This window comes from Populus trichocarpa, chromosome 9 (genome assembly GCF_000002775.5).
Source record: "Populus trichocarpa isolate Nisqually-1 chromosome 9, P.trichocarpa_v4.1, whole genome shotgun sequence".
Classification (NCBI taxonomy): domain Eukaryota; kingdom Viridiplantae; phylum Streptophyta; class Magnoliopsida; order Malpighiales; family Salicaceae; genus Populus; species Populus trichocarpa.
Window position 1 is genome coordinate 2,323,591 of NC_037293.2, and position 70,968 is coordinate 2,394,558.

The 70,968-nt window shown below is 34.6% G+C and overlaps 6 protein-coding genes and 1 long non-coding RNA gene across 10 annotated transcripts; 3 read left to right on the top strand and 4 right to left on the bottom strand.

The window, feature by feature from the left end:
• Window positions 1-12,982: 12,982 nt before the first annotated feature.
• Window positions 12,983-17,856, top strand: LOC7491134 (uncharacterized). 2 transcript variants are annotated; one of them, XM_024607987.2, is made up of 8 exons: window positions 12,983-13,418; window positions 14,240-14,734; window positions 15,058-15,220; window positions 15,716-16,013; window positions 16,257-16,329; window positions 16,407-16,497; window positions 16,828-16,907; window positions 17,401-17,856. In XM_024607987.2, exons 1-8 carry the CDS (start codon window positions 13,332-13,334, stop codon window positions 17,662-17,664), a joined length of 1,551 nt encoding a protein of 516 aa, XP_024463755.2. In that variant the 5' UTR covers window positions 12,983-13,331; the 3' UTR covers window positions 17,665-17,856. The 2 variants fall into 2 exon arrangements, with proteins under 2 accessions (XP_024463755.2, XP_052311964.1); XM_052456004.1 differs by having other exon boundaries at window positions 12,983-13,412.
• Window positions 17,857-21,255: 3,399 nt separating this feature from the next.
• On the top strand, window positions 21,256-27,835 carry LOC7489339 (4-hydroxy-3-methylbut-2-en-1-yl diphosphate synthase (ferredoxin), chloroplastic). 3 transcript variants are annotated; one of them, XM_006378905.3, is made up of 21 exons: window positions 21,256-21,421; window positions 21,546-21,605; window positions 21,712-21,929; window positions 22,270-22,427; window positions 22,852-22,958; window positions 23,074-23,174; window positions 23,257-23,333; window positions 23,725-23,844; window positions 23,943-24,173; window positions 24,452-24,568; window positions 24,672-24,746; window positions 24,835-24,912; window positions 25,030-25,089; window positions 25,189-25,251; window positions 25,331-25,475; window positions 25,586-25,724; window positions 26,123-26,200; window positions 26,283-26,442; window positions 26,534-26,632; window positions 26,732-26,836; window positions 27,532-27,835. In XM_006378905.3, the coding sequence occupies exons 3-21, from the start codon at window positions 21,722-21,724 to the stop codon at window positions 27,634-27,636; spliced, it is 2,226 nt and encodes a 741-aa protein (XP_006378967.1). In that variant the 5' UTR covers window positions 21,256-21,421; window positions 21,546-21,605; window positions 21,712-21,721; the 3' UTR covers window positions 27,637-27,835. The 3 variants fall into 3 exon arrangements, with proteins under 3 accessions (XP_006378967.1, XP_002314268.2, XP_024464645.1); XM_002314232.4 differs by having other exon boundaries at window positions 21,716-21,929; XM_024608877.2 differs by lacking the exon at window positions 21,546-21,605 and having other exon boundaries at window positions 21,260-21,421.
• A 1,242-nt stretch (window positions 27,836-29,077) lies between these two features.
• Window positions 29,078-29,816, bottom strand: LOC7489338 (classical arabinogalactan protein 10). Its single transcript, XM_002313477.4, has one exon. It carries the CDS (start codon window positions 29,735-29,737, stop codon window positions 29,213-29,215), a length of 525 nt encoding a protein of 174 aa, XP_002313513.1. The 5' UTR covers window positions 29,738-29,816; the 3' UTR covers window positions 29,078-29,212.
• Window positions 29,817-35,210: 5,394 nt separating this feature from the next.
• Window positions 35,211-39,453, bottom strand: LOC7489337 (protein disulfide isomerase-like 1-4). Its single transcript, XM_002313476.3, has 12 exons — window positions 38,793-39,453; window positions 38,584-38,713; window positions 38,000-38,165; window positions 37,790-37,908; window positions 37,608-37,688; window positions 37,401-37,487; window positions 37,228-37,302; window positions 36,969-37,037; window positions 36,759-36,839; window positions 36,531-36,665; window positions 35,750-35,806; window positions 35,211-35,635 (listed from the first exon to the last, which is right to left on the bottom strand). Exons 1-12 carry the CDS (start codon window positions 39,374-39,376, stop codon window positions 35,468-35,470), a joined length of 1,752 nt encoding a protein of 583 aa, XP_002313512.1. The 5' UTR covers window positions 39,377-39,453; the 3' UTR covers window positions 35,211-35,467.
• Window positions 39,454-46,907: 7,454 nt separating this feature from the next.
• On the top strand, window positions 46,908-47,938 carry LOC112328594 (uncharacterized). Its single transcript, XR_002983571.1, has 2 exons — window positions 46,908-47,062; window positions 47,180-47,938. It is a non-coding gene; the product is annotated as an uncharacterized LOC112328594 (long non-coding RNA).
• A 4,321-nt stretch (window positions 47,939-52,259) lies between these two features.
• LOC7489336 (uncharacterized) lies at window positions 52,260-52,685 on the bottom strand. The gene has a single exon (XM_024608756.1). The coding sequence runs from the start codon at window positions 52,683-52,685 to the stop codon at window positions 52,260-52,262; it is 426 nt and encodes a 141-aa protein (XP_024464524.1).
• A 4,246-nt stretch (window positions 52,686-56,931) lies between these two features.
• On the bottom strand, window positions 56,932-58,775 carry LOC7491133 (probable aquaporin PIP2-4). The gene is made up of 4 exons (XM_002313474.4): window positions 58,402-58,775; window positions 57,972-58,267; window positions 57,432-57,572; window positions 56,932-57,333 (listed from the first exon to the last, which is right to left on the bottom strand). Exons 1-4 carry the CDS (start codon window positions 58,703-58,705, stop codon window positions 57,220-57,222), a joined length of 855 nt encoding a protein of 284 aa, XP_002313510.1. The 5' UTR covers window positions 58,706-58,775; the 3' UTR covers window positions 56,932-57,219.
• Between the last annotated feature and the right edge of the window lie 12,193 nt (window positions 58,776-70,968).

Here is a 70,968-nt window from a genome sequence, read left to right on the forward strand (position 1 = left end):
TTGCGATATGAACCTCTACTTTTATAAGGATAGTCAACCTAAGGGACCTCTTAGGTGGAATTATTCCCCTATTAAGAACTTGAGCTCAAGAAACAACAGGAAAGAGCCATCCCATGACCGATTGCCATATTTTGAGAGGTTTTCCACTCTCTTGAACACCACCACTATCATTGAAGTATATATCATTATTAAGAGTAATGAATTTGTTTATTATTATCCTCCACCAATGAAAGTCACTCCCTATACATGCACCTTCAATAAGTATTACATGTTCCATCAGGGCAGGAGACATGATACCGAACAATGCTATGCCTTGAATAAAGAGATTGAGCGGTTGATAACCAAATACTATATCCAAAAGATTGTAAAGAGGGATACCCATATTGAATTAGGTAGAGAAGAGTCTAGTCAACCCAACCAAGTATTGTTAGAGATCAATGTGATTTTGGGTGGAACCTCAGCAATAGGTGACAGTGGAAGTGGAAGAAAGAAATATAGGAAACAAGTCCTTACAAATATATGGCATGAACTTATCATATTTACCCTAGAAAACAGGGAGGGGGTAACTTTTACACTTGAAGATGCTCTGGTCATCTCAACTGTCTTGGCAATTCACCTTGTTTATAGGATATTAATGGACGATGGTAATGTGATCAATATTCTCTCTAGCGACGTGATGACACAAATGGGGATTGATCCCTCAAGATTAATTCTTATAAATACTCCTTTTATTGGGATTGCAGGTATAAGCATGTTGGTGAAAGGCGCATTGGAGATCCTTGTCACTAACGGTACTTATTCCAAATGTTTAACTCTCCAACAGACCTTATTGTCATTGACATGAGTCTGACTTATAACACCATCCTAGAAAGATCTCTTTTACACCAAATCAACGTATTTATCAATACTAAATACTTGACCTTGAAATTCCCTACTTATAAAGGTGTGGACATGATATGGGGTAACCAAACATCTTCTAGACAATATGCCTTTTTCATGTTTAAAGGGCAAGAAGGCCTTGGTAGTGGACTAATAAGGTCTTGAGAATGAATGTGTGGAAGCAATGATAGAGATCATTAAAGAGTTAAAGAATGTACCTCTTAGGAAAGAGGGAGCGACCACGAAGATGGGATCTACCTTGAAGCCAAGTCAAGAATAAGCCTTTACAAAGCTCTTCACCATCTAAAAAACTAATTTTGCTTTTAAACACTCATACATGCCCAAGATGAGCCCTAGGGTGGCAACAAATCAATTAAAGGTTAACCCAACCTTCTCCTTTATTCGTTAGAAGAAAAGCAGTTTTGAGGGTAAAAGACAAAGAGCAATAACAGAAAGGCGAGAAAGTTACTTGCCACCTGATTTATCCACGAGATGATGTACCCTGATTAGTTAGGAAATGTGGTAATGGTGATGAAAACCAATAGAAAATGGCAGATGTATGTGGACTTTACATATTTGAACAAGGTCTGCTTAAAAGATAGTTTTTATCTTCCCAAAATTGATATATTGGTGGATTTCATAGTAGGTTTTAAATTTCTCAGTTCTCTCGATGCTAACTTTAGGTATCATCAAATCCCCTTGCACATGGATGATGATGAGAAAACATCATTTATAATTAAGGAAGGGACATATTGTTACAGGGTTATGCCTTTCGGACTAAAAAATGCAAGAGCCACCTACCAGTAGATGGTGAACAAAGTCTTCAAGCATCAGTTGAGGAGGATTATAAAAGGCTATATGGATGATATATTGGTGAAGAGTATGACATTTAAGCAACATTTTTTTAGACCTATAATAGGTTTTTTCTTTGCTAAATCAATATCAAATGAAGCTCAATCCCTTAAATTGTGTATTTTCCATCAAGGGAGAGAAGTTTGTGAGGTTTCTAGTAAGTAGCAATGGGATAGAGCCCAACCCCTAGAAAATCCAAGCCATGCTAGAGATGACTCCCTCGTAGTCAATGGAGAAGATTCAACGTCTCACAAGGAGGTTGACTGCCCTTAATAGATTCATTTCTCATTTTAGGAAGCGTAAACTATCGTTCTTTAAAACCTTGAGAAATACTTCTAACTTTGAATGGACATCCGAGTGTCAAGAAGCCTTTAAAGGAATCAAAGTATACCTCTCATCTCCCAAGGTTTTATCCCAACTAAAAAAAATATGAGAAGCTCTTTCTCTATTTGGGCATAACAGACTTGGCAGTGTAGTGCTAGTAAAAGAAAAGAATGAAATTCAATGCTTGATTTACTACTTTAGCAAGACCCTTCAAGATGATGAAATAAGATACTTAAAAATAAAGAAGATAACATTGACTATGACTAATACTCTATAAAGTTGAGGCCGTACTTCTAGGCTCACTAAATCACCATTTTGATATATCAATCCCTCCGACAAATTCTTCACAACACATGTCAGGACACCTAGTGAGGTGAGAAATTGAGTTAGGAGAGTTTGATCTCTAATACCAGCCCAAACCTACTATAAAGGGACCAGCTCTAACAACTTTTATTGTTGAGTGTTCCTTTAAGAAATCAATACTTGATGAATCCAAATCTTCATCAAGTTCAGAAACACCACTCGTCGGGCCAACAATTTTCTTAGAACCCACCATGTCAACCCTACATGATAGTTATACATGGATGGGTCCTCTAATACAAAGGCGGTGAAATGGGGATAGTGCTCACAAGTCTAAAAGGACAAAATTATACCTACGAGGTTTGTTTTGGATTCCCAGCTGTTAATAATATAGCAGAGTATGAAGTTTTTTAGTATGATTAGGGCTTATAGATACCTTATATGGGTATCCCCTCCATATTTATAACGACTCTCAGTTGGTTGTAGACTGATGTCAAGGATTATATGAGGCCAGAAAGGCAACCACGCTAAAATATCCTTAGAAAGTTCAAAATTATCTCTCCAAAAAAGATGAAGGTAAGGATATCACAATCATTCACATGCTTACGAAAGCCAATCAGCAGAAAAACTTTTTATCCAAACTTGAAAGCTTCAACTTAGTAGAGCTCCCTCCAAAACTATGGATTCAAACTTTAAAGAAGTCAAGTGTAAGTGAAGAAGGACTAGTGACTGCCCTAGTCACCCTCAATGAAGATTAAAGAACCCCTATTAGGCATTATTTTCTTATAAGAGAAATATCTTTTGATAGAACCGAGGCCATCCGGTTGATTGGGCGAGGAGATAAGTATTGCTTAATTAATGATGTCTTGTATAAAAGATCCACCCTAGCTCCCTTCATGAAATGCCTATTGGCAGAAGACAACATATATTTTGAAAGAACTTCATGAAGGGATATATGGTCTCCATGTTGGTTCAAGAGCTCTCACCGTCAAAGCTACTCGAATAGATTTTTACTGGCCAACTATTCTTTATGATGTCACTAAATTGGCTAGACGATGCGACAGATGTGAAAGATACACTTCAGTCTCCTACTAACATTCAACAAAGATGACATTTATAGCCTTTTCATGACCTTTCTTTTAGTGAAGGATGGATATCTTGGGTTTTTTCCCTAAGGCCACAAGTAACATACAAATTGTCTTGGTAACAGTCTTCATAAAATAGGTAGAGATTGAGACATTGGCAAACATAATCGCCAACAAAGTAGTCTTTTTCATTTGGAAGAACATTATATGCTGTTTTGGACTTACTAAAATCTTGATAACCGATAATGGAACATAATTTGATAACCATAAAATAAGAGAACAATGTTAAAGACTTCATATAAACCATCAATTTTATTTAGTATCATATTGCCAAACCCAAGACGAGCTCACCATAGAGTCCTACTTAGTGGTCTCAAAAAGAAGATGAACGAGGCCAAGTTAGAATGGATAGAACTTTTAAATAAAATTTAATAGGCCAATCAAACAACCTAAAAAACATCAATCGAGGAAACTCATTTTCTTCTCATGTATGGTATTAAAACCATGATACCTATAAAAAATAGGTGTCTAAGTCCTAGGGCAACCCATTACTGCCCAGAAAATAATGAGCAATGATTGAGAGCTAATCTAGATCTTCTTGAAGAATCCTGGTTGACAACGACAATAAAAAACAAAGTTTATCAACATCAAATCACTAGATATCATAATGCCAAGGTAAAAAACAAGAGTTTTAAATTTGAAGACTTAGCACTCTGAAAGTTAGAGGCAACCGGTAACAGGGAGAGCAAAGGAAAACTAGCACAAAAATGGGATGGTTTTTTTATAGTGTTTAAGGTAGTCAAATCCAACATTTACCACCTTCAAGATATGGAAGGCAAGAATCTCCATCATGCTTGACACTTAGATCATCTCAAAATATATCATAGATAGGAATGTAACTTTTGCAGAAATATATGTTGTATTTCTATTATATATTCCCTCTCATTCTTCAGTGCAGTCTTGGATTGACATAACACTCCAATGAGGCATTTGAGCCTCACACTATCGCTAGAGATGACCTCTGGATTACCACTCTCTACTGCAGTCTCGGACTGACAATGCTATTAAAAACATGTTTTGACTCATAAAATTGTATGATTTTACAAGTCAAATCATATAAAACATGTAAAATCGGGTTAAAAACTCGAAAACAGTAAAATCGGTCAAACCCGGTCAAACCCGCATAAAATCGGTTCAGCACGTTAAAATCATTAAAAATGGACTGATTTTACGATTTCACCATAAAAATTATCAAAACTACTGAATGTTGACTGCTGAGTCAGCACTACTCTTTTCCCATCAGCCCCACTCCCTCGTCGTCTGACACTCCACCCCCTGACCCACCCCCTTTCCCCTTTCTCTTCCCAAGAGGTTTTAATTTATTTTAATTTTGGAAAAAAAAGTCTCCTGTATTTGTTGTTATGCTTGTCGTTTTCATGCATGACAAATTTTCATTAAACAAAGAGATTAGAATTACTTTTATTTTTTGCTTTACGTGATTTTCATAGCACAAAAAGCATTTTATGCTTAAAGGAAAAAAATAATTCACCAGCAAGAAATTATTTCCATGTACGTCGCTGTGAGAGAGGCGCTTGAATTAAAAAATAGCTTTTATATTTGCATTGATATGTACTTTTGATGGAATATTGAAGGAAAAACAAGATCGAAAGGGAAAAAAAAACACATTTGAGATCTAAGCCAAATGCTTCATAGGGTCACTTGCATCCTGAGCCACATACTTCACTTGCTCTCCAGATAATTTTTTTATTATGAAGCTCCCATCTGATCGATGCCTAAATGACATGACATGGTTTGGCAAGGGATCTAAATGTGGGTTTTTTTTTTAAATAAATAAATTAGCACCTTAATTAAAAGAGTTTTACATAATAATATTATTTAAAAATATTTTGATAAAATATTATATTTTTATCTTATTATGCTTAGTAAATACAACATATAAATATCATTTTTAAAGATAACTATATATATTTAATTGATATAGCCACAAATTTTGAATCGACATCAATAAAATTAAATATTTGGCTTGACGACCCAATGTATTTGGGCTTGTTGATGAGTTTTTTTTTATTCTTTTTAATTTTTATTTAGGTGAAACATAAATTTATTAAAAAAAATTATAAGATCCAATTGAGTTATTGACATGAATCACTGATTTAATGATCTGTGATATAACATGTAATTTAGTTAAAATATTTTACTTGTAATTTTATGATTTTAATTAAAATATTTTACTTGTGATTTTATGATTCGAGTTTATATTGTATGTTTCGTGTCGTGTCAAAAAAATATTTTTGACAACCTTGCGGACTAGCATGACACTCTAGTGAGGCTTTCGACCCTCACACCGTTGCCAAGGATGGCTCGGGGCCTCATACTCTCCAATGCAATATCGGACTGACATCAAAATCTAGTGGGGCTTTCAAGCCTCACACCATCGCTGGGGATGGCCTTGGGCCTCCCACTCTCCAATACTGTCGTGACGTGCATAATATCGAATGATGGATTTGCCTTCTGGATTGAAGGGTGTTTGGGTTTAATCATTAAGTTATGATTTGAGGGAGTCGCTACCTAGTATTATGGTCACTAGAAAACCTATTGGTTCACGAGAGTTTGGGTAAGAGAACTAGTTATGCAAGGGGAAGATGCATCACCCCCAATGCACCTTACCCAATGTGAGTTACATTGTTGATTGATTGTTATTTTAAGCCGTGTTTCTATTCGTTGGTATCATCTAAGGTTTAAGGCAAATCCCCTTTCATGAGAAAGTCTCTACTTTATCGGGTTAAATCCTAACTATTTCAAGGCCCAAATTTTAGCATTGCACTTATTTCCTACAAACAATTAATTCCTAATGTTCATTGCTATTAATTCATTTAATTTAATATCATAAGTATGCATTACGCTGTAAAATTTATATCCCAAATATAATTAAACAAATTAATTTTTGTGGTATTTTTGAAATTTTGACCAAATCTTAATGGATAATCATAAACTGGTTATGATATTCATTTTATACATTTAAAACATGATAAAAATGCATTTTTGATTTTTTAGAAAATATGCATGAAATGTTTTTAGAATCTGGTCATTTTGGCACTTTGGGTTTAAATTAGGTTTAAATCTTCTCTTTCCATTTCAGCCTTTAATCTTTTGATTTATTCAATTAGATCCTTAATTGAATTTTAATTTTAAGAATCAATTCAATTTCACCTTTGCCAAGCTTTAAAATGACCCTTTGATTTCAATATGTTTTTCATCTTGGTCTTTGGTCTTGGATATTTTCAATTTTGACCCTAATTGACCTTCAACTTTTAATTTTTTTAATTTTACCCCTGTTTTCAACAAATTGAGTCCCCAAATTCATAGGCAAAGTTTTCAAAAAGGTTATTAGTTGTGAATTTCTCAAATTGACCTTTAATTAATTGATCTCCGAGCTTTGATTTTCTTGCAATTTTGTTCCTGATTTCACCCAATTGACTTTGTAAAAATTAAATTTTATCCTTTAAAATTTTAATCTTCTCAATTAAGCCCATATTAGGTTTCTAAACTTAACTTTTCACCAATTAACCCCCTAATAAAATTAATTTGACTTATTAAAAACCCAAATTAATTCTTAAACTTAATTAAATATTTAATTAGGTATGTGATTAAATCAAATTAGTCTATTAAAAATCTTATTAAGTCTTCAAACTTAATATTTATGCAAATTCACCCAATAATCATTTAATTTAACCCTGAATTTGTATTATCTTTCAATCTTGGGTACAATTTGGTTCCCAGTTTCGTCCAAAATCTCAGTTTGGTTCCTTTCTCGGCTTGTTTTTGCTAAGTTATCGGTCTTTTTTCATTTTTTATTGTTTTTTCTTTATTTTTTTTTATATTTTTGAAAGAAAAAGAAAATTTAGAAGAAACCTAAAATATATGACACACACCATAACCAAAAAGGCTACAAGCCTCTCATTCTGGTAAGACTACTTTTACGTGGGGTACGCCATACATCCCATAAGAATGTAGGAAGGCCATGGGCTCCCTACTTTCCAATATAACTACTCTCTAGCTGGGAGAGTCCTAAACCCCTCACTAGCCAGGCTACACCAAAAGCCAATTGCAATTAAGAGTTTCTTTTAGGTTCCAGTTCGATGACTGATAGTATAATAACAAAGATTACTTCACCCCAAAGACATTTATAATTTCTTAACAAATTTTTAAATGATTGGCGTGATATCATGTGATAAGGCTATACATCAATATTGAACCTCTACATAGAAACTCATTATCCCAAGCATGATTTATACCAAGGATTGATAAGGATTAATAGTAGGGATTGACTCCCCCACCTGGGAAGGTATAAGACCTTGGTTATACTTAGGGATTTGGATCCTATTTAATCTAAAGCACAATAACTATGAAAAATATTAAACATAACAAGGAATCATAAACATATATTAATACTTTCAATATCTTACATACAACCATAGAAAGCCCATGAGACTAAGGATAGTAACTCCTAAAAACTATCGCTCTCGATTGAGAGACTCTTATCACTCGTCAGGCTTCTTAGCCAAGTTACAACAAGCTGCAATAACCACCCAAGTTGGATATATGTCAATAAAATCAGGAACAACGTTTAGGTCGAAGGCCACTAAGAAGTCCATTATTATTCCCCTCAACAGATGATAAAAGTGAAGGTTGGACATAACCTGAAATATCTTATATCTAATAAATATATCCAAGGCTTGAGATCCCCCAAACATTGTCAAGAACTCATCATACAAGTACCTCAACACGCTCAGATGAGCACATTCCTCTTTAGAGGCCCTTGCCTCAGCCTTAGTCATAGCCATCTTGGTTTTCAAAGCTACAATCTCTACTTTTAAAACCCAATAGGACTGTACTAGGAAGGATGATGCCTCCTTAGACAAACAAACTATTTCCAGGGCAACACTCATCTTAGAAGCCTGATGATCTTTATCCTCATTCAACTTCTTGAGAATCATGGACATAAATGTCATAGACCTCCCTTATATCCCTTAACTAAGTTTCTAGTTTTGCCTCATAAAGGCTTCGTACTTCTTCCTGGTTTCCTCTTAATCAAGCTAGGGTCGCCTTTATATGAGCCTTTTTGGTAGTCCAACATCTTCGAGGATGGGCATTCAATGGGGAACTCTGAATAAAACAATGATATTAATAATAAAAAATAAGATCCAAGTACATATAACGAGGTATACTAGATGAAGTGCTCACATGGAGTAGAAGCTGCCCAATAAGAGCTAGGTGACGAGTAAAAATCTGATCAGATAGTTGATCAACATCAAAAGAGAGATCCTATAACCTGTTTATCATATCCATCATTGTTATGCCATCAGATCCCAACACAATGTTATTTTCCCCTATAAAGTGTTGTAAAATGTTCCTCTCCTCTTTAGACAAGGATAGTAGAGAAGGAATTGCAAAGCCAATCCATGGTCTAACATAAGAAGAACTTGCTCTAGGATTAGACAGTCCAATCTGGGATGTAAAACCCTTAACAACAACTTGGGGTATAGGAACCTCAACAAAATCCTTTGCAGCTCTTACCACTTAAGAAGGCGTTGAAAATGGTTTCAAGTCACGAGCATGGGTGTTACTCCTCCATCAACAAAATAAAGCCCTTGTGATATGATCCAAGCAAGGTCATAATCGAATTTTATGTTAAAATTTCATACCGTCTAGTTTTACATTATTGAGTATAACTTCAAATCAAACTGTTGGATTCTAGAGGTATTTTTCTATGTTGGGAAAAACTTTTAGGTGAATCAAAGTTCAAAAGGCATTGCAATAAAGGTCAGAACAAAATGTATAAATTTTAGTATTTACTTCCTTTTGACTTGTGAACTTTCTATTTGGTAATGATCCTTTTCCTACCAGGATGTGATTTCTTTTTTTTTTAGATTTCCTAGTTCTATAAGGATATTTAATAGGCCACAACATAATTTTCAAATGTGACAATGATTCATCAATGCTTCAAAATCCTTTGCTTATGAGGATTCCTTATTCACCCTAGCTACATAAGGAAATGTGAGCTGGTGGTATTTAATGACAAATTAGTTTTTAAGATAATTGGGCAGCATTATAGGCTATAAATAAGCTTTATATCAGGCTTGTATCATTTTCTTTTCTTCTTCTCTTCTCATAACAGCATAAAGAATTAACTTGTAAGTTATATTTTTATTATTTCATCTATAACCTAAGGCTTTTTTGGGTTTAATTAATACTTTTTTTTTAGCTAGGATACAAGACTTGTTTGGATCAGGGTTTGGGCTTTAGTATAGGTTTTGAGTTAGTTTTGTAAGTGGATCAATTCAGCCCACAAGGGTAGATCTATTAGGGTTAATTTTTTAGAAGCATCTAAACTCTTGTAAGCTTAAGTTTCACTGACCTTTGATGTATAACACTTATGAACTTTTTAGTTTGACGCGTGAGAGAGATTCTACCATTCTTTGGTTCTTGAATGAGCTGAATCTGACTTATCAAAGATTAACAAGTTTTGTGGCGTCATTCGACTTCATTCCAATAATATTGATGCATTGGGGTAGGTTTTCATTGTGTCACACACATATCAAACCTCTTTTAGCTTTCCAGGATCAGATCTCAATCTTTATTGTGGGTTACGTGATCATGAGGTTCACATCACCCTGTGAAGCAAACACTCTTATTTTTTTCACTCTAGCCCTCATAGTTGCTTTGAAAAGAACATTAGGGGAAACAATTTCCCTTCTCCCCCAGAGGTAAGTGATTGACTTCTCATAATAAGGGGTAAGCTAGCATAGAGACTTAGTGTTAGTAGTGATATCCATCTCTTGACGAATCTCTTCCATCCCTACAATCCAAGAGTTGGATGTCCCCTCAACCTTAACACTTCATTCACTATCCTCCCCTTAAGACTATGAATCTAAAATAAAACAAAGTTAAAATGTGATAAATATATCAAATTATACAAAGTATAAATTCTTACATACCTTACCTCTTCACCTGGTATTATCCTTTAGCCAACCAGTTGATGTTATAGTGAAGGGAAGACCTCGCCATATTTAAACACACACTCGGTTAAAGTTACCAAGACTTAGTTTTTAATTGGCATCTAGATGAAAAGTTCTCTAAAAATAAAGGTAACCCCACAACTCTTGCACTTGGCCTGGGATAGGCTGTTTGTTACTCCTTACAATTAAACATTTCGCACATCAATCCTTCACATTAGAGATCTTACCCTCAGACATGTTCTTTATAGGACTTTTAGGGTGACCGATAAAGGTGAAGAACCAATGAACAACATGACCCCCTTGAGGACAACGATTTGGTGTATAACAATATCTAAATATATCTAGGTTTGGCTCACCCCTATAGTTGCAAAATACTTTTGAAAAGCTTTGACTAATACCAATCTATTAGGATGAAGTTGGCTAACACATAAATTATAGTGGAAAAACATATCCCTTATAAACCTCATAGAGAAAAGGTATATCCTAACTCAAACATGGTATAAGGGCTGTTATTTCATGTAAACCATTACGAGCACCCCTGGATTATTTACTAAACCTTTTTGATCTACTAGGGAATTGGGCTAGATAATCCCTTCCTTGTAGGCAGTTGACCTTGGGTATATGTTTAGTAGTTAGGGTACTATCCCCTTATCCTTAAAAGCCCTGGGTAACCAAAGGTTTCCTAGTGAGCGGACACCAACCCTCTAGTCCTTGATCCATGCCCTATCGATCCTAGTCCACCACTAGAACCCCTAGTTTCTAGTTGTCATGGTCTAAATATAAAGTCAGTACTAGATGCTACCTGTTTCCTTTTTTTAGTGGCCATTTTGAATGGAAAATGTTGAGGAGGAGTAAGTCACCTTAAGATGACATCTACTTTGTTCCAAGAAGTTATCACATCTCACACGAACTAAATGCTTCCACACAATTACTCATCTTCACACAATGGTTTAGAGCGAAGTTTTAGAGATAGACTCCAAATGAATTGAAATGAAGTGAATGGGGTCTTATATAGTTGGAGGTCTTCCCCATCCTCTGCTGGATTGGTGACACATGTCACCACCCTCACAAATCCCTGATGAGGTAATTAATACTATCATGAAGTGTTCCACCAGGTATTCATCCAACCAAGATGAGCGCTCTTTCAACTACAATGTCATTTCACTTGCAAATACTCTAATGAAGTGTCTTGAGATGCCCCTACTATTTTTTATATGAAGAAATATTGAGAATCCTGTTAAAGAAAATGGATATATTTTTCAAGTCTCTTCGGTAAAAATACCACACCGACTTAAAGGGCTACTGATAGAGCAATATTTATTGATATTTTTTAATATTTGATAGAAAGATGTTCACTTTTGGCACAAGCCCATAATAGGTTTCAAGAATAATCATGGGGCAATATCAAGCGCTCTTTGAACTCAGATAACGCGCCCGAGCCTAGGTGTTGGGCATGTGCCTAGTACCTCAAGGGGTCATGTTGCATAACCAAGCCTAAAACCTTGTGGGCTCGTGCAGTGTACACTAACCGCTAGGCATGTGCCCAACACCTATGGGCCCTAGCCTCAATTTTTATAATAATACATTATAATGTTTATGGGCCCAATAAGTGTCTTAAGCCCAATTACTTTTCCCCTTATCAATGCATGTATAAGAGATTTTTATCCCTCACTAATGTTATCAATGTAAAATGACTCTCCAGCCCCTTAACTAATAATAAAAAGGTTCATGAGCTATAAATATCCCTTGAACTATCTAGGTAAAGGTTTAAAACTTTACATTAAAAAAACATCTATATTCAACATAAGAACAACCTTGTTTTTGAAATTTAATGCTATCTAACATATTTATTACTTTTTTCTCTATAAAATTACTGATTTTATTATATGATGGTCCTCAAATCCCCCAAAAGAAGATTTCTTGTAGATATTCAGAGGTATTTATTAAGATATATATATTTTTTTTTTATTTTGAAGAAAAGAGTTATTTGAATCAACATTTGATTAAATTATAATTTAATAACCAAAATTTTTTATTTTTGAGTATATCGGATTTTGGAAAAGATAGAAATAAATCTCATTTAATAAAAAAATATGAATATTTTACATATATTTGAAATTAAGTTTCATATTGAAATTAATAATATTTATATTTTTGTTCAATATAACTCAAAATATTCTTTAAAAACTATTTATTCAAGTTGGTTTCTATGAATATTCATGGATTTTAAGTTAATTTGGATTTCTAAATACCCATTATTCTTGCGATCAAGTCACTTTGACAGCAGTTGTTTGCATTTTTTTTTTAAAAAATCAATTAGTTCTTACATTTCTATATAAAAAAAGTGCATTTCAATCTTTTTCCAACAAATTTGAAACACAGAGGAGGACAAGAGTATGAATTTCCAGAAAGACACGGGGCAAAAAGCATGAGAGGAACAGGAGTTGGGTACGGTAGGTTTAGCAAGACTTAACAAAAAAATGTAATAAAGAGTCCGCGCGCACTGGAGTGGGTATTGTGCAAGCGTGCTGGAAGAGAGGGAATGGAGTGGCAGTAGGCCACTCTCCCGACCGCCTCTTTTTGCTTTGCCATAAATGAAAAGAATTTGTGATTTGATGGGGAACCCATCATCCCCCTTCTTCCCCCCTCTCCTTCCCCTCATCAACTCATTTATTATTCCACTACTATATATAAATATATTATTCAACTTCTTTCTCACACTTCTCAAGAAACAAGCTAGTACCACCACTGCCCATTTTCGTTGAGCTTTTCTTTTTGTGTTCTTGAAACTTTTGAGCTTCTGGGCTGTTTTGTTTTTGTCTTCTCATGCTCTAACAATAACAGTAATATAATGAGAACTAATCAAGAGAAGCCTGTGAATGAGGGGGAACAAGGTGTTGGTGTATGTTCAAGCCAAGAAGCAGTTGGCAAGGTTAAGGTTTTTGTTTTTCTCTTTGATCTCTTCTCTCATAAGTTTTTCTTTGTTTGCTATATTTTGGATCAAGTTCTTCATTGTAATCTTTCTTTAGGAAGAAATAAAAATTAAAAATCAGTCATCATCATCCATGTGTAAACAAGCTGGTCTTTGATTTTGATTCTCTATATTGATAATACTGTTCTTGTCAATTCTTTTTAGTGTTTGATTTTACTTCTCTTTATTTGCTGTGCCTTTTCTTTTATTGTCATGTAATTTGGTTTAGATCATGCCATTAAAATAAGTATGTGAGAGGCACTTGTGTTTTCTCCTAGGACAAATAGATTTATAACTAAAAGTATTAGCAGATCAAACGCCTATGTACACCTATATTTTCGGAAACATGAAGGGGGGCTGCTCCAAATTTCAACAAGCCATCCACCTGGGGCTAGCTATGGTGGTATACGAGGTGGATGGGGATTCGGGTAGAGCTGCTATGTTGGTTTGGAGCTATAGTTCTCTGGATTGTACTGAAAAAGGAAAATCTAAACGATGAACCATTTGTTGTGGAAGCTATTTAGGCCATTTGTTCTTATCAGTTCAACTTGCTTTTCGTATGCATCTTTTTTCGTGTTCTTTTGTGCGCGCGCGCGCGCGCGTGTCCATGCACGTGCGCTTGTTCATGGGTGTTAAATAACAGACTTTTGTAAACACTTGGATGACCCTGGGCTGACTAGCTACTCTGTTTACAAGAAGAAAAATGAACTGTCAGTTTTTGTATGATCATTCTTCATATTCTCCACCTCACTGCTCTATTATCTTGCTCTCTCTTTTTTTCTTCCCAGGTTGAACACTCAATAGAAATAGTTGAAGAAACTGATACTTTTCAACATTGGAAGCGGAGAAATCTCTTTCTAGAGATACCCTCAAGAACATTGGAAGACTCCTCGCGGGATTCTGTTGTAATCAGGATGCCCCCGACACCTAGTCCATCTCCTAGGAAAGTAAATTTTCTCCTGACACCTAGTTCTGTGGATGCAAGAGCCAGTGGTTCCCCAGCCCCCTCTTCATCAAAAGGCAAATCATCCTTAAAAAGTTTGTTACCTAAACTAAGCTTCAAGTCTCGAAATTCTACTTTAGATATTGAAAAAGCTGCCACCCTAGCTCCAGATGCTTCATCTATACCACGGAAGAAACCTTCAATCTCAAGGTCATTGTCACTTACAAGGATCTTCACCCCTAGGATGAAGCAAACATCATCACTTCCCGTGACGCCAATTGCAAATTCTAAGGCAGAGTCTGCACGTGGGGGAAGCGTTGGTGGCATGCTTAATTCAAGTGTAAGTTTTTGTTTATTGAATGGATAAAGTGACCTAGTTGGTTGCCTTAACGGCCTTCAAAATTTTAAATGATGCATGTTGGTTAACTTTAGGAATATAGCTTGCTTATCTGATATAGTTATTTTCTTGTTCCACTGATCCTAAGGAGCAAGGGAGTGGGTTTACTTAAGTTGTTCCTTAACAGATAGCATATACTAATGGATCAATTAATTTAGTTCCCTACACAACCACCACGAATTATTTCAGCATCTTCTGGGTTATTCAATTCTTTGCCAACTTTAAATTCATTATTTTCTGTCCTCATTTGATAAATGTCTTTGCAGAGGAAAGGAACCCAGCGGCAGATATTTCGCTCACTCTCGGTTCCTGTTAATAATAAAGAAAGAAGCATAAAGAGGATGGACTCTTTTTTCCGCATGATTCCTTCAACTCCTCAAGTGAAGGAAGGAGATACAATAACAAATGCATCTCCAAGTGTTGATGCTGGTATGTTGCCATTATTTATTTTTTATGATGGGCTTGTGCTTGTGCTTCTGGGCATTGCATATTTGTGTATCTGAAACTTCTTAGATTTATGTTTTGTCACTTTTGAATCCATCGAGAGTTGCTACTTGCTACATACCTGTATGTGCACTAGCACAATCATTCTATGTGGTTCATAATTTTTTAAGTGTTGTAACAATTAGTGGCTATTGGACTTCGTTGTTATGATTTGTTTTCCTCATTCCTTGCAATCAATAAACATCATAGCCATTATCATTCCCCATGAGCTAAGTGATTTGAAAACTTGGATCTTGAGAAGATGGGAGTACAAGCAAAACCTCAATTACACACCGGCATTTCTAAAGTTAATTTTTTTTTTATATATATATTTTGAATGTCTTTTCTAACGCAAAAATAGGATATTTACTTTTGTACTCTGCATTGTCCAGTACCTGTTGTCGTTATCAACAAATTTATTATTCTAGTCCAATGATACAGAAAGCAATGACGTTGATGGTGAGGACATACCCGAAGAAGAGGCTGTTTGTAGAATTTGTTTGATTGAATTGTGTGAAGGTGGAGAGACCCTTAAGATGGAGTGCAGCTGCAAAGGTGAACTTGCTCTGGCCCATCAAGAATGTGCTGTAAAATGGTTTAGCATCAAAGGTAACAAGATCTGTGATGTTTGCAAGCAAGAGGTTCAGAACCTGCCTGTGACTTTGTTACGAATGCAAGGTGTCTGTTCTAGAACTATTGGAGCAAGTAGAGCTAATCAGGAAGATGTTAATGGATACAGGCAAGTAAATTTCTGGTATATCTTCATACCTTAGAAAATGAAGTTATGATTCCTGTAATGGCTGAGAAATGGCAGGATTCAGATTCCTGCAGGCACTCCTAATCAAACTCTGTTTTAAGATTTGTGCTTTTAGTGCTTTATCATGGCTAATTTTATTGTAAACTCAAAACTGTAGTTTTGAATTAATTTTCACATCGAATCTAGATTGATATACCTGAGACTGACCAGTTTATATGCAATCAGGGTTTGGCAAGAAGTGCCTGTGCTTGTCATTGTTAGCATGCTTATCTATTTTTGTTTTCTTGAGCAGCTCCTGGTAAGAAAAGCCTCTTGACATCCCAATTTTGTCAAATTTTGCCTTTTCCTTCCTTCTCAATGCATTTTGTTTTAAAGGTTGAAAAGATGGGCATGGGAGCGATTGCTGTATCCCTTCCTTTTTCTTGTGTGCTGGCCCTTCTCTCATCCATGATCTCATCAACTATGGGTAAGCTGGTTGTACTAAAAAAAATGAGGTTTGAATCCATAAGTACTGGAAAGATCTTACATGCAGAAATCACTTGCTGTGAATTGGAATACAATAACAGGTGGTGTAATATTACCACTTTGATTTGCTAGGTTGACCTGCTTGGTCTCATATACACATGCACACACATATCAAGGAAGTTATTTGCCTTGTAGATTCAAATATTATGGCAGCAACTTCTCACTACAAAACTTTCGATTGGAAATCTAATGTTCATGGAAATCTTTCCTTACAGATTTCTTACTTATTTATATAATTTCTGCTTCTCACCTTTTAGCTTTTTCTGTGCAGTAAGGAGAAGATTTGTTTGGGTTTATGCATCAATTCAATTTGCCCTGGTCGTTCTCTTTGCACATATTTTCTATACTTTGGTGAGTAATGTCTCATCTACTATCATTTCCAAAACACACATCCCACTTTCAAAGCATAACAAGAACAACAACAACAACTACTTCTTCCACCACTACAGTCTACAGCAATCATTTAATGTCCCGGAAAAGATTAAATAAGGAGCTAAATTTATTATATAGCTCTTTGGGATTGAAGGTTTTGTTGACTAGAGGTTTTGGTAACAGATTATAGGATTTGATGTGCAATCACTTCTAGCTGTTTTCTGATGTCAACTCTCATAGCTGGTCTGGAATAAGTTAAAGAAAATTGTGTTGAAAATGTGATTCTGTTATTGCATTAAATCTCATCCCTAGATCAAAGGAAAGTCTACAAATAACTGAAATTTAGATTTTGTCCTGGCTTGAGTTCTGACCTTGTTTGAACCTTAAGTTTAAGTGATCTTACACTGGATATTCTCTATGTATTGGTCCTCTGATTAGATGCTTTCCACTCTTGTTGCTTTATGCCATGCAGGTCAATGTGCAAGCAGTTCTAGCCATTCTCCTTGCAACACTTTCTGGATTTGGCGTAGCAATGAGTGGGAGTTCCATACTCGTTGAGTTTTTGAGATGGAGAAGGAGGTGGCACGCACAACATGGGCAGCTGCATAGTTCCCAAGTAATTACTGGACCAGGCCCATTTCAAAGAGCTGTAAATTCATCAAATTCATCAACTAGAGGCCATCATAACTTCCAGCCGAATGAAGTGGAAAATCCAGAAACTTTACGTGGGAGTTAAATTTTTATCTCATTAGGAATAATTAAAATGCATAGTGCTTTAGATGGTGTCTAAATGAAGCTAAGTGGCTTTGTAAATTGTGATATATCCTGAAGTAGGATCATGGTTTGTTACATGAGCCAGAGTTTCAACCTAAAAATTTAAGTTGTTAAGTAAGGCTTTAAGATATAATTTATATTATTTTTTAGCATATTTTTAGTTTTTCCAAGCTATTAAGAGCTTGAAATTTACACATATCCATATTATTTTGTGTTATTAATTAATGTTAATTAGAAAAAAAATGAAATGGTAAGATTTAATTTCGTGACTATTTGGTTATCAAGATTTTGATATCATTTTTAAGAATTATTTGTTTGATAAAATTTTAAAATATAATTTATATTATTTTCTAATACGGTAGTAACATTGCGAAGTTGTGGAGATATTAAATATTGGATTGGGTCTTACTTGAATGAATTTAACTCGGTTTCTTTGCTGTTAGTTTCTTAACTGTGTTGGTGTGCTCACAATCACTTCTGTCAGACATCCTCTTACTAAAATAGGAGGGGATGTCAACTTTTTAACAATGCATTTGCTCCTTTATATATGGTTGTCCAGTTGCCTAAATCACGAAGATGTTTATGTCGCTTGTTATCTACTAATTAGCAGCGCAGATTGGTGTTTAGTGAGTCTTGCATGCATGCGTTGAGGATTGTCCTGAAGCCAGGGTCGTGGAAGAAATCCCTGGAGCACCTGCAGGCAGGAGTGGGATAAGTCCTGGGGTCTTGATCATGAGAACCGAGTACTGGCTTGTTGCAGGCCTGCAAAGACGGTTTAGAAGAAATAATTGAGGAAGAAGGGGCAGTAACTCTTGGATTTAATTTGTTATTATTTAACTGTGACCAAATTGTTCATATGGAATTTGATTTCAAGAACTCTATGGTGCTGGTACTTGGCCTAGTGCTTAAGAAGATTTACCTTATCTCTTAACTTTCTGGGTTTAAACCCTAATCCCGAGGCTAATATGCAATATGATGGAGAATACATCTTTAAGAATATGTTCTTGGGTACAAGTTGTCTCGAAAACACCATTAATGTTGAGAGAACGTAGATGATTTTTGTTATTATTATCACCCAACACAAATTAAGCTCCTTAATTTCATTGACTGCTGCTTTGCTTTCAGTAATGGCGTGATTCATGTGACATCCTTCCGCCGCTGGACCGTGGAGGGTGGAGGGCGGGGGGTGGGCTATTGCAATTTTCACGTGAAACATGAATTTAGCGATGATGTCATCAAACATCTAAAACGTGAGTCTCGTGGGAGCTTTTACTCAAACTTCTGTCTGTACATGAAAATAGACGTGAAATAGGGTTGAATTTTTATTTTAGGTTGAGTTTATTTTTATTTTTTTGGTATTTAGATTTTTTGAGATCAGGAATAAATTTATCATGATTTTTAAAATATTTTATAGGTATTTTAAGTAAAAACAAGTTTTTAGATCAAAAGAAGATAAACCTTGATTTCTAGCTACTATTGTGACTAAAATCTAAACAGAATAGATAACGTGTTGTTTTTTTTTTTTTAAATGGATAACATGTCGTCCACTCCCAGACACATATTAAAACAGAAAAGGAGCGCCCTTGTGAAATGGGTTAGTGGGTTGGCTTGGTTTGCCATGTCTAGTAATGTCTGACTCTTTTTTTCTCTATTTTTTTTATTTTAATTAATGTTTTTTTAAAAAAACTTAATTATATTTATATTAATATCTATTTTCTTTTATTTTATTTAGAGAATCTCTTTTAAATAATAATGATTTTTTAGTTATACATTTAGTTTTTGTAGAAGTTTTTCTAATTCATCTATGATTTTGTTTTTATCTTTTGTATAAATAAATTATGTTTTTAAAAATAACAAATATTGATATTTTTAATATGTGTGGTCTTTCATGTTATTTTTTTCTTTTTATTTTATTCGATCAATTTAATATTTTTGTCTATTTCTATCATTATTTAATTAATTAGCAAATATAATCAGGTAAATATTTTATTTTTCAAGATTAAATATCGTGATCTATATCTATCTCTTGATTTTTCAAGTTTTTTTTTTTTAGATATCATTAATAATTTCTTATTTATTTATTATTTTATATAATTCTTAGTTTATTTGAATATCCATAAACTTTTTAATCAACTAAATTTTTTAAACTATAAAAAAAATTAATAAAATTTTACATATATAATTTTTTATAAAAAGTAAAATAATTCACCCATGACAAAACCCATTTCATGTAGCTCGTCACACATCTGAAACGAGAGTCTCGTGGAAGCTTTTACTCCATCTTCTATCCATGCACGGATAATTAGTCAATGAATATGATGGTCAACAGTATATGTTGACTTTCATATTGGTAGAGCTGTCACATAAATACTTTCCATATTAATACTGTAGCATAGTGAGCCATGACATACATGAGTGGTGAATGATTTTAAGAGATTGGGTGGGCGTTTGCTCCTTTTTATTATTTTTTGAGTTGAATTCTTGCGTGTACTAATCAGTAAGATTTCTTAATTTTTCCTAAATACAGCACCAATTTAGTCTCAGTCACTGTTTTAAAACTCCACCCGGCATGTTGTTGATCGGCGTGTTCAGGTCTAGACGGAGTCAAGTTTTAGTAAAAGTAAAAAATAATTAATTTAATATAATTTAGAAAAAAATCTAGATTGATCCTTAACTCAATTAATTTAAAAATAACTCAGTAATTTTTTTAAAATAATATTATTTTTATTTTTTATAAAATAAAAAAATTAAGTTCACTTGGGTGTACTCAGATTGACCTCCTTAATTCGTGATTGAAGTATATATATATAAAAAGTGTTTTTTATTTAAAAATATATTAAAATATTATATGGGTGTTTGAGAAAACAATGAAAGAATGAAAGATGTTTTTTAAAATGTTTTTTTATTTAAAAATATTAAAATAATACCTTTTAATTTATTTTTAAAATCAATATATAATAATCTAAAAATTAATTTAAAATAAAAAAAAACAAAAAATTTATAAAACCAACTGCAGCGCCTGTAATACACAGAGAGGGGTTAGGTGGTCGGACGTGATGCCGCCACAGGGAATATGGTGAAACGATCTCAGAAAGATTCTTTACTTGTCTGGTTCGTGCACTTGAAAAATACCCAACTAATTTCTTAATCTGTGTCATCATGTCTTAATTAGAACATGTTTTTTTTTTTCTAATTTGAACAGTAAAGGGACAATATTTGTCTAAAACATGATAATTTAATGACAAAATTGATAGTAAATGCTTCAATATTCCACAACTTTAATAATTCAAGGACAAAAAATCCCATTAAATCGTTCATGTTCTATATATGAGTGCTTAACACATGGATGAATGAATGCAATCCGGTCCAAAATCCAAGAAAAATCATTCTAAACAAGGAAATAAAACATCCACAAAAAATAAAAAATAGATAAAATACAAAGAATATTGGGAACATAATATAATTTGGTAAGTTAGAGAAAATTCTTGGAAAAATCATGCATTATTTTCATATTTGTCGTCTACTTCTGTGATGATAAATGGTACCTGCTTCTGCTGTTGTTTTCACACAGGAAAAAAAAATGCAATAAAAATGAAGTAAATTTCTCAAAATCCTCAAACACAGGCAGAGAGACTCAACTCCTTGGGAACTCTCTACCACCACTAGTTCACTAGTCCAGGTCCTTCTCCATCGAACCTTAAATTCTGGTCATTTTTTAGGTAACTGTCACCTTGCCTAATCGTTCTCCTTCTTTTGCTTTTAAGTTCACTCGCTATAGAATTCTGATCAATATTTTGGTTCTTGAAATCTTTTTTTTTTCTCCCTTTCCCTTTTCTTCCTCAGTTAGTGTTTAAGTTGCTAGAAGGAAAAGAAGAGAAAAGAAACGTTGCCCATTTGAAACTCGTAAGTTGTGTGTGAGTTGTGTGGCAGCAAAAAAACAGAAGAAAAAGAAGGGAATATTTTTTTTCTCTCTCATGTGATAGACTTGTGTTGTTTTATGATTGTGAAGGTAGGTGGAAATGGCTACTGGGGCAGTACCGGCATCGTTTTCGGGGCTACAGATGAAGGAATCAGGCTTAGGGTTCGGAAAAAGCATGGATTTTGTGAGAATTTGTGATATAAAGAGGATTAAATCCGGTAGAAAAAAGATTTCAATGATCCGAAACTCCAATACTGGTCGTGATATTGTTGAGCTTCAACCAGCATCAGAAGGGAGCTCTCTATTAGGTACTAAAACAAACCATCACATGTACTGTATGATTCCTATTTTTTAATCTGGGTTCTTTTTATTAGTTTGATTGCTTATATGATCAGAAATGATGAGTTGAGGCATTTATGCTGGTTTTTAATGTTATTGTTAATCGAATATGATTAGTGCTACAAGATATATATGCACAGAAAATATAAAGACCAGATTTTTATGTATTCGGGATGTTAGTAAAGATAACCCTAAACTTTAATTGAGCGAAAATTTAATGTTTTTCTTCGCCTTCTTTTTCGGAATCTTAGGTTCTTCATGTCGGATATGAATTTTCATCTCTGATGCTTGCTGTTTATTTGAATGCAGTCCCAAGACAAAAGTACTGTGAATCCATTAACAAGACTGTCAGGAGGAAAACACGTACTGTAATGGTGGGAAATGTGCCTCTTGGCAGTGAGCATCCTATACGGATTCAAACTATGACTACAACTGACACTAAGGATGTTGCTGCGACAGTTGAACAGGTTCTTTTCAACTCTTTCTAATTGAACCATTGGTGTTTTATTGATCTTCCAGCTTAGCAAGGGATACCAACCATGGTAACTCTTCCAATTTCGACTTCTGTTTAAAAGACTGGCTTGTGATTCTCTTCTTTTCTGGTACTTTTTTAAAAAATAATAAAAAGAAGGAAAAAGTCTCTCGTAAACCCATGGTTCAGTAAACAAATAACTATAGTCATTTGTATAGACCCATCTTGAAAATGATATGATGACTGGATCTGGTATTAAACAAATCTGGTTGTCTGTTGAAAATAGTTACTAATTGATCTCTCAGTACAATTCATTTTGATGAAAGACCTCGATCTTCAAGTTGATAGAGCATGTCTGTCAGGATTGCTTTCTTTTTTCCTAGCAGTATCACTAAATTAACTGCTGTTTATTTGGGTAGGTGATGATAATAGCAGACAAAGGAGCAGATATAGTTCGGCTAACAGTTCAAGGGAAGAGAGAAGCTGATGCATGTTTTGAAATAAAAAACTCTCTCGTGCAGAAAAAGTAAAGTTTTTTTTATTTTTTCCAAATAAATAAAAGGTCTGATAGACCATAAGGAACCTTCCATCCATGTTTTATATGTGGGTCAACCTTTTCACTAACTGTTGTATATATGCAGTTACAATATTCCTCTGGTTGCGGATATTCATTTTGCTCCATCTGTTGCGTTGCGAGTATCTGAATGCTTTGACAAGATTCGTGTCAACCCAGGAAATTTTGGTAAGCCACCAGGCCCTTCTTCCATTTTTCTTTTGGTAATGAATGCAGCTATTCTGAATTCACTGAGATACCATCATTGCAGCTGATAGGCGAGCTCAGTTTGAGAAGCTGGAGTACACAGATGATGACTATCAGAAAGAACTTGAGCATATTGAGAAGGTCAGACCATTCCTTTATCAAAATGATCACCCTTAAAAAGTTTTGAATAAGAAGTATGAATCTGTAGATGATCCTTGCCAAATTAACCTATTTTACCCGCTGAGTTATATATCATGGCAAAATGGCCAACATGGGTCCAAGTCTAGCCATGAAGAGTGTGATAAACAAGTGAAGTGTTGTGTGGCAAGTATGTCCAAGTGAAGTGGTCAACAAATTGGAAATGAGACAAGTTTTGTTAGCTCTGTCTGTCTCTGCTGAAAGTTCTACTTTAACCAAATCATAAACTCTAAGCTGTAAAGACAGGATTCTCAATTTTAAGCATTTGAATATAAATATGTATATAGTAGTTATCTTTACCTGAGGTTTTGTGTTCTATTTTTTACTGTGCCAGGTTTTTACTCCATTGGTTGAGAAATGTAAGAAATATGGAAGGGCAATGCGTATTGGGACAAACCATGGCAGTCTTTCAGATCGTATAATGAGCTACTATGGAGATTCTCCTAGGGGAATGGTGAAAAATTATTTGCTCCCATAACGTTTAGCACTTTTCTTCCATCTGTTGTACTTCTAAACACAGTATCATCATATTGAATGGCTTGTATCAAACAGGTTGAATCAGCATTTGAGTTTGCTAGGATATGTCGGAAGTTAGACTTTCATAATTTTGTCTTTTCAATGAAAGCAAGCAACCCAGTTGTCATGGTCCAGGCATACCGTCTACTTGTAGCAGAAATGTATGTTCAAGGCTGGGATTATCCATTACACTTGGGTGTCACTGAAGCTGGAGAAGGTGAAGATGGGCGGATGAAATCTGCAATTGGCATTGGGACTCTTCTTCAGGTACCCTTACAACGCCAAACTACTATTTCTACAAAATGGAGGATCCTTTAGAATCCTAATGATATGTTTTTCTGATAAATTTCTCAGCTTTCAAACACTCATTTGCATTTTGCTTAAAATGTATCAGTTTGTAGGTTATTTTAAGATGGAAATTTATGTTGTGAATGTGCTTGCACTTCATCAAAATTGATTTCCTTATGGTTAAATATCATATCACTAGGAAGGCATTATGTGTGGTGTGATCGCTGTAGAAGTCAGGAACTCTGTTGAATGTGCAGGATGGATTGGGTGATACAATCAGGGTTTCACTTACAGAACCACCAGAAGAGGAGATAGATCCTTGCAGAAAGTTAGCTAATCTTGGTATGAGAGCAGCCAAAATTCAGCAAGGAGTGGTAGGTTCTATGCTGCACTTTAGCAAATTAACACAATTATGCTCTGTAAATTTGTCCATATGAAATCTTATTAGCTGACTTTTGGAGGAATTTTTTCAACCAGGCACCATTTAAGGAGAAGTACAGGCGTTACTTTGATTTCCAGCGCCGATCTGGTCAATTGCCAATGCAAAAGGAGGTTGTCCTTCAATTTCTATGGAAATTTTAGCATTCGTTAGCTATTTATTTGATCATGATTTTAGAGCTGATTGTTCACTTAATTACAGGGTGAGGAGGTGGATTATAGAGGTGTCCTGCACCGTGATGGCTCTGTGCTCATGTCAGTTTCTCTAGATCAGTTGAAAGTAACCACCTAGCAGTACTCTTACCTTATATCTCCTTTTACTATTCTCCCCAAATTTTACATTATTAATTTGGAGGGAAGCATTTGAAGGGTTTTATTGAAAATTTTCTCTTTCCAGGCGCCTGAACTTCTCTACAAGTCACTTGCCGCAAAGCTTGTTGTTGGGATGCCTTTTAAGGTATGTTCTGACCTAATTCTATTGCATTGAAAGATTAGTGTCTTGAAGATGATTTCTGAATCCATAATTGTTTTTATTGGCATGCATATTTCTGTTTAGGATTTGGCAACAGTTGATTCAATCTTATTGAGAGAGCTCCCACCGGTGGATGATAACGATGCTGTAAGAACCCTAACTTTAGAATTAGATGAATTTACTAGACAGTCAGAATAACGTGATATTTATACTGTATCATGACTAGCGGCTAGCGCTCAAAAGGCTGATAGAAGTTAGTATGGGGGTAATAGCTCCTTTATCAGAGCAGCTAACGAAGCCATTACCCAATGCCATGGTTCTTGTCAACCTTAAGGAGTTGTCAACTGGGGCATACAAGCTTTTGCCAGAAGGTACCACTTTTCCGCAATTGTCACATTGTTGGTTTCTTATGCTCAATGTTTTCATTTATTCTATTTTCTGTGCTGAATTTTATTGAAAACTTTTGAGTTTTACCTCTCAGGTACACGCTTGGTTGTGTCTTTGCGTGGTGATGAGCCCTATGAAGAACTGGAAATTCTTAAACACATTGATGCCACGATGCTTCTTCATGATCTACCCTTTTCAGAAGACAAGATTGGCAGAGTGCATACAGCAAGAAGGTAATACTGCTCTTCACTTGAATTTTATAATATGGTCATTAACTGAAGCAGTAAGATAATACCAAGCCATCAGTACATCTACATTCAGATAATGTTTGCCTGAGTGAAGCCTTCTTTCTTAAACCATTTTGTTGTTGATTGCTTCAACCTTCAACTACTTGCCTGTTGGTCATTTATGTCAGCAGTGTTAATTATATTGCTGAATAGACCCAAACTAATGCCTAGGGTGTACCTAGCGACTCAACATGATAAACATGATTCATCTCTATTTTCAATTCTTTCCATTGTTCATTTGTTTTTTAATATATTTGTGTGTTATTTTCTAATTGCAACAGGATTTTTCACTGTCTTGTGAACACTCCCTAGTCCTGACAGTTCAAACTCTATCTTGGCTGCAGGTTATTTGAGTATCTTGCAGAAAATGCTTTGAATGTCCCCGTGATTCACCATCTTCAGTTTCCAAAAGGGATCCACAGGTAATCATGAAGCTTGCAATATTCATTGAATGCGATGCATGCATGATTTGTTTTAGCTTATACTATTTTCTTCTCTTTGCAGGGATGAACTGGTCATTGGTGCTGGCACAAATGCTGGAGCTCTTTTAGTAGATGGTCTAGGAGATGGTGTCCTAATAGAAGCCCCAGACCAGGATTTTGATTTTCTCAGAAACACATCTTTCAACTTATTACAAGGTTGCAGAATGAGAAATACAAAGACGGTATGAAGGTTTTTTTAAAAAAAAACCAAAGTGTTGACTCACTTAGAGATTAAGGTCTTATTAATCAATTGAATTGCTTAAATCTCATCAGGAATATGTCTCATGCCCATCATGTGGAAGAACTTTGTTTGATCTTCAAGAGATAAGCGCACAAATACGAGAAAAGACATCACACTTGCCTGGTGTCTCGGTGAACAACCAATACTATTGAATTATCATTTGATTTATGTTGATTAGCCTTATTTTCCGATAAAAAAATGTAATTTGTCTTCTTACGTTTCTTTCTTAGATCGCGATCATGGGTTGCATTGTGAATGGCCCTGGGGAGATGGCTGATGCAGATTTTGGGTATGTCGGTGGTGCTCCTGGAAAGATTGACCTTTATGTTGGGAAGGTAATAATGCTATCCTGCTTTGAAATTCATATCAATCTATGCTGATGAGTAACTTAAATCATTAACATCTGAAGGTGAGTATGATATCATTTAGTTTATGGATCTTTGAACCTACTAGCCTAAACTTATGCAGGATGCTCTAAAGTTTGCCATCTTCCTGCTGAGTTTTTTATCTATTAAGCGTGTTGGCCTGTTCATTGACTAGCTTAACCTTTTTAGGCTGGATGTTCTATCTATTGTTTAAAATATATGAATTCAACAAACAATAACGTAGACTTCAGTACTGCATAGAACCCCGGCCCTCGGCAAACCTGAAACACCGGCTTCTCTTTAGCTGACACGTGTTTTTTGACCTTTAAAGTCTATTTGCTTTTTGCGTTTGGTAGGCCATGCTTGGAAGTTTTAGTGTTGTTGCAAACATTTTGTTCTTGTTCACAACTAGAAAGGTTTCTGTGGCATGATACTGATGCTGTTCGGCATATATTTCTCCGACTCTTCAAGGCTTAAACAGCCATCACTCTGCCATTTTATACTTGCCATGATGAATCATTAATAGCATGCTCTCAGATAGATAAAGGAATCATGCCCAATTCGAGAATGCAGTTGGCTGGCATGCATGATAGTAGATTAGGGTTAAAAATGTGGTACGAGGTTTGTTCTTGATGTTGAATGATGGATGGCATTGATGGTCTCAGACGGTGGTAAAGCGTGGAATTGAAATGGAGTCTGCCACCGATGCATTGATCCAGCTTATTAAAGATAATGGCCGCTGGGTAGATCCTCCTCCGGCAGAAGAGTAAACTGATGGTTTCAGTCGACAGATAGGAATAAACAAAGAAGGCAATCTCATCATTGTTATCCTGTTGCTGTGTGTCCCCATAAGGAAAGGAAAACAAGTCTCCATGCAATTTATTATGATGTATCTCATCCTCTATTTGTACACACCAACAATTTCATGATTCCTCAATTATATATAACAATTTCAACAATTTTCAGGCATTTTTGGACCTTGTTTTTTTTTTTTTAAAAAAAAAAATCATTTCCATTCACTTGTTGAGAATAGGGAATAATTCTTTCATAGAAATAAATAATTTGATATTTTTATATTTTGAGCTAACATTTTTCACATGTGCTAGTAAAAATTCGATTTTTTTCTTAAACATTAAATATAAATAAAATTTTAAAAAATAGGAGATAGTTTGGAAAGGTCCCAGTATTTTGTTGAGGGCGCTAAAAAAATCGTAAATATTTGCTAGATCAAATTCAATGAGTTAGTTCTAGGAACCACACTAGGATTATCTATGTAAAATTCATATGATTTTTTTAGGGCTTCCAAAAAAAATTTGAGATAATTGCAACCTGGTTTCTATTTTTTTATAATTTATTAAGTTTTTTTTTTATTATTATTTTTTATTAACGTGGGTGTCCGGGTCAGTTTGTGCGCATCTCAACTAATTCCATGAGCCCTGAAGTTAATGACCATGTAAATCTTTAGTAGTCATTATATTAGCAACTATAATACTCGAACTTAAAATTATAAAGAAAATAAACTTTTTAATTTTAAATTCTTATCACGGGAGGAGAATTCTCTAGTAGAATACCTATCTTTTAATCCTTTTAGAATCGGTCGGTGTATGCCTGTTTGCTTGTGGCATCGCCTCGTCTTTTTTTTTTTTTTTTAACAGAATAAATAAGTGAATTATAGTCCATGATAAATAGAGTTTTTGGGATTCCAGCATGATAAAATAAAATTGATACAACACAATATTTAATTAAAAAATATATTATTATTAAAAACCATTACAAAACTTTAATGATATTATTATTAATATAATTAAAAAATCTTGAGGAGATAAATTTATTTAAAGATATTAATATAATTTTAAACAGTTTCTGCAACTCACTCGGATTATTATTAATAATTTTTAATATTATTATATTTATTTTAATGAGGTTTTTTTTAGTGATATTAGTAATATTATTAAATTTATCTCGTGCGACTCTAGAATTTTTTTCCCTCTCTCTAGGTAATTTTATATAATTGTAAATGACTTCTATGATATATAACTTTTTAAATTGTGGTATTTTTTTAAATATTTTTTTTGCAATGTATTATTATTATTTTTATTATTATGCTAGAATCCTAAATCCTATAATTATTCTTCGGGCTTGCCCCTATTTTGCGATAAACTGAAAAGAAAGCCCAAAAAAATGTGTAAATCATGAAAGTAATAAAAATCATAAAAATAATAGAACATTAATATTCATTGCTAAAAAGAAAGGATGAAAAAAATAGAATCGTAACCTCCTCAATATACAGAAATCATAATGAGCAAAAAGAATTAAATTTAAGAATATAGAAATAATAATTCAGATTCAGAGAATCTCTCTTCTAGCAGCATAACCATAATCAGACCTTCGAATGTTATCTTGTCTCTTCTTATAAACCAATCCTCCAAATCCAACCATACACGCCGCCACTATCACTCCCACTACTATCCCCGCCTTCTTCCCTCCGCTCATTCCCTTCGATTCTCCTTCACCCTCACTTCCGTCGCCCCCACTCCCTTCACCCCCACTTCCTGCTTCCACATTGTTGCTGTGATTGATCTCGCTCCCTTCCGTCGGCGCTGATGCAGGTGCTGAGCCTGGAACAACGGACGGAACCGGATCTGAAGGCGGTGGTGCTGGTGGGGATGCCAACGGCGAATCTGACGGAGATCCAGTTTCTGGTGAAGGAGATGGAAGAGGAGGAGATAGAAATGGTGAATTGGCGGGGGCGGCGGATTCTTCGGTAGATGGAGATGGAGATGGTGACTGTTCAGGTGTTTCCGCGGAGGAGGAGGAGATTTGCAATAAAAACAAGGCTAAAACAAGCACTAATCCAGTGATGCTACCCATATTTGAATCTGAACTAGGAAATGGCCAGAGAGGAGAGAGAGAGGGGGGGGGGGTTAAGCAAGTTTGGTGAGCGCAGCAGTAGATCTAGAGGGGGGAGGAAGTTTAAATAATAGACGGGATTTTTTTTTAATCGCGTGAGGGAAGTGTGTGAAAGTGATCGAATACTTCGTACCTCTACTATTAATATTATAATAATTCCGTCCTTGTTCTTTTAGTTTTTCTAATTTCACCCTCCATTATCGCGATCACCATTATTCTTATATCTTACCGAGCAGGAGGAAGGATGGCAGTAGGAGAGTCTGGAGATTAGAGGGATGAAATATAATATAGTACACTGCAATAATTAACCGACAAAGAGATTGATGCTACCTAACGGAATTGTGTTTAAGATCTAAGTAAATTGATTAATAAGATAATAAAATATGATTATTAAGGATAATTACTTTTAGGATATCACGGTAAATGCGGGATGCGATTTATTTTTCGTACGATATTTATAAAGTTTATTTTTTATTTATTTATTTAAAAGCCAGCTAACGCTATTTTGTGGTTGGAACACCGGGCGCGTATCTTGTTTATTTCTAGGATGGAAATTAAAAAAAATAATCATAATTTTTAATACATTAACTCTATTAAAAACTTATTTTTTTAATATATTTTATGTCTATTTCTTTTCTCTACAAGTATCCAATAAACACCATAGAATTTTTTTATTTATTATTTTTTTTTTTTGTAATTTTGATCTTCGTTGCCTTCTTGTCTCTAAGATAAGATAATTGTATGGTTAAAAAAATACTTATCCTAAATATGAATTTTGAAGGTGGGAGACTGATGGGTGCAAACCCCAAGCGCTTACCACCGCCGAAGCAAATGTATAGATTAGATTTATTGATTTTAGTGTTTTTAAAATGTTTTTGAAAAAATTTAATTTTTTATTATTTTTGTTTTAAATTAATATTTTTTTTTGTGTTTTCAGATAATTTTGATGAGCTGATGATAAAAATTATTTTTAAAAAATAAAAAATATTATTTTAATGCATTTCCAAGTAAAAAACATTTTGAAAAATAATCACAATTACACTCTCAAATACCCTCGGCAAAAAGCAAAAGGTGGGCGAAGCAAATGAATAGATTATGTTTATTGGTTTTAGCGTTTCTAAAATGTTTTTAAAAAATTTAATTTTATTTTTATTTTTATTTTAAATTAATATTTTTTTGTGTTTTCAGATAATTTTGATGAGCTGATGATAAAAATTATTTTTAAAAATTAAAAAATATTATTTTAATACATTTTCAAGTAAAAAACACTTTGAAAAACAAACACACCCAAATACTCTAATTAAAAAGCAAAAGGTGGGCAGTGGCCCTTGCTTGTAGGCAAATCTTCCATTTATTTTATTTTATTTGGCAATCATGTAATGGACTCCCACTTTAAGTTGATCGCAAGTGTAGTTAAAATTAAGTAAACGGCAAGGTGACCCCTTAGATTATGCCGCACTTTGTCTCGGGGAAGAAGAAGGAGTGGGCTGTTGGCTATTTAAATTCAAATCCGAAATTATCGCTACAAGTTTCAACGCACCGTTTCATTAAGATTGATGCTCATCGTTTTGCTGAATACTCGATGCAATGCACTGCTTCCATTACTCGTGCTACGCATCGTTTAGTATGTTTTTCATCCGGGTGAATCCCTTTATGTTCTTCATCTTTGTCTACTCCATTCTTCTACAATACTGAATTTCTTGCATCTATTTTCTACAACTCAGTCTCATTAAATCCAATCAATCACAGGATTCACAGGAGAGTTATCCATCACTTTTGTAACAAGTGGTATCAGAGCAAACCTTACACTTACCTTAATGCAGCTAACTTTAAACAACTAGAGGATTCCATTGAAAAAGTTAAGAAGAAAACTAGTCAGAAGTATAAGCAATCGGTGGACCTACTAAAAATACAAAGTCATAAGTTTGATCATACCATTAAAAGTTAAGAAGCTTGTATTGGAGATATCAGGACTATGACACAATTATAGATAAAGTTCACTTTGCAAAAGTTTTCTCCAGTTCCGGATAGCTCCAGCCAAGGCAAAGATAAACAGACTTGCATCTAGGAGGGATTAGATTCCAGAGCTCGTCTTGTGAATGAAGAAAGAATCCCTGCTTATAAGGTACATAAACCCAAACACTTCTTTCCAGTATTTGAGGGTGAAGATGTTCATAAATAGTTGTATAAATGTACTTAATATTTTGAAAAGCTTAAAATAACATCCTATTATCTAGATGGTATTGCTCTTTACTGCTATAAAAAAATTATAAGAAGTTTCGGGAACCAAAAATTAAGTTGGGAAAAATACGTAGAAGCTATATGTTTACAGGTTTGGAGGATAGGAGGATCATTTAGAAGAGTTGATAGATTTGAAGCAAATTGGAGAGTTGGAAATGTATATCTAGGATTTAGATATATTATGGAATAAGACTGAGATTAATGAAAAACATATCTTAGTCATGTTTTTGGGAGGGTAGGAAGTATAGATTAAAAACACAACGAAGATGTTTGATCCCAAAACCCTTAAACACACATATAACTTGGCATGATTACTAGCAAATACTTTAGCCTTTAGATCCATCAAGTCAACTAGGTTATATTGAGTCAATTCTAACACGGTTAAAAAGTTTTTTCTTCTAGGAAAAACATTAACAATGTCTAGATATTTTTTTTACATTTAAAAAAAATAATCTGAATCATGACGTGGTGTGATCTAGTTAAAAAAAAACTGATAAGTTTTTTACTATGCACACACTCACATTTCATTGTGGATTCACATAATAAAATTATTTTCCTTTAGAGAGCAAAATCATTTAGCTTGGCTCTTTAGTCATTACAAGAATGAATGAGGCTAATCAATATTTTTACATCTTTGTTACACAATGTAATTACTAAATCACCCTTAAAAGAAAAAAAAAATTGCTTCAATCAAGGGGCAATTTTAGTTTTTCGATTTCTTTTGTATAGTGTAATAACTTACATGCCCCTGAGAATTAAACTTTTCTGGCTTTGGATGCAAAGGTACCTTTATCATTTTGTCCTGGTTTTTTTTTTTTTTGTTAATCTCATATGGGGTTAAGGGTAATTGGGTTTTTTTTTTATTATGTATAGAATATAATTTAAATAAAAAATTGGTTGGTACCACTGTAAGAACTTTGAACGTCGCCTTCCAGGGAGGCATTCGAGATGCATTATCGCCTTTGTCATGGTGGTTAAGCGCGTGTCACTAGAAGATAAGCAGTTGAGCTCTGGTTGTGCCTTTTCTCTCCCCTCCCTCTTTCCTCTCTTCCCTCCTAGAAAAACACGATGATCATTGTAAAAAAACAAAGAAGTTTGGTTATTTGTTTGTTGAATCAAATTAAGTTCTCATTTTTTTTATTGTAATGTATTTAGTCTTGAATATTTTGTTGAATTAGTTTTTGTTTTCAATTTCATCACTTGACATTTGATTTTTATATCAAATTTGGTCCTTATTCTTTTGATTTTGATTTGGATTTTTTCTTATCCTTTCTTAATTGAAATTATTTCTCTATTCCATCCCTATGATTTTATTTTATTTTTGTATCAAATTTGATCCTCATTCTTTTCAAATTTACTTTTTTTTCTCTTTTTTTATTGAATTTTTTTTTTCAATTTTGTCCCTAATTATTTTGGTTGGTTGGGAATTTGACATTTTTTTTGTTTACCTTTTATGTTGTAATATCCGATCTCATGATCCGTGTCACAAGTCTTGAAGATTAGACCAGGTTGGCTTTAGTCGTTTTTAAGTCCTTTTTAAAAAATAATTTTGTAAATTTTATCTATAATTATTGGGTTAATTGGAAATCGATATTTGTTCTTTTTTTTAACTTTCCTTTCTATGAATTTATCCTGGTATCATGTCTTAGGTCATGAATTTAGCAGGTTCATTAGGGTTGACCCAAACCTTTTTTTTCATTGATTTTCATTTTTTTACAATTCCGCCTTTCAATATTATTTTGGTTTGAGAATTGAGTTTCGTGAGTTTATTCAGTTTGCTTTTCACGGGGTTATCCTAGTTCCACGGCTAGGTAATAATTTTTGTTTGATTTTCACTCAAGTTGGATGATAAAAATAGTTTATGTCTGGTTGCTTTGAAAGTTTTTTTTTTCAAAAATTTCACCTATCTTTTGGCTTGGATATACTCAAGTTAATTTCTTCTTTGTTTTTTAAAATTATTCTCTTTTCAATTTTGTCATTTATAATTTTATTTGTTGGGAATCGAGATTCAATTTTTTTTTCTACGCAATTATCCTAATCTCATTTAATTTTTACTTTGTTAATAGATAAGATTATTGAGATGTTTTAGGAATATTGTAAGGATATATTTTCACAATATTGACAAGCATTCATCTTTTGCATTGAATCATTGTTGATTTTTTTTTTTCTGCTTTATTTGTTATCAATATATGATTTTCTAATCATGTTATTAAATTAGTCAAGCTTATTAAACTCATTCGAGTTAATGATCAAACTCATATTTCTTTTCTTTTTTCAAAAATATTTACATCACCTTGATATTTTTTTTTTACATTGAAAAAAAAAATAGATCAGCCCGCGACATAGCGCGAGCCACCTGTGCAATTAAATTTAAATTGAGTTATGTATATAGTGTGAAGAAAATCATTCACCCGAGGTTGGAGGCAGAAAAAAACATAGCTATCAAACCCTTCCTGAGGGTTGACCCGACTAAGAAGCCAGTTCCTGTTCACATGGGTTGACCCGGGTCAACCTGAGAAAGTAAAAAAAAAAGTGTCTGAGATTTTAATATCCCATATGAAAAAGTTAAAAAACAATATATAAAGATATAGAATAAAATTTAAATGATTATTTCAAAAGTTTTTCATCCCACATTAAAAAAAATATTATCTTCTCCTTTTAAATTGAAGTATTTGAATCAAAAATATTTTTCTCCTACATTGAAAAAAACATAACTTTTTTTTATAAACATAATATATATATTAACATTTATCTTCTTTTTTTTATCGGGTCACAGGTTAACCTCATCAACCTCATAAATGAGATAGAATTCACCAGATCAATTGGAAGCCTAGCTTTTACTTACCTTAGACCTTGCCAAGATCCAGGTCAACCCGAGTCCGGTAACCATGGAAAAAAGGTGATGGGTGATGGAGTCAAACAATTCAAATAAAGGGGAGGTGGAGCTAAATGGTCGTTTTCATTGCCATTCTTGCAATGGGGACTTGAGTGGTTGACCGATCAGGAGGGACGTCTTTGTTTCCGACCCTCCAGGAAACTCGGCCACGTATAATTAGCTTTGCTTGCCTAAGAATTAAAAACTTTAACATAGAATTTCCACTCGTGTGGAGCCCACCACCAGAACCAATGCGCATGGGATTGACTAGAAGAACCCACATAGATCTGGGAAATTCATTTCCTCAACAAGTGCACATAACAGGAACCAGGGAAGAGACGCCCAGATTTATTAAACTCTTCCAGAAAACCTTCAGAAAACGAAGCAAAATTCAGAACCATAATACATAATTCAATTTTTTCCCAGTCAGTTTCACTGAGGATGGGGTGTCGTAGGTTCGGTGGTCACAATAGATTTTCTCCTTTGGATATTTCTTACACTACTCGCTCTATTTTCTGCTGAAGCTACTGCCTTAACCTTACAAGATACATAAATTAGCGAACCACATAAGATCCTCACAATTCATCCTTCACATCTCTCGTGCTGCTCTCAATGCCGTCTTTGGCATCTGAACTTTCTGCTTTTGATGCTGAAGCTGGCTTTTGGAGCTTGAATGGAATCGATGCGTGTTTCTTGATGAACTTATAAAATGCAACCACGGTACGATCAGTGTCCACGGTGATCTGCCCAACACCAATTATCCAAAACATATCACAAAAATATACTCCAAATTTAAATGCTATAATGGGCAGAAGCCATAGTGAAAACACAATGTCAAATTTGTAACAGCCACTTACTGGATCAAAGCTCTTGTTTCCAGCAGGAAAGAAGAGGAGCGTGGGAAACCCATCCGACTGCATGGAGAAAAAATAAGTGAGTAGAATTTCACTACAAACTTCCTCTTACTTTTAGCTTTGAGATTTTGCACTCCAACACCATTAAAAAAAAAAAATTATTGTGCATTGAATTGAAAAGCAAAAGTACTGAACAGTCCACTTTCCACTCTATATAGAAGTCAATGTTTTCAGAATTGCCAAGTCATTGATTTGGAAAATGGAGATGATCAAAGATTCAGAGATTGAACCAGGAAAAAACAAATTAAGTAAATTGATTATATTTAAAATATATGAAATATAAATATGCTCCAACACAAACAGCTTTGGAACAGTAGAGGTCTTAGTTCAAGCCTCTCTCCTGTAAAAGTTGGTCTGTAAAGCAAACCCAACCAAACCGCGTTTACTAGTTTCTGGTCAAACAACTTCATTCACCTGTCTTCAACTGAGTTTGACTTCTCCAGGTAAAAACTAGGGGTTGCAAGTGGTATTCATGGTGGTACATACCTAGGCATTTTAAGGCTCCCAACATTGGGCAATTATAAGTAGGAAACCATGGGTATCCAGTCTGAATTTAATCCTCCATAGAAGTTTATCCCCACATTATTTTACTCACAAAGGACACTCATCTATTATAAATCCAAGTTCTAAAAACGACAAACTGCTATATTAAAAAAAACAAAGGCAAAACAAGTTCTTGGCATTTTCAAATCCCACGCCATAGATCAAATTGAAATACAAGTACCTTTGCCCTGGGATGCTCATTTGTTGTTCCATCCATCTTGGCTATAACAATAGACTCAATGCCCCTCAAATGTGTGGCAAGTTTGTTGTATGTTGGCTCCAAAGATTGGCAATGCCCACACCATGGTGCATAGATCTAGTCAACCAAACAAACATTTAGAAAGCGCACAAGTAAAAAGAACCAAAAAGAGAATGGGTATATTCATGCATTTATCAGTTGCAACAATACCTCAAGAAGAACATCCTTTGACTCATCCAAAACAATTTCATCGAAGTTATTCCCAACCACTATCTTTACATCCCCATCATTCTATAACAATCAAACACCATAAAAAATGTCAGATAATAAGACAAAATAAAATAAATCAATTAGTTCTTCTCGAATAAAAGAATGATTAAATAAATAACCTAGTTGAGAAAACAAAACCTAGCAACTCACTGATTCAGGAACTGGATCCGACTTGAAGAAAGGCTTGAGCTTGTCTTCAATGAAATCCTCCCCAAAAGCCTGAGAGAAGATAAAAAGATCAAAATGTTACAGATTTTGGCATTGGCATACCTGTTCATTGAACTCATCAAAATAGCAGGAAAAGCAACCTATGAACGAACAAATGGATGCATGAAGAAGAAGAAAAACCATTACCCAACCACAGTTAAAGCTGAATATAAATTGAAGACCATAAGGAGAAAGTTCCCACCTTAATCTTGTCCAAGGTAACATCCCCATCAAATACAAATTTTTTAGCATCATCATTTCCTGTGTATGCAAGAACCTAGATAGAAATTGATACCAACAAAAGCTTCAATTGCACCAAACATATGAAATCACCAACAATCAGTATCATAAATTCATACTGAGAAGAAAAATTACTTTGGGGGCAGTTCCACTGATACCGAAATATTCTGAAACAGGTTTCCCAACATCTTCGTTGTCCATTTCCACGTATACAAAGATAAGCTGCAGTCCATGATATATTACAGTTATATCCCACAAAGTTGTCTAAAAAATAGTTGCATGTCTATTATCACCAGCAAAAGGTATTAAAATGAAGGTTACTGGTTATTGAACTCAAGTTACCTTTCCCTTGAATAATCTGGCTGCCTCTTGAAAAATTGGGACAACCTTTTCTGAATCATTTGAAATTGCAAACAGCAAAAGCTGAGAATAAGAAAATATGGGACCATTGTTCAGATTAGTACACTATTAGAAACAGCATACTTGCACTCAGAAGTCCAAAACAAAGCAATGTGTATCCAAACCTGCTTCTTAATTGTACTCTCAAAAATCAAAGGGGCACTTTCCCTAGTAAAAATGGTCACCAATGGCAGTTTGTTGGCAAATACGAATTCAGCTATCTCAGACTTGGAAAAATTACCATCTGCAGAATGAGAAACTATATATAAGAGCAATGCCTATTAAAAGATTAATTTTAAGAGCTCCAACAAAAATGGGAGTAGGGAAGAACAAACCAAAAACACTCAGTTTCTCAGCCTCTTTCTTAAGCATGACTAAAGCTGGGCGTTTAGCTTGTGGGTCAAGGTGGAAAAGCTTTGCCACATCAGGATTCACAGTTTGGTAGAAGCTGACCTCATCTTCAAGTCTTGAAGCAGCAGCAAGTTCCTCACTTTCAGGACCCTGTTTTTTTTATGAAGTAAACTAGCATAGAATCAATTATAGAACAAATGCACATAATGTTCTAACAACTACGATAATCTCAAGATGTGAAAACCATTCAAGAATCAGCTCATGAGTTGTGCTCTTTCCATTTCTAAATTTGATATTCATGGTCAGAACTATTTCTGCAAAAAAAATAAAATTAAGCTAACACATGTTCTACACAGCAGATCTGTACCTTTGAATATGATGCAAAATTCAGAGCATAAATTGCCTAAATGATCCATAGTGAGAAAGGAAATTGCTACTTGACACTGAAGCGATTAATTTCAAATTGTAACGCAGATCATAGGTTGAAAGACATGAAACAAAACCAGGATGCATTGTTGTGAAACCAAACCAAACCAAACCGGAAAATAGTGATAGCAGCAAAGCGTACCACCAAAGAGTTGAGGAAGCCCAAGACAAGTTTAGTTTCAGAAGTCAACAAACGTTCAGCATCATCCACTGTTGTTATATTGTAAATACCAGGTCCTATTTTCTTCTTGATCCATGTCACAATTCCATCTCTACATCACATTGCATTCGATTACATCAATCGTAAATTTATATAAAAAAGAAAGAAATAAAAAAAACACAAACACTTACTTGTTTCTTGGGCCAGGATAAGGCCTGTGTACTCCATCAACAAAGAAATAAACAGTAGGAAAGCCTTGAATATCATATTCCTGAGCCAACTCATTCTCTTCCGTTGCATCCACTTTAGCCAACATCACTTCTTCCGCTTTCAACTCCGTAGCAGCCGCCGCATACTCGGGAGCCAACGACTGGCAGTGACCACACCATGGCGCGTAGAATTCCACCATCACAAACTTATTCTTAGTCACAAAATCACTGAAATTCCCTTCCTTCAAAACGACGACGTCCTTGTCGTCAATCTCAGGCTCCTTGTAAGAATCCAATTCGGAATCATCGAGATCAGAGTAGTTGTCGAGGTCATCTTCGTTGTCGAATTCTTCGTCGAATTGGTCCGGATCGGGGTAGTGGTCGTGGTCGTGGTCGTGGCCGTGGCCTTGGCCGTGAGGAACGGCGTCGGTTTCTTCTTCGAGGAAACTAAGATCCTCATCGTCATCTTCGGCGGCAGCGTTTTGGAGTTTAGAGAGAGAGGGAGAGAGATGAGAGAAGAGAAGGAGGGCGGTGAGAGAGAGGAGGAAAATGAAGCGAGTCGACATTGTGTTTCTTTTTTAGATCCAGTAGAGCGAGAGAGATCTGATAGCGGCCGCGAGCGCAGTGCCAGTAGGGGGGGTTTATAGAAAGAAAGGGAAAAAAAGTCAAAGTTAAATTGGAGTGTTTGTAAGTGTGGAAATGTTTTTTTAAGTATTTTTTATTTAAAAATATATTAAAATAATATTTTTTTATTTTTTAAAAATTATTTTTTACATAAATATATTAAAACAATTTTAAAATATAAAAACAATTATTTAAAAAATTCTAATTTTCATGAAACGTTTTTGAAACGTAATTCTAAAGGCGCTTTTCAAGTCAGCACAGCACCAGGTCCTGGACGACGTCGTCTGGTGTTATTACTACAGTTACAGCTCAATTTGAAGAGTGCCAGCGTGCGTGAGGAGCATATGGTATGGAGGCGCATGTGATGTGAGTGGGCAAGAGCAAGACAAGAAGAACGAGGGAGGGAGGGAGGAGATATCCTTGCGTTACCCAACTCGATCACGCTTTCTATACTAGGCTAGGAAAAAAAACAGGTTGGCCAGAGAAATAAAATCAGTCTTTCATTATATCCTCACCTGTACGTTCTTTTATCGTCTAGTGACTTTCTTTTTTCCCCTAAAAAACTACCTTAATTTTATGGGATTTTTTAAAAAAAATTAGCAAAGTAATTTAAATTTTTTAATATAATAATATTATTTTAAAAAAATTAATCTTTTATCGCATTTCTGAAATGCAATATTTATTAATTATTGTTATTTCCAAACACAATAAAATAGTTGTCGCATATCAATACTATAGATGTAACAACAAGAAAATCTTATCTAAAGCTCAGATGGACTTTTCAAAATACATACACAAGAGACCCACAAAGGTGACACACACCTCTTTAAACTCTATTGATAATGAAGACATGTAATTACCAAAAAATCCTAGCTTTTTCTCATATGGACAACAGTTTCATAGTCCTATAATATTGTCATATATAAGCAACAACTATTTCCTTGTCTAACATTAAAGACATGAGCTACTAAAGGAGAGTCTCTCATCGGTGGTGGTTGCTCTTGGTTCGTGCATGGTATAACTAGTTAGCTGAATCGAGTTTAGTTGAAGGTGGAGTTGGTTTTGCTATTATCGTACGTGATAGATGCTGCTGTTGACCATAATAAAGAGGGGAGAGTTGTTGTTACTTTCTAGATTCAAACTTTAGAGTCAGTATTTAAAGGAATCTATTAAACTTTTTTAAATACACTAAGTCGATCTCAATCTCAATCTGGGACATATCCTAAAGATAATTTGGTGAAAAATCTAATCTTAATAAATTTTAAGGATGACTTGAGGACACCTTACCATCAAATACAAAAAATATCACATATCTTTTTATAATCTTACTCAAATTAAAACTTGTTATATTTGTTTTTCCTATTCACTTACCATGTTGTTTTCAATTTAAAAGACCATTATTCTAAAATTTTCACAGGCTAGTTACGAGTTTTGTATTATTGGTCTAGATAATAAGCATCTTGGTTCTAAAATACATGAAAATATCACGAGTTATTTGGTATCAGTAATAAGTACTTTGTGTGTAATTTGAAACTTTTTCTTGATTTGTTAAAAGAGTGTAAGATTATATAGAAATGATTTGAGTTTCTTTTGTTAGTTCAAAGCTATTAATTAAGTAAAACACTAAACCGTGTTGGAAAAACTTTGTGGTAGCTAAAATTTAGGGTAATATAGTCTTTTCACGTAGACACATTTGTCATGTACAAATTCATTGGATCAGAAAGGTCTCTTGGCATTTTCTTTAAGTAATTAAGTTACTCAAATAACCTTTTAGGTAAAAAAAATAAACTTTTATCCAGGGGCTTTATAAACATTCCCTTTTTAACTTTGTAGTAAAATTACTTAAATGCCTTTAGAATCAAAGAATTTAAAACTTTCTTGCAGGAACTTTTTTGTTTTTTCTCTTGGTTTTTTGTTTTACTCAGGTAGTATAAGGGACATTTATTTCTTTTAATTATATAAAATATTACAAAAAAGAAAAAGAAACATGGCTAAATTGTAGCCATGCTTTTTTCCCATTTATATGTCCTATCTTCCTTTTCTCCTTTCTTTTTCATTACTTTTTTCCAATGAAGAAGCCATGACTTCTCTTAATTCAACCCTAAGGAACACCTACAATAAACCCCACTTCTCTTCTGCTCTTTGTACATAAAGGAGCAGGAGCAGGAAAAAAAAGCAACTTGAAAAGATAAATTTTTTTTAAAAAAAAGAGAAGCAAAGAGATGGGGCAACATAAAAACCAATGGTAGCCATTGATGGAAAGGAGTTGATGGTGCATCCGTTCTTGATTGAGGCTCCACACTGTTGCGGGGTGCACGCCGCGACGTTGTCTGGCGACGACGAAGGCTTTTATCGTGCCTCCTGATGAGGCGTTGTGAGTGTGTTGGAAATGGTTTTTGAATTTAATCATAAAATTATGATTAATGTTCAGGGGTCGCCACCTAGTATTATGGTCACTAGGAAACTTATGGTATGCGAGAGGCTGGATAAGGGACTGGTTGTGCAAGGAGAAGACGTATCACCCCCAGTGCACACTACCTAAGGTATGCTGCATTGTTGTTTAATTGTTTTTTTCTAAGTCAGGTTTCTATTTGTTAGTCTCATCTACGGTTCAAGGTAGATCTCTCTTCATGAGATAGTCTCTACCTTATCGAGTGAAGTTCTAACCGTTCTAAAATCAAAATTTAGCATTGCATTTTCTACACCTTGTGTCTTTAATATCTGAGGTTGTACTCTATCATCTAGTTTTACACTCCCACAGGTTATTAAAGTCTACATCTAAACCCTAAAAAAAAATTGTAAAAGGGTTTTTGATATTTTGGCCAAATTCTAATGCATAATCATAAACTGGTTACCATATCCATTTTATATTTTAAAACATGAGAAAGATGCAATTTTTGTTTTTATGAAAACATGCATGGAAAAGTTTTAGGATTTGGCCTTTTGCATGAAAACAAAACATATTTTTTGTCTTTCGAAAAAGAAAATTAATTTAAAAGTTTCAAGATTTTTTATTTTTTAAAATATTATATTATGAATAAATATATATATTAAATGCATGGGCTGGGCTCAGCCCAGACATTTGGTATGGGCCAGAATTAGTCCGGCCTAAAGTCCACTTGAACAGTGAACGTGAATTATAATTCATGTCTCATTGTTCAAAACAGTGGAACTCTGCAAGGAGAAGAAGCTGAAAAAAAAGAAGGGGAAAGGGAGCGAACCACCGTGTGTGGCGGTGATGGCTGGCTAGCGTGGAGGACGACGTGAGGCTGGTGGCGACGTTGATGGAGAGTTTAGCCACTGGAGTTGCTGCTGCTCACGTTGCTGAAGTTGCTGCTACCGTGCTCGGTACTCTAGTTGCTCACGGTTGGAGCAGTTGAAGTGGATGAGGAGAGAGTCACCGCCCCTGTTGCTATTGGGAAGGACGAAAGTGGCTGGACGAGGTGGTTGTGGTTGTTGTTGTTGCTGCTGCTGTTGGGGTCGCGATGGCAGAGCAAAAGAGTTTTGCAGAGGAGAGAGAGAGAGGTGGTGCGACCACCATGTGAGGTGGTCAAGCGGGTGCTTGTGGTGGAGGTTGTGGTGGAAAAGATGCTGGTGAGAGTGGTGGTGGCTGCGGTTGGCTGTAGGATAGCGAAGAGTGAGAGAGAGAGAGAAAGACAAAGAAGGTGGCAGAAACCAGGAAGAGGCTGATTTTTTGGCTTACTTTGGACCCGATTTCCCCCTCCTCTTAGACCCTGAAATCCACCTCTATTTATAGGCGGTGGAAGAGGGCAATCTTGTCTACATTGGAGAAAAATTACAGCCCTTGATTCAGTTGGGAATGACCTCAACAATTGGTTCAAAGTAGGCATCCTGAGTTGTCAAATCTACAGGAAAAGGCTGATTGAGTTGGCCTCTTCAGGCCGGCACCGATAGGTTGTCATTCAGCCTGAACGAGCCATATGGGGTTGTAGAGAAATTGCAGATGATCACTTTCGTGCAAGATTTGTCAAATTTCATGGACGTTAGATGTATTAAATGCACCTGCAAAGTAGCCTTTGAGTTGTCATTTCAGAGAAAATTGAAGAAGATGAACAGTACCAGAGTTCTGTTTTTTGCCAAAGTTCATTTCAATCCTCCCTCTTTAAATTTGATTTAATTGCAGCCCTAATTGACCATATACTTTTGATTTAGTGCAATTTAGTCCCTTCCGAACTTGAATTAGAACCCCGAATTTACGTGCCTTTTGCACTATGGTCCTTGGTCTTAGTTTTATGCAATTTAACCTCTAATTGACCAATAAACTTTCAATTTCTTCAATTTCACCCCTGATTTTTGTCAATTAAGCCCCTATAGTTTGGCGCCTGTTGCAGAATGGTCATTGTCTGTGAATTTTGTCAATTTAACTCCTAATTGACCTAAAAACTTTAATTTTCTTGCAATTTGGCCCCTAATTTCAATCAATTAACTTTGTAGAAATTAAATTTTATTTCTTAAAATTCTAATCTTCTCAATTAAACTCAAATTAGGCTTCCAAACTTAAGTTTTCACCAATTAAGCACCAAATAAAATTAATTTGACCCATTTAAAGTATAATTAAATCATTGCACTTAATTAAATCCTTCAATTGGATCCAAATTAATTCTTAAACATAATTAAAAATCAATTTGGCCCATGATTAAATTAAATTGGTCTATTAAAAATTTAATTATGTCATTTAACTTGATTTTTATGCAAATTCGTCTAATAATCATTCAATTTGACCTTGAATTTGCATTTTTATCTATTTTTAGGCATAATAGGGTACGATTAGGTCTTGAATTTCCTCCAAAATTGCAGCTTGATTTCCCGACTTGCTTTCTCCATGTTGCCAACCATTGTTTTAATTTTTTTATTTTTATTTTGAAAAAAAGTGAATTTTGGGGAATAACCCAGAATTGGGTTATGACACACACAATCACATCACCATCACTCCAATTAATGTTTCCTTCTTTTTTTTTATGTAGTTTTTAAGTTTTTTATTGGTTTTTGTTTTTTTTGCTTTATAGCTTATTTAGATATGTCTAGCTATTTGGATTTCTTGAATTTTGTTGTTCTATGGATTTTTTGGATATGTTTGGTTACTTTTGTTTTTTTCGGAAGTTTTAGGGTTTGTGATTGAATTTGAGAATTGAGGTTTAGTTTATTAGAAATTGATTTTATCTAGAAGCTTTGATACATATTAGATATGCATTTTAAATTTGGATAATTATGGATTTGTTATGTTGCTAAAGGAAGCAAAATATGACTTTATTAGTTATTATAATACGTTATCAAAATGTGTCCATGGAGAAATAAGAAGAAGCTAGGAGATGAGCAAGTCGCCATGGAGTTCAGTAAGATTATTACATCATCCTTTTCTTAGTCTGGATATCATCTTATAGATTATGTGAGCATCTGGTTGTTTTTTTATTATTATTGAAAGAGCTGCTACAATTTCCATACATCTTTGGTCACGTACGGGGTCGAGTTTTTGTTGGGTTTTATTTTTATGTTGTTTGGTTTAAGGAAGACTCATTTAGTGTTTATTATTATTTTTAGGATTGAAACCATTCTAAATTGAGTCAAATGATTAGGTTTATGTTTGTTCGTGCCTTGCACACTAGGTGTCTAATAGAGGTTTTGAAAGAAATTAGCCTTTATTTCTTTTCGATGAGTTTGATGTTTGGTTTATGTTAAGTTGTTTAGCCTTTTTTTTATTTTTAAAAAGGCATTTTATGTTTGTGTTACCATTGTTGATGATTGGAACCATGTAGTTCTGGTGAGTTTGGGATATTAAAGAAATTAACTTGTTTGCTTTAAATTATGTATTATAGTTGTTTGACAAGTGTGTTAAAAGCAATCTATCTTTTTTACTTGAAATGTTTTGCCTGGATTTCATGTTTGGTTTATATTCAATTGTTTAGTACGGGAAAAAAATCTGAAATGATGTAGTTAGTTGATGTGGATTGCTTAAGAACCAAGGATGGGGAATTATCGTGCATGACCAAAGTACATTACTTTATAAATAATATGGAAAAGCTTGTGCTAGTCTTGGATTATATCGATAAGACCCTGTTCGATAGAAAATCTAGTAAGACTTTTAGTACAGATTTATATAGTGAAGACACTATTACATTTCTAGGATCCGGGTTATAGAAGTTTCACTTTCAGGCATGTTGACATGACCCCCACCATTGAGGAGTATGCTTAGATCATGAACTTCCCAAACGACCCTCATAAAGTGTATTTTAGACAAAGAATTAGGGATATGACTACCAAAGTCACCAAATTACTACACTTAGACCTAGTTGATCAGTACAGGACAACCAATGGGGGTTTAAGTTGAAACCTATTGAGACAAAGCTAAAACACATAAAGATGAAGGAAAGCTAGGAGAAGAGAGACACCAGACAATTATTCTTGCTATATTTAGGTTAGTCTTGTTTCCTTCATAAGATATTAGGATAATTAGTGTCGAAATAACCAGTGTCTTCGTTGAGTGTATGAACGAACCAAGAATAACCCTACTTCAATTGTCTTGGCTAAAACTTTATTATCACTAAACCACTGTAGTAACCACTGTAGTATGCACTTGATGGCTGAGGACTCGATGCCTAGATATCACCTATGTGGAGAAAGTGAGTTCACCTTACAAGTAGAATATTTTTAGTTGGTGGAGAGATTGTCTTGGACTTTAGATGAGATTTTTAGGCATAAAAAAAGGCCATCATTATTGGTTATCATGAGTGTGACCATTGCATGATGGAAAAATAGAAATTATTAGGGTTTTAAGGACTCTAAATAGTAGCTAGAATAAATTTTGATATGAAGAATTCTTAATTATTCTAAAAAATAAGCTTTGGAATTGTTTAAATAGTAGCTAAATCGATTTACTTAATAAAACACAAATCAAATAAAATTCTAAAATCTAATTAAGAGTGAATGCAGAAATAACTTTAAAAAATAATGAAAATCTAAAAACATTAACAATCAGGTCTAATTTAAACATGGTCTTAACATCCGCTAATGTTAACCAGATCAAATTCCATATCAATCCAATGAATAAATAAAAAGTTATACATTTTTTTTTAAAAAAAAAAACTCATTTGACTTATCCGAACTTTTAGACCTATCTATCTCATACATTATTGAAGCTTAGAAGAATTATGGGAAACTTAGAGAAACAACCAAGAATACAACAAATATCTCTAGTCTCTAGCATCAATTTTACAGGCATCAACACCAGCTTCAAACCCAGAACCAGATTCTGAAATTAGAAAGGCTATTTCGACAAGGGTTTTTAAGAAGAGATGGGGTTGGTGATCATAATTGTTCTCATGGCTATGTAGGTTTGATTTCATATTTCAAATTAATAATAATTAATAATGTGTGTCCACAAGAAGGGAACGATGTTTGGTGTTTGTTAATAATAATAATAATTATAATAATAATAATAGGTTATGTTATCGGGGTCCCCCTCATTCATTCCTTATTTCTGCAAATAGGTACGTCTGGTCTTCTGCTTCCTCCTCCTCCTCCAAATCTATCCATCTATCTCACAGATTGCTACTTCAATACAAAACAATACAATGGAGCAGCACCAAACCATGATCAGTATCCTTGCACAAGTAATCTTCCAACTCTTTCTTTCTTTGTTTTTTGTTGGATTGGATTACGAATTGATTATAAATTGATTTATACACGCTACTGATATGTTGCTTGGTGTTGTTGATGGGAAATTGCAGGAGCGTCTACTGGGTGCCATATTGGGGGCTGCATTTGCGGGTTTCCTTGTTTTTGAGCTACGAAAAAGCATCTATCAACCCATTTCACCTAAAAACAAGGAAAGATGAAACCCTGTCTATCTATCTATCTATTTCTTTATCTATTTTTCAACGAATAGGTTACATTTGCAAAAAACGAGAGAGTTACCTAAGGCTAAGAATAGAAGAGGTTAGGCATGCAATTTCTTATTGTAAGACCACCCTCTAGATTTGTCTAATGCTGATATCACAAAGTTGCTTGCTTGGTAATACAATACCAAAGCCAAAAAGAGACTTCCGATTGGATTGGATTACAGAATGTTTCTTTTAAAGAAACTTCTAGTATATAGTCGATAAGATCGATCGTAATGATCTGTTACAACTGCATTTCTATTATAAAACATATTGTTGTGATCAAAATTCTGAGTTTCAGTTTTATGATGCACAAGACTTGTAATATGGTCCCCTTTGGTTGATACTTTAGTGCGCTGCTGGGCGGCCAAGGGTTGTTCTTACTCGTTTAGATACAGGATGGATATTGTATGACCTGATAAGATAACTATGCTTCTGTGTGTATGGTGTTTCGCTCCTTGTCAAGTGAGATACTAGGGGATTCAGGTTGTTGACATTAAAATCTAGCCTTTCTGCTACATATGGTGTTTGAAAGCATTTATACTCCCTCTTTCATCATCAATAGACACCATTTGTACGCATAGCCATTTATTCAAGATTTTTTCTCCACCATCTTTCTTTAGCTCATGCTACAATACACTTGTCACTTGACAGGTTTTTACTTAACTTCCGTGTTTGGAAATTTCACTAGAGTAGAGGTCTGTGCTTTCATATGTTTCAAACTGGCATATACACTGTGCTTTCATTTCTGTTGTGATCTTCCTTCTCATGAAAGTGGAAAACTATTGACCATTAACTACACTAGCTATCATAAATGCTCAATACAACTAGATTTTCTTTGACAAGTCAAACCTTTGTGTTCATGAACTTATAATTGTCTTAACTTTGAATTTCTGACAGTTGAGAGAGCCTATATTTGGCAAGCAATTTTGTTCATAGTTCAAACTTCTTTGGAACAAAGCTGTGGACCAAGCACCCGTGGTTGCTTCTCTTAATTCACGTAGGCAATAGAACTTCGGATTAGTTTCGTTTCTATCAGTTGAACATTTCTATCAAGTTTTGTGCCATGTATGTCGATACACGACGTCGGGCGACGGCTCCCGCTTTTTTGTTTATTTAACAAAAAGGGTTTTTTTTCTCGATTGAAAGAAACAAAGATTTTATTGGAGTCGCCATCTAGTAATTTGAGGGAACTAGAAATCCCAAATTAGACACTGGTCCCAGAGATTCGGGTACGGGGTTAGTTATGATTAAGGGAAGGTAGACATCACCCTTAAAACATCCTTTCAATAGAAAGGTTACCCTTACTTGTGTGTTTTTTGTTTGATTCAAATGCGATTATATTTTGGGCTTATTTGTAAATTTTTGTAAATGATTAACGTTGGTCCCTAAAAATAGGAGACACGTTAAAAATGACATCAGTCCCTAAAAATTAGGAGACTATTGACGTTTGTCCCTAAAAAGGAGAGTTACGTCTGGGTTACCAAAAGAAATAATGGATATAATCCATTATATTTTGGGTTTATTGGTAACTTGTTTTTTAAAAATGGTTAACGTCGGTCCCTAAAAGTAGGAGACGCGTTAAAAATGACATCAGTCCCTAAAAAGTAGGAGACTCGTCTAAAAACTGACGTTTTAACCCTAAAAAGGAGAATTACGTTTGGGTTACCAAAAAAAATAATGGACATAATCCATATTTGGTATTTACATTTTTGACATCGGTCCTTTTCAAAAACAAAGTGACGTGTCGACTTTGGTTTTTGTATTTTTTTACAACATGCAAGAAAATTTACAAGCATTTATATATAAAAAAATATCAAAAATACCAGTAGAAACCAAAAAAATTACCTGAGTGTCACTGTATAGGTAAAATACTGAAATACCCTCGAATTTCTCCGAAAATTACGAAAATGCCACTGGCGGCGCGTGTGGCACACGCGCGGCTACTGTTAGCGGCGGGGAGATTTTCCGGCGAGATTTCTGGCCAACCGATGGTCGATCCTGGTAGATCTGATGTCGAGGATTCTGATGGTGGTGGTCGTGACGGTCGTTGATAGCTGATGAGTGAGAATCGACGACTTGAAGCTTCGGTGGCAGCCGACGATCGCGGCCTTTTTCCGGCCAAATGGGGCGGAGAAAACGCTGAAACCTGACGGGGTTTTGCTTTATATGAGGATAGCGACCTTTCTGTGGTGGTTTGGAAGCTTTAGATGGCCGGAGATGGGAGATCGGGAGAGAGAGGGAGTCGCCGGCGAGAGGAGAGAGATGCTCTGGGTTATGCTACGGTGAGAACGCAAGCACAGTACACCGGTGCAGCTGAGGCTTGTGATCCGTTGGATCTCTGATGGAAAGATCGTGCGGCTGTAATTGGCCCAATCTGCAGGTTGATCGGACGGTCCTGATGAGCAGCGGTTTGATCTGGTATGACGCGGTGTACCGAGAGCTTGGTACACTGGGTGACGTGGCGCCACTGGATCTAAGGGAAAATTGTTTTAAGGGCTGAGATTGATTTGGATTTTAATTGGGTATGGTAAGCTCTATTGTATCTTATTAAATCAACGGTTCAGATCTAAACACTATTAGATCTAACGGTTGGGATTATTTGGTATTTTCCATATTGTTTTTAATACAAATCAATATTTTACCCGCACGAAGAAATAGTAAAAAAACATGAATAGTATTTGCAATTCTTTTCTTTTTTTTTTTTTCTTCTCTCCCCTTCACTGGCTATTTATATCCAAGGTACAGCAAGCATCTGCTTTAAATAAAAAAATATATCCATTCAACTGCCCGCCTAATATGACAATTATGTATTATTAATTTTGTTTTATTATATATAATAATATATATTTATATAGGTAAAATTAAAACTTAAATCAGTATTAGAAAAAACCTGATTCAACCGCTAAAAATCAATTTTAATTACCGAAAATTATGTTGAAACATAAAAAAAAAACTTTCAATGGATATAAACCCGGTGGACCGGGTTTTGACTAAAAAATAACAGGTTTGACCCAAAACGGCATGAAACTCATTTTTTATCCTGGTCGACATGGTTTGACTCATATTGACCCGGTGAACTCGGTTTTGGTAAAAAATGACGGTTTTGACCCGAAACGACCCGAAACTCATTTTTTATCCTGGTCGACATGGTTTGACCCGTATTGACCTGGTGAACTCGGTTTTGGTCAAAAATAACGGTTTTGACCCGAAACGGCCCGCAACTCATTTTTTTACCCTGGTCGACATGGTTTGACCCGTATTGACCCGGTAGACTCGGTTTTGATGGAAAGATGCGGTTGACTCGAGAAAAATATATTTTTGAATTTTTAAACTTTTTTCTTAATTTTTTTGGATTTTTATAAATAATAATAGAAATAAAATAACATTCAAGAAAATCTTGATGAATCCAAAATTGGGTTACAACAATATACATGCAAGATTTCTAAGTCATTTTATGGGACTTGAACTGAGATGTGCTATGATTGAAAGTCAAATAATATATTACGTGCACTTGGAGTATTTTGGAATTTATAAAAAGCTGTATGACATAGCTTATTTTCTGTTTATCTTCTATGTTATCTGAACCATCTGATTTGCTCTAGGATCTTAACCTAAGTCCTTTATGATCCTTTTTCATATTGATTTCATTCATTGCTATATATCAAGTGCCTAACAGATACATAGGGAGTCGTATGATTTTTAGTAGGCATATCATTTAAGCGAATCATTCATTGTGATAAATATTTCAAATTTGATAGAACTGCTTTCCCAGTTCTGTTCTTGGCTGTGGATCTACAAGACCTCATGGCTGTGAATTCACAGATTCTGTTCTTGGAGACTTCACTTCCAAGAATTTAAGCTTTACACTGAATAGCCACATGTGTCCCAGGGCTTTCTCTACAAAAACAGTGCTAATAAATGTTTTAAATTACAAATTATAGGACTCTGCATTCTTTCTCGCGATCAACTGGGTATCATGTGTTTGAGTTTATGTAGCTGGGTTTCCTCCCAAAACATTTCTGTGCAGTCCTGTTAACTTATTACACCTAAATGGATCTTCATATTCTGCAAAGAAATGTAGTAGGTAATGGTGCTATATAGACATAATGGTTCTTGATTTATAATGCTGAACCAGTCTCTTCATCACAAATAAATGAAAGAAGCCAAATGTGTGTGATAGTTCATGTCCCCCAAAATGAGTTGCTCATCAGAGCAGCTGTTTCACATCTATTTCTATTCTAGCTAATGTTCAGTACATGGTAATGAAATTTGATGCAATATAATTAAAACATAAAATTGTTAGTGCATGTTTTCTTTCCTTCTCTTTTTAATTTTAAACAAGAAAAATAAAATTGTATAGAAATCGTTAGCTTATATCTGGGTAACCTTGTTTAACCATTAGGAGGAGTGATTCAATAGGGAGATCTTAAGTTTTTTTTTTTTTCCCCTTCGACTCTGGATGGTAACAGATCCACGAACAATATAAGTAACCATTCCTGTGGGGGCTGTGGTTTCACGAGTTTTTTTTTGCTATCCCAATGGTTGTGATAGCAGTATACTTTGTTTTCTTTAAGGTGTTTACATGGTTTCCTTCGTGCTTTAGTGTAATCTGAATTGCTTCACTCCAATCTGACGGTGTTCACTTCTGGATCCTGTGGGGGCGCACCTTTTTACAGCTTAGATTGAATGTTTATCTTCCTAACACTACTAATATGCTCTGAATTTGGAAAAGAAAAGGAACATTTTTTGTTTATATATTCTAAAAGACTGAAATGATTAACAACCTGATGAGTAGTCATAATTGTAAAATATCACGCAATACTAACTAATGACACTAAAATATACTCGATGCCCAAAATCTAAGAGAGAGACATAGCAGTAACAGAGGGAGTTGGTAAGAGTCATTTAGACTTATTGGATGACCACATCAAGCATTAGTTTGAACAGAATTGGCTCGATTTAAGTTGGCTTTGCGTGTGACCATTACATGGTAGACACCCATTGTCAAAAGCACTGCAAATGCCACACCAAGTACAATGCCAGCAATGCCACCAGCTCTCAGTCGATTCCCTCCTTTCTGGGATGTTGATATTTCACTTTCTTGTGCTTGATCAGTAACCTCTAATTGAGCTGCAAGAGGCAATGGTGAGCAACTAGATGAAGCAGCACATGGGCTCTTCACATTCGGTTCATGTGTTTTGGGATGGAAGAATTCAACTGCAGATGGTGAGAAAGCCACGGGGTTCTCATAAACAAGGCCATGAGGAGCTCTTCCTTGTGCTCCCGCTCCGGTGAAGAATACAAGGGTTAAAGAGGAGGAGAAGAAGAGAAAGAAAGAAGGTATGAGAGCCATTCTGTCTTGTTTTGTTTGCTTTGAGTATCCAATTCTGAGTCGAAAGTGAAGTAGTTCTAGCCTCTAGTTGAGTAGTGTGCTTTGAACTGGCATTTATAAGGTCGTGTTGTGAGGGGGTTGTTGCTTGGTATTGAATTATCAGTGATAGAGACTAATGCTAGAAAGGAGGGAACGAAATGATTTGTGATTGTTCCAAACCTTTTTCTTTCCATTTCATCCATTGTTAATGAATTTGTCAAAAGTTCATGTTTCTTCTAGCTTTACTTAGTGCCTTTTAATACAAGGAGGTCAAGAGAGTAGGAAAGGGAATGGGAAGTCAATTTATTTAAATACTCAAGCGATCATCACATGTAAACCTGTTTAATTACTACAAGTAATTACAACCCTCCCAAGTACACGCATTATATGAACATCAAGACTTTTTATTTAATCATCCTATAAATTTGTCAAGGTTTGTTTTTTTTTCCCTTTTTTTGTGTTTTGTTGCTTGAGTGCTGAAAAGGTGAGGGTAATGGAAACATGGGGTCTTTCTTAGCTTGGAGGATCAGCAAAGGCTACGGCTACAAGCATGCATTTGATGTTGAGTAAGAACTAATAATAACAGTAGCCGGTGTCACCTGCCCTTAACATTATTGCAGAGGACGGTGAGCATAACATTATTGCAGAGGACGGTGAGCATGCTAGGGCTTAAATCAATGCTCTCTCTCTCTCTGTCGCTCTCTCCCCCCCCTAATAAATTAGGTCATGACCATTCATGCTTTTCATTCCTTGCTATTATATCCTATTTCCAAATTCCATTTTTTCCCTTCTTTACATCTCGTGGGGGTGATCGTGACCTCTGTCATCTCCCTCTCTCCCACCCAACTTGCACGCCCCTGCAATAAACCAATATAAATAAAACAGGCCCATTTACCATCTGCACAAGATCCTTGTTCCCCTTTCAAATTAGCTGCTTCAGTGTCTTGTCTGAAAAATATTTAGTATAAACTTTTAAACTTTAAATATATATATTTTTAATTTTTCCGAATTGATTTGGGTTAATCCGGGTCAATCCATGTAACCCGGGATCCAACTTTTTGGCTGGATCAATACCAAGTCAGGTCTAATAACTATAATGAAAAAGAGAGAAAAGATAGTTAGAGAAAAGAAAGAAGAAAAAAAAAAAAAAAGTTGGGCTGATTTCAGGTCAAAATTGGTTCACAACAGCCCAGAAAAATAAAAATGTTTTATATTATTTTGTTTCCTGAGAGAGATTAGAAAATTCTTTTGTTATTTTGCTTATATTATTCATTTTACAAATATGAAATTTTCGAAAATGTTGATTTCTAAAGATCCAAGGATTTAAATCATTATGCTATATTTGGAGATTTAGTCTGGTTAATAAAATATATGTATTCTTTAATTTGTTTTTTTTTAATCTTAAACTCAAAGCCTATAAAAGGTTATTTTTTTTAAATGCACCATTTCAAATATGTTAATGATCTGCTTAAAATTTGATTAAAAAATATTTTAATTTTAATATACTGAAATTAATATTACAACACATCATAAAAAAGGGTTTATATGCTTTTTTATTTATTTTGAGACCCCCATTTAACAATATTTTTTATATTGGATATTTTGTTTTTTTTTGCAAACACGATAGTACATGGAAATGACATCATGCAGCATCTAAATATGCTTTTAGTGGAATATCTTCAGGTTTGGATTGTGTTTGAGGTGCTATTGATGTGACTTCATCTATTATTCCTCCTCATAAAACAACATTTTTTTGAATTTGTTTTTATGGTAAGAGATAACTAATTGGTACATAAAAATAAATAAAAAATACAAATTATAAAATCAAATGTAAAAAATATCTAAATAAAATATTATCATGTTCAAATATCAAGAAAATTGGAGTATTTTTTCAAAAAAATTTCTAAATATGAAATTTTTATTTAAGATCCAAATCCTACAAAAAAATTATAATTTGTTTCTTAAAAAATTTATAGATGGCCTGCTTAAAATATAATCTAAGAAATTTAATTTTAGTATATAAAACTGATCCCATTTATATAAAATTTTATATGTTTTTTTTCCATATATGTTTTGAGACACTCCCATATAACAAATTTCTTAATATTTTATTAGGGGTGAGCAAAAAAATCAAAAAACCAATTAAACCGAGAAAACCGGAAAAAAATAACAGAAAAAACCGAACCGTGAAAAAAAACCATTTAAAATTTTGAAAAAACCGATCGATTCGGTTTCGGTTTTATAACCCTGAAACTGAAAAAACCGAACCGAATCCAAACCGAAAAAAAACCAGAAAAAAACCGAGCCAAACCGGAAAAAATCAAGCCAAAACCGAGCCAAAACCAAACCAAACCGAAAAACCAAATCAAATCAAAATTAAAAAAAAAATCAAAACCAAAATCGAACCGAAAATAATCACGAATTATTCATTACATTTTTTTTCCAAAGAAAGAAAGAATCAAAGAGACACCACGCAGCATCTAAATATGCTTTTGGTGGAATATCTCTTAGTCGTATGGAATATACTTGAGAAATGGAATATAACTTATTTACACCTTTTTTATTTATTTATTTACCTTTATAATTTGTATTATTTAAATTTATTTATGTTGTATTAAGATAAGGAATAGGAGATGAAGTGACATCAATAGCAACTCAAAACAATCCAACATAGGGATAGATTGACTTCTATAGCCAAACATCTCCCTATCATGTCCAAGAACAAATGCCAAGAGCTCTATAATATTAGGCCAAAATGTGCATCATTAAACAGCTAAACCCTCACCTACTCAGCTCTATAATATTACCTCAAACCATAAATTAAGGACAAGATAAGGTAAATTATGACCACCAAATAATTTATGGAAGATAAGAGAAAAGCAAGGAATCTCAAGGCCCCCTGCCCTTACCTAATATAATCAACACCAACATATATATATAAAATACCATAAAGAATCAAATGCATCATCACATTCCCATCAATCCGTTTAGGGATGTCATCATCAAGTACATGTAGGATTTTTAATACTTATTGGTAGCCATAAGCTCTTTAATCAACATATATATATATATATATATATATATATATATATTTTGTAATTGTCTAATAGAGTGGTTGATGATGCAATGTTTAGTGGGTGTTTGTTTTTGTGTTATAATTTATTTTTTATAGTGTTTTTCATTTGAAAAAAAATATCAAATTAATATTTTTTAAGTATTTTTGGATGATTTTAATATATTGATGTTATATATATATATTAATTAAAAACATCTTTAAAAAGTATTCAGCACCACAACAACAAATCAAGCCGGACAAAATCAATGCTTTTTTGAAAAAAAAATCCAGTATTAAACTCCATATTATTTTGAGGTCTAAAGAGTGCTGAGAGAAGACACTTATTCTAAATCCACACGGAATGGACTCTCTTGTCTTAAAAGATCCTTAATTTACCTATGTTTTTTTTTTTTTTTAATGTAAAAACAAATAAGGCTTAAATAATAACATAAAAACAAACAAGGTGAGATCCTTAATTCGAAGGTACTCCATGCCTTGATGGGGTCTGAAGTTTTATATTTTGATAAGTTTAATCAACCCTCATGCTTTGAATTCATCATCGCATGCCGTCCCTTCTCACAATTTTTTTTTTTTTTTGGATTCGAGAAAACTCCACTCTCCGGAAAGCGCGCTTTGTGGGTCCAGGTGAGCAAGTAAAACCCCGACTGTTCCAGGCTCTTACAAGAGATGCACGCCCTGACTCGAACTCAAGACTTGCTATGCAGATCTCAAGCCCTTTACCATCACGCTACGCCTCTTGGAGATAATTCTCACAACTCATGTTTAACTAAGTTATATATACATGAACATATATACCACATGTTACATGTGGCCACAAATTGAAAGTGCTAGGGATGGCAATATGCCTACAATCGTAGTATGTGAGTTTAACTTATTGTTTTGATTACTCGGGTAGCCCTAAATCTATGTGCGTGTTTGATAATATAATGTAAAATATTTTTTATTTAAAAATATATTAAAATATTTTTTTATATTATTTTATTAACTTATCAAAATTATATGAAAACACTTAAAAAAAAATATTATTTAATATTTTTTTAAACTAAATATATTTTTAAAATGCATCCGCAAAAAAAAGACAAGCTATGTTTAAGTCGGTAAGACAAATATGCATTTCACCATAATTACGTGGAAAACATAGACAATCAAGCAGACAGAGAAGAAGACCAGTTCGTTTCACCAGATTAATGATGTTGAAATAACAGGAACCACGACAAGAAAAGATGGTTAAAAAGGAAGAGAAAGATTAAGGATAGACATAACATGACCCAACTGAGAAATACAATAATAGCAAAAACCAACAGGGATTGAGAAGACTTTTTTTTTTTTTTTAATAATTATTATTATTTATAATTCCACTGCCATCTAAATTTCCCATGAGAAGGCAAAGAGAGAGTTTTCCCAATTGCACAAGGGACCCTTGATTAATTTGAGAAGGCTTTAAGCATTGCTCCTGAAGGATCCTAGAGCCTTAATAGCCGCTGCTCTAAGAATGAACTGGTGGTAGAAAGCAGCAATGGCAGCTCCAATGAAGGGTCCAACCCAGAAGAGCCACTGTAACATAATCAGGGGAAAATAATAAATAATCACTATAAGACTCGTCTGCTTGTTAATTCTTAAAGACGAGGAGAGGAGAAAGAGGATATCCGTACATGGTCATCCCAGGCCTTGCTTTGGTTAAAGATAACAGCAGCTCCGAAGCTCCTAGCAGGGTTGATGCCAGTACCAGTAATTGGGATTGTGGCGAGGTGAACCATGAACACAGCAAATCCAATGGGGAGAGGTGCCAATACCTTGATAGCAAAGAAGAAAAGGGAACAAAAAAAAATATACCCAATGAGGTTTTTTCATGCCCTTTTACGAAATCCTTCAAAATTAACTAGCATGGCTAGCTACATGATCATTACAAATTTTAGTTGCAGGTGTTTCCGTGAGCTATGAAATAAGGTTAATAGTACCCTTTATTTACGTAGTAATTACTATTTATAATCAATTATCCTAAGAAAAAATGAATTCAATTCAAGATTGTAGCTGTATTAATGGAGTCTCCACAAACCAAGATCCCGAGATGAGAAAAACAATCAAAGTCAGAAAGGAAACGACCCTCATGCTACAACAAATCATAGTTATTCAACCCATTACATTAATTTGGATTCTGAATTTCAAGTTAAATTGATAACAGGGATACTTACAGGAACATGGGAGTCTCTAGCATTCCTCTTGGGATCAGTGGCGGAGAAGACAGTGTAGACAAGAACAAAAGTACCGATGATTTCAGCACCCAATCCAGTGCCCTTGTTGTACCCTTCCTGCAGCTCGTTGGCTCCGCCTCCATAGTGATTGTAATAAGACTTTTGGAAGGCCTTCACCAAACCACAGCCGCATATCGCACCCAAGCACTGTGCCACCATGTACAAAACAGCCCTGATGAGCGACACCTTCCTCGCCAGAAACAGACCAAAGGTCACTGCTGGGTTGATGTGTCCTCCTGCATGTGTAAAGTGCAAATTTATTACTATTAATCAATCAGGAATCTGTAATATTCATGCGCGCATGCTAGCTGTTAATGGTGATTCTGACGTAATTAAGTGTTAATTAATTATAATGAGTACATTAACTGACCAGAGATACCAGCAGTGCAGTAAACAAGGACAAAGATCATGCCACCGAAGGCCCAAGCAATACCAAGAATGCCAACACCACCACAAGCATCCAGACCCTTGTCTGGGTCTGTCTGGCTTTTGTATCCAATAACAGTCAAGACTGTGACATAAAGGAAGAGAAGGGTGGCGATGAATTCTGCAATAAGAGCCCTGTAAAAGGACCATTGTCCTAGCTCCTCAGCATCAATCAATGGAGCTGGAGGTGGGTCCTGGTAGTCCTTCACAGTCTCTCCATGCTCTGCAACCTCAATGTCCTTCGCCATACTTAGCTACCTCAACTTCAAATGTAGAGAAAGGCTATTACTAATGTGTCGCTGGGATGTGAGTGGTGAACGAGTATTTATGGTAGAGAAAAGGGAGTAGACAGATGAACAATGATTAATATAAGTGCATTTCGATTGATGACATAATTAACATAAATTTTAGCCGTCCATACCCCTTGAATTTGATTTCTTTGCTTGCATGGCCCCACCACTAATAATTTAGCTGCTACGACGCTCGAAGGTTAATTAATTCCGGTGTTAAAAGATGAAGGGATAATTTTACTATTTTTAAAAATATTTTTAATTTAAGTCATTGAGTTGCTGTGTCAATTCATGGGGTATTGTATCAATCCAGTTAAGTTATTATTATTAAAATTACATCATTTTATTTTAAAAAATTCTAATGTTTATCCTACCAAATTTAAACATGTTTAACTAGATCAATCAAGACACTAATAAATTTATTTAGTCAATTAAATTTTATCAAATCAATATCTTTTATGATTTAAATTGATATTCATCTAAATTTGATTCACAAACTTTCCATATCAATCCTAGAAGACAAGACATGCTTAATACTATTCTTTTCTACACATTAGTGATTATACCTTCTTGTTTATAAATGAAAATGGCTCATTATAACTAGCTTTGTAAATCAAAATTTGTAAATATATATTAAACTAGTGAGCAAATATATTTAGTTTAACACTATAAAGACATGCTACATGAAAAATGTCCAACAAAAGCTTAGAACTTTGATGAGTCAATGTTCTTTACTCAATATTTTCATGCTTTGAAAAAGCCTAAACCCCTAATAAGGTGTTAATCCTAGTGAACGTGGATCTAGCAAGTTGCCAGACCCAATATACTTGCGTTCAACCATAAGCTAAGCCTAAAAAACTATGGGTTTAGCAAGCTGTTAAACTCAATATACTTGAGCACAACCATGAGCTGAGCCCAAGACATCGTGGGTCTAACAGCTTGTCAAGCTCCATATACCTAGGTTCAGTCATGAGCTGAGCTCAAAGTACCCTGTGTTTAACTACATGTTATACCCAATTGGTCTGAGTTTTATCTTAAGACTTATTAACATGAACTATTCATGTTTGGAATAATAATCTCTCTACATCTATAGCTGTATAAAAGGTTTACCAATAACTTACCATATTTTCATCTCAATAATAATCTGTAAGGGATATTTGTCTCTTATTAATGATGTGTCAGAGATTTTTATCCTTCATTAATTCCATCAGGATTAGATGACTCTCTAGTCCCTCATGATGTAACCATATTATTCGATAGTTTCACCCACATCTACCTAATGTTTTGTCCATGCTTTATATATAAAATACCTTGATATTCTTTGTTTTATGTTTTGAAGGCACTTTTGGATGAAAGATGCAAAAGGGAGTAAATTGGAGGTAATTGGCAGATTTGATGTTTAGTCAATGTTTTGTGCAGAGCGTGAGTTCTAGAGATCAAAATGAAGTGATTCCAGTGGCACTAAAAAGCTAACATCCATACCTTTCTGGAAATGTAATGCAAGAAAAATAAAAAGAGAAAGATCATGGAAATCACATCCTGCAAAGTCAAATCTCGCATTCTGCCAGTGTTGACCTTTGGCCATTCAAAATTTAATATCTGGAGCTACAGAAGTCCAATTAATGCAAACTGAATTGTCATGGATTTCTGACTTAAAGACCTATCAACGCTCCAAATTTCAGCCAAAAAAGATGTCATATGAGGGAGATATGATTTTCCAAAATGACAACTGAATTCTGCCAGCAAACAGGTTTCGTGAAGAAACGAGTCCAAATTACATTCCGAAGCATCTTAACCGACATCCAAGTTTTTATATCAGCAATTTAGCTCCTCTAAGTCAGAGCTTGAAGATTTCATGCAAGACTATTTCTCCTTTTAGGAAAAATAGTTATTGAAGTACTTAAATGTAAACTGCCAACTCAAGGAAGGATTATTTTGTAAAATAGAGACTAGGGTTTCTTAGCATATAAGCAGAAAAGAGGGAGAGCAGAAGGAGGCAGCAGCCAGCAGAGAATAAACACAAATTCTCTCCTCTACAAACCCAAAAATCATGCTCTTTTCATTCTTTAGAAGTAGTTGTTCAATAGTTATGCAAGGCTAAGCTCTTTTCTTGGTTGCAAGGACACAACAAACCTTCGGATTTCAAGAACCGTGAGATTTATTCTTCCTTTTATTTTCAGTTTATGTTATGAATGAGTATGATTGTTTTCCTATGCATATTTCCTATGATTGTTGTTGATGATTGCTAGAGCGGACTCTAAGTTATTGTTGTGAACAATCTATTGCTAAGTTTAATATCAAAACCGGAGTTGTGATATATGAACTTGTGAAGCAACTAAGCTTGATAATTGTGGCGGAACTACGTTATTGAACTTAGGGAGAACATTTGAACAAAGTGACACAAGCTGCGGACAGCTTGTATGTTAATCTTGATGAAATTATCTAGTTCTTAAAGCTACCATTAAATTGAATCATTAGTGCGGACACTTTGATTGTTTGTTGGTTAGGATTAGTTATACGGCGGATCCGTTAATTAATCAACGTTAAGAAAAGATAAAATTTCAGAATATAAACTGCAATTTTCGTTTCAAGGATCGGTTCTAATTTCCGTTGGTGGATGTGTGCTTGCGACCAAGGTTTGTTTTCTTGATAAGTTTCGATTTTAATTGATTTTGTTTGCTAGTTTAATTGCTGCCATAGTTTAGATAATCACAAACCAAATCCCCCCAATTACATAACGTACAACATAAAAATCTGACTTGAAACTTCCTCGTGGGATCGACCCCTTACTTGCTCTATACTATCTTGTGTGTTTTAAGCTAGGGTAATTAATTTGTGCGACCGCGACATCACAACACCTCAACTCTATCAAAACGACAAGGTTTATGGAGTATAAATACCCGTCCCCGAACCATTCAGGTAAAAGGTTTATTTTTTTTATACTCTCTAAGAATTCATACCTTAACCTTTATAGCATTTATCACGTAAAAACAAGAACAAACATTCTTGTTCTTGGAATTTAAAGCTCTTTCTTTTATTTCTTACAATCTCTATTTAAAGTTACTGATTTTATGATCGGAGGGTATCTAAATCCTATCAAAAAGAGACTTTTTTTAGGTACCAAGAAATCTACCATCCATTGTGTACTTCCTCAGCTATGAAGAAGAGGATATTAAGATGAACATTTGATTAGCCACTATCCAAACACCTAATAACCTTGTTTCTAAGTGTATTAGATTTTTAGCATCATCAATTGGCGTCGTCTGTGAGAAAGATAAAAAAGCCATTAATTATTTCTTCTTAAACTGGTTTATTGATATCCCTATTCATCATCCATGATAGAAAATTAAGACACTTTTGGAATAAGATGTGAGACATATCTTTTGCTACAACAAACACTTCTGCCTAGCTAACCCTTTAACAACTCATTAGCCAGGTGCAACTCCTCACCCAAGCAGTGTTGACAACCTAAGGGCCAAAAGAAATTATGCCACCTCAACAGGTCTCAACACCACCTCAACAAGCAGCTACACCCTCCTTTACACCCCTACCACAACAGGCCGCACCAATGTTTATAGATAGTTACATTACCTAGAGGAATATATGATAAATGAAACGATGAAAGATGTTCGCCCTCAGAAGCCATCCAACCTTTCTAAAGAGCTTTCATGTCATCATGATGCTTGTGTACATAGTGAGTTTTCTATATGTCCATCTAGTCATCATGGGAAAGAGGCTATCCATCGATCACGTCGTTCACACTAAAAACCTCAAGCTCTTTAGAACCTTCCAGACATAGGAGTGAAAAACAACTTGTAGGGATATATATATATATATATATATAGGGACGTCTACACCCCCATCGGATTCAAGATTCTTCCTTATCCAAACAAGTGTTGCATACTTGTATTTTCAAAGACTAAAAAATAACCTTGGATAATTATGATGATCTTATAGACCTAAAGTAACATATACAAAATGTGCGAAGTAGCTTAGAATTGGTCATCCAGGATAGCTATGCCAAGTGCAAGATCCTCCCCATAACCTTCAGGGGGTCGGTGCATGCATGGTATAATAATTTAGAGTCAGGATCCATCACAAGCTTCAATGACCCTTGTACCATACTAGTGGTAAGATTTAGTACAAATATCCTAATAAAATAGAGTTCTATGAAGCTTTATAGGATCACTTAGGCGGATGACAAGTCCACACGAGCATACTTGAAAATGTTTAATGAGAAAATACTCAAGGTTGAAGAATTGTTAAAGCCTATGGCTATGAATCCCTTATTAATGGAGTAAAGGGAAGAGCTTTGTGGAAAAAAGTTGTATGCCCTACCAAACAAGAGCTTGTTGAAAGTAAAACAAGCCATGAAAAAACATATTCGCGTAGAGAAAACGAGTGTGCCGCGTCATTGTCCTCCCTATTTCTCTAAAAAAAATTTGACCGAGAGTTTTTCCAAGCAAGATTGTTCTCCTAGAAGGAACATAAAACCCTAGTAAAAATCAAAAGAGGTCGATCAAAGAATGCCCAAATTAACTTAAAATGTATACTACTCCACTAAATGCTACCCTCACTGAAGTCTTCACGACCATCTATGGTAAATAATTCATTTAATATCCTTAACCCATGAGATCATCACCTAGTACTTGCTCCTCTAAGACTAATTAGTATGCTAGAAAATAAATGACATTGATAGTATGTTAGAAAATAAAGCATTGTATGAAGATTCTTTATACCTGGAAGGCCATCTGCCTAATTATAGCCAAGTGACATTGATAACTAGGATATGTCAATGTACTGACATTAAATGGAAAGGTAAGCAACCTATCCAAGTTGTTGATCACCTCCAGTCCTCTAGGCCTAATGGTGGGCCTTCCCTGAAGAATAGACTCTATCACGCTTCTCTTCTCCTCGTTTAGGTTGGGAAAACAAATAGGAGTGCGATCCAAATTTAGCATCGAGAAGAAGTCTTACACCCTCGAGGTGTGAGGCACCTGGCTGGAAGACCAAGCAAGCATAGGGACTGAGATGGTCGGAACAAGATTACTGCTTAGAGGAGGAATCACTTCCATATAAAAGTCAAAAGCCATAAATAATATTATTCTCTTTTAACAAGAGGCAACATAAAAAATGATTAATGTGGGAGTAAGCACCTTAGAACCCCCTGATATGGAGGATCGAGTTCCATTTACAGTGCCTTGATGCCTAACTTTAGTTCAAGAAGCAACCACCAAAAGCTCCTCTACATCCATAGGAGCTACTTTTGTACCCTGCCTCATATGTACTAGGAATTCCTTAGGAAGTGAGATAACAATGTCTTCAGATGAAGAGGCACAACTAGGTGTTAAAGTGGGCGCATGGCTGGGCATGAATGATGTAGATCCACTGAACTTTAATTCAACTACTCTTAAAAAAGATCATACACAAGAAAAAATCAGATGATGAATAACATATGAAATTAAAACAACGCAGTAAGCTAAAATTACCAAAAGTGTCATAAAACCCTTGTGCCATGCCCTTTATTTCATACTCATTCTGAAGTGCACGTAACCTACTGCATACCCTCTCCTCCTGTTTCTAATTGAGGAAATGTTTGTCATTCACACCAGAAAGGGGTGCTCTTCAAAAGTGGGAACAACCCCAGATAGTACTATACCTTTTCTAAGGTCTAGCCACACCTTTAAATCTCATAATCACCCATCTTCCCTTCCATTTATTTGACTGAGTAGATTTGCCTTGAAAGATACCTTTAATAAGCCCTTGTAGCCTAGTTGAAAAGGTATGGAAGGTCGCCTATTAGCATCGCTGATTAGCAATGCCTAAATACCCTAATTGTGGGTTTCTCTTGGATAATCTTCATTAGCTTATCAAAGGTTGACAGGGCAATCCACTCGTTAGGGTAAAATTGAGTAGGAATTAGATGGAAATAAAAATATACATCCCTTACAAACCCTTGTATGGAAAAAGAGTACCCAAACTCGTACATGTATATAGGGGTAGTCATGATAAAATTTCCCCCAATAGGTTTGCTAGTTACCTAAGTAACCCGGTCACTAGTCTCATACAATAAAACCATAAAGTTTCTTGGCTGTTTTGAATTCACTAGGGTCACATGCTCATATAACATCATACATTTTGCCTTATCCTATGGCGTCCAAGGTAACCTTATTTTTCCTTTGAGGTTTGAAACCTATTGATGAACATTCTCTCTTTTCTAGTAGAAGAGGGTTGAGCATCACAAATATTAAATTTATGGCCTATTTTAATAGTCGTAGATCCCTGACAAGTATTTCCAGTTTAAGGCCTGAAACTAAAATCCTCTTCAGAAAGAAATGATTTTCTTTCCTTTTCTAGAATCTATTTGTCTAAAAGGTTTAAAACAAACGACAAAGAAAGGATGAAGTGCAATATGTGTTTACCTAGAAGCTGACTTTTTTAGCAAAAATAAAGAAACCTATTCTTCTAGTTAAAGGCTTCAATTGTAGAAAGAATATAACGAAATCTTGACAAAAGTACAAAAATAGGATTGAAAAAGATAAAGGTTTATTTATGCCATCGCCTGTTGTTCTCATTAATACATGAAGGACATGAGGCTAAACACCTATTGAATTGATTATTTATAGCTGAATGGTCGTTCAAAAGATTTGTTTCGCCTCCATCTAACAATATTTTAAATCAATATGGGAAGACACCTCTATTATAAGGAAGACGAGATAAACCTGACCGGTTGTCTCCCATAAGGCTTTTCAAGTCTTTTTGCAATGAATGCATAAATACTTGGAGGAACTGATGAGTTAATATTTTCATGCACTGAAACAACCTAAACCCCTAACAGGATGATAACCCAAGCGAACGTGGGTCTTATAAGCTGTCAGACTTAAATATATTTAGGCTCATTCACATACTGAGCCCAACTTAACATGGGTCTAGCATTTTTCCAGACCCAATATACTTAGGCACAACCATGTGTTGAACCTAATTGAATGTAGGTCTGGCATGTAACATACTTAGGTTCATTTCTAAGTTGAGCCCAAGGCACCATGGGTCTAATAAGTTGTCATACCCAATATACATGGGTTTAGCCATGAGCTGAGTTGGGGCACCATGGGTTTGGCAAACTGACAGACTCAATATACATGGGTTCAGCTGTGAGTAGAGCCCAAGGCACTACGAGTTTGGTAAGCTGCCAAATCAATATACTTGGGTTCAGCCATGAGTAGAGCCCAAGGCACTGTGGGTTTGACAAGTTGCAAAAGCTAATATACTTGGGATGAACCATGAGCTGAGCTCAAGGAATCATAGGTATGATAAGCTGCTAGACCTAATATACTTGGGTTTAGCCATGAGCTGAGCCCAGGACACCGTGGGTCTCCTATGCTGTTATACCCAATATACATGAGTTTAGCCATGAGCTGAGCCCAAAGCATCGTGGGTCTAGCAAGTTGTCAAACCCAATATATTTATGTTCAGTCATGAGCTGGACACAAAGCACCGTGGATCTAGTAAGTTACTAGACCCAATATACTTGGGTTCAGCCTTGAGTTGAGCTCAAGACACCTTAAGTTTGACAAGTTGTTAGACTCAATATACTTGGGTTCAACTATGAACTAAGCCCAAGACACCGTGAGTCTAGCAAATTGTCATACTTAATATACTTGGGTTTAGTCATGAGTTGAGCTTAAAGAACTACGAGTTTGGCAAATTGTTGTACCTAATATACTCGGGTTCAGCCATGATCATATATTAAGACACCGTGGGTTTGACAAGTAGTTAGAGTCAACATACCTTGGTTTTTCCATGAGTTAAGCCCAAGCAAGTTGTCAGACTCAATATACTTGAGTTTAACCAAGGCACCATAGGTCTGAGTACTTGCTAGACCCAATATACTTGGGTTCAACCGTGAGTTGTACCCAAAGCATCATGGATCTAATGAACTGGTAGACCCATCTCCCCTAGGTTTGGTTATGCGCTGGACCAAATTGGTCTTAGAGATCATGTTTGGACTATAGGGTTCTATCTTAAGATTATTAACATGACCTATTCATGTTATGAATAATCATCTCCTTATACCTGTAGGTGTAAAAAAGGTCAGAAATAATAATCTCCTAACACCTATTGGTGTATGAAAGGTGTTAGAAGGACTTATCATATTTTCATCTCATTAATGACGTGTAAGATATTTTTATTCATCATTAATGTCATCTAGAGAAAATAACTCTCCAATCCCTCTACTCCATCAAAACGATAAGGTTCATGGAGTATATATACCCTCTTAATCATTTGAGTAAAAGATTCACAATTTCTACCCTCCAAACATTCATACCTTAACTCTTAGAGCATTTATCATACCAAAAACAAGAATAAACATCATTGTTGTTAGAATTTAAAGCTCTTTCTTTCATTTATTGTATTCTCATATTTAAAAGTCACTAATTATATCATTAAAGGTCCCTAAACTCCACCGATAGGGACTGTTTTGCAAGTATCAAAACTTTTACCAATAATCACATACTTCTTGTTAGGGGTGATCATTTTTGGTTTGGTTCGGTTTTTACCTATAAAAACAACCAAACTAAAATTTTGTAAAATTCAAAAAATAAAACTGAAACTGAACCAAAACTAATTCAAACTGACCGGTTTCGGTTCGGTTATTTTATATTAAAAACCAAAACCCAACTGACCAGATTTTGTTCAGTTCGGTTCAGTTCAGTTCGGTTATTTTATATTAAAAACCAAAAACTATATTGTTTTTTGGGGTTTTTGGGACTTTCTAATGGGCTTGATTTCGGTTTGGTTTGGTTTTTTTTATTTTTTTCGATTCGGTTCGGTTTCAGGCTTATGAAACCGAATCGAACTGAATATTTTTTTAAATATTCTAATCAGTTTAATTAGTTTTTTTTCATGTGTCAGTTTTTTCAGTTTTTTAATCACCCCTACTTCCTGTGTTATGGAGAAAGAAATATCAACATAAATAAGTAATTAACCACTATCCAAACACCAAATAATCTTATTTCTAAGCATATCAAATTCCGGGATTTCATTTGGTGGCCCCCACCCTCCTCATTTTGTCTGTGTTGTCCCTTCAAAATCCTTATAGCAACCGAAAAGCAGATACCATGCATCTCCTTATTCATATATGTTTCCTTCAGACCTAGTATAACTTCAAATGCTTCTTTTCATTATCCAAAATTGTTTTAGTTTTCTTATAACACCACAGGAGAGCCTTGGTTTTCAAGGAGAATTGAAGGAAAACAATTAAGAATTAATGTTCAACCTTATCAAAATCCTCCTGCAAGGGCTTTCTTTTAATTGTAATTAACTAGTAATCAAATGGCAAGTGCATACCTTTTTGTAACGGGTAACTGGTAATTAGGAAGCCCAGAGGAGGATAATCATCGATTGATTGTGATGGTTGCATATGCACTTTAAATTAACTTGGTTTATGATTAACTGATTTCTTTTTTTTTTTATTTTTTTTAAAAGAAATCAGTTAATCATAAACCAAGTTAATTTAAAGTGCATATGCAATTATTGTATATGTACGATATTCGATCACTTCCACGAAATCCCATCTCAATATAAATCTCAAATAATATAGTAAAATTGTAAAGGAATATTGCTGATGCGATGAACCGACCACATTACAATATAGATCATTTGTATTTATTTGTGATCAAATCGTTAGATTATAATATATATTAAAGAATTAACAAAGCTGACCACATTACAATATAGATCATTTGTATTTATTTGTGAAATATTGCTGATGCGATGAACCGACAGCCACACATTGTTTCCACTCTAGCCTTGTCAATTTACATCGCCAATCCTTCATCACACCGGTACTTCGTCAACACTTTGAGCCAAAAATTTCTCAACAAAAAAAAAACCAATCATCAAACAAAATTATACTATCTGACCCAAAATAAACCAATCAAGTTGACTTAAAAATACTGGTTTAATTTTGAACTGAACCAAAAATCATGGTTTGACCTAAAACTAAAGCAAAACAAACAATTAAACCACAAACATATCAAAACTAAAAAAAAAACAAAAACATATTATTTTTTTACAAAAACAGATCAAACATCAAAAACATCAAGAACACGATGAACATTCAAACCGAAACCCAGCAAACACAAATCACAAGCCAGACAAGTTTTCATGCAATCAAGGGCAAGATTTTGTTCATAATCATGCGTAGATCAAGAATCAAGCATCAATTTTCTTTGATTAACACTTAAAAGCCACGATATGATCGAAATGTGTTTGGGCAATTGAAAGAACCTTAGAATCTAAATGCATGAATATGTGTTATTAATGCGTTTTAACCCTGAATTATTTGATAAAGATGACATGTCTATGCCAAGAATTAACCCAAAACAACTAAAAAAATAAAGGCTAAGGCAAAGTTCATGCGAAGAACATGAACTCAGAATCTAGAAAATTTTTAGAAATCAAAGAATTAATGCCAAAACCTAGATTTGGTCTTCTAGGTCTCCAAACACATTGCTTTTGGTTCTAACAAACCACATTATCAATACCAAACATAGTTGAATAAAACAAAACTAACAAATAACATCAATAACATGCATGAAATTTCAACTTCATAACTACAACCCCAATGACAACCAACAAAAACATCAAATTTTGATTCTCAACTAACTTTTTGAACACTTGGAACCCAAATCATGCTCAGGAACCAAGAACATATAGTAACAAAATATAAAAGGCATCAAACACCAACTGCCACCTTTTAGCAGAATCCAAAACTACTCTATTTTATCAAAATTAGTCACAAATATATTGCCTTGACACTCAGTAACATGAACAATAACTCCAAACAAGATTTAAAAATAAAAATAATATTTTTACGTATTAATCAAAACAAAATTAGAAAACAACATAACATTAAAACAAGTTCAAAAAAGACTTAAACATTAAGAAAGTATGAATGGTCAGGCAACATGGACTCCACCTTTGAGTTTTTACATGGTTATACCTTCTTCAAGCTTGTTGACTATAGACTATTGTTTTTTCTTCTATTTCCATTCTTTCTTTCCTTTTCACTCTTTTTTTTTCTCTAAAACTTGTTAGATCTTCTATTTTAGGTTATTAAACCTTCAAAATAGGGTTTATTAACATAGTATTTCCCCATTTTTTTTTCTCTCTTTTTCCTCTTCTTTTTTTAGCTCTGATTTCCAGGTGTATTTATAGGGTTTTTCTAGGTTTTTTGATGGATTCCCCCAAAGATTGATCAAAGTTTAGCCCTTTGATCAAAGTGAGAGGGTTCTGGACAAAAGCTAACAGCTGGAAGCTCTTGTACTAGGTTGATTTTATAATAGTGGTTTTGGTTTTAGGGGTACTTGGCGGTTTTGCTAGACTTTGAGGGCAATGAGTTATTTCCAGCCTTTTGATCTTGAAAGGGAGGTTTTAAAACCACTGATAAGAACCATTTGATAAGCTTTAAGCGTGAACACATGAAAAAATAGTTGGTTTTTGAAAAATAGGTGTCACAGTCAAGGTTGATTGGGTTGACCATTTTTAAGGCTTCGCTGAAGCAACTTCCATGTAAACATCAATGGAATCACCTGAAGTTGGTAGAGGAGGTGCACACATTTCTTTTGGATCCAACCTTTCTCAATTTAGAGGTTTGTAGCCTCACATTTATTCGTTCAAAAGTGCCTACTCGATCAGCCTAATATATGAAAATATAGGGAAAGCTGATCGAGGACAAGATGTTGGAGATTTTTGTGCAAGAATTGAGGTGTAAAAATCCAATTCATGGGCATGAGATTGTAGAGGAGGTGTTTCTCAGTTAAATGGTTGTGATTATAGCCCGTGAGGTGGTTAAAAACGTCATATTCATTTGTCTGAACATGCTCACTCGATCATTCAAAGTTGACAATGAATGAGATGAATAATGGGTGAACAATACGTCGTTTAGGTTAAACCCTAGTAATTATGGTTTTTTTAATTTGAGATTTGGCTAATTTCAATTTGGTCTCTGCTCTTCCAATTCCTTTTAATTGCACCTGTAATTATCTCCCAACTTTTAATTACATGTAATTGCACCTTTGTCAAATTCAAATATTAGCCCCAAAATTCAGCGCCTTTTATAGACAAATCCTTAGTTTTTAATTTGTTTAATTTCATCCTTAATTGACTACCAAAATGTCAATTCCTTTCAATTTAGCCCCTAATTTGATCAATTTATA

Bases quoted from the DNA above. Each gene is read 5' to 3' on its own strand.
- LOC7489338 (XM_002313477.4), bottom strand. From the start codon at position 29,737: ATGGGTAGCATCACTGGATTAGTGCTTGTTTTAGCCTTGTTTTTATTG.
- LOC7489339 (XM_006378905.3), top strand. From the start codon at position 21,722: ATGGCTACTGGGGCAGTACCGGCATCGTTTTCGGGGCTACAGATGAAG. The intron at 23,334-23,724 runs GTCAGACCATTC...TTACTGTGCCAG, and splicing joins AACTTGAGCATATTGAGAAG to GTTTTTACTCCATTGGTTGA. The intron at 26,201-26,282 runs GTAATCATGAAG...TTCTCTTTGCAG, and splicing joins TTTCCAAAAGGGATCCACAG to GGATGAACTGGTCATTGGTG.
- LOC7491134 (XM_024607987.2), top strand. From the start codon at position 13,332: ATGAGAACTAATCAAGAGAAGCCTGTGAATGAGGGGGAACAAGGTGTT. The intron at 16,014-16,256 runs GCAAGTAAATTT...ATATGCAATCAG, and splicing joins GAAGATGTTAATGGATACAG to GGTTTGGCAAGAAGTGCCTG. The intron at 16,498-16,827 runs GTAAGCTGGTTG...TTTTCTGTGCAG, and splicing joins CATGATCTCATCAACTATGG to TAAGGAGAAGATTTGTTTGG.
- LOC7489337 (XM_002313476.3), bottom strand. From the start codon at position 39,376: ATGTCGACTCGCTTCATTTTCCTCCTCTCTCTCACCGCCCTCCTTCTC. The intron at 37,909-37,999 runs GTTTGTTCTTCC...CTCATTCTGCAG, and splicing joins TGAGAAACTGAGTGTTTTTG to ATGGTAATTTTTCCAAGTCT. The intron at 37,038-37,227 runs GTGGGAACTTTC...ATCTTCTCTCAG, and splicing joins TTACCTTGGACAAGATTAAG to GCTTTTGGGGAGGATTTCAT.
- LOC7491133 (XM_002313474.4), bottom strand. From the start codon at position 58,705: ATGGCGAAGGACATTGAGGTTGCAGAGCATGGAGAGACTGTGAAGGAC. The intron at 58,268-58,401 runs GTCAGTTAATGT...TTACACATGCAG, and splicing joins CTGCACTGCTGGTATCTCTG to GAGGACACATCAACCCAGCA. The intron at 57,573-57,971 runs GTAAGTATCCCT...TTTGCTATCAAG, and splicing joins CTAGAGACTCCCATGTTCCT to GTATTGGCACCTCTCCCCAT.
- LOC7489336 (XM_024608756.1), bottom strand. From the start codon at position 52,685: ATGGCTCTCATACCTTCTTTCTTTCTCTTCTTCTCCTCCTCTTTAACC.